The sequence below is a fragment of the Staurois parvus genome, unplaced genomic scaffold, assembly GCF_062004578.1.
Source record: "Staurois parvus isolate SC_StPar_1 unplaced genomic scaffold, SC_StPar_1.0 ptg000837l, whole genome shotgun sequence".
In the NCBI taxonomy this organism is placed as follows: Eukaryota; Metazoa; Chordata; class Amphibia; order Anura; family Ranidae; genus Staurois; species Staurois parvus.
The window spans coordinates 20,846-75,839 of record NW_028318633.1 but is presented as its reverse complement, the minus strand read 5'-3'; the positions used below and the strand labels follow the sequence as shown (position 1 = coordinate 75,839).

The 54,994-nt window shown below is 48.0% G+C and overlaps 1 protein-coding gene across 1 annotated transcript; it reads right to left on the bottom strand.

The window, feature by feature from the left end:
• Positions 1–18,362: 18,362 nt before the first annotated feature.
• Positions 18,363–53,348, bottom strand: LOC149443709 (ribonuclease inhibitor-like). Its single transcript, XM_089655361.1, has 5 exons — positions 53,284–53,348; positions 49,680–49,850; positions 23,811–23,984; positions 18,941–19,017; positions 18,363–18,834 (listed from the first exon to the last, which is right to left on the bottom strand). Exons 2-4 carry the CDS (start codon positions 49,733–49,735, stop codon positions 18,981–18,983), a joined length of 267 nt encoding a protein of 88 aa, XP_089511487.1. The 5' UTR covers positions 49,736–49,850; positions 53,284–53,348; the 3' UTR covers positions 18,363–18,834; positions 18,941–18,980.
• Positions 53,349–54,994: the final 1,646 nt, after the last annotated feature.

Here is a 54,994-nt window from a genome sequence, read left to right as displayed (position 1 = left end):
CGCAGCTACAAGCCTGATGTTCCTCCACGCCTCTATCCAGGCCTTTCGCCGCAACCTGTCTTTCTCTAGACCCCAAATTTTCCCAACCTCACCAAGGATGTCACACACCACCACCTGAACAGGAAGGACCTTCTGCCGAATGGAAACCTGACACCGTGCATTCCATGTGTAGTAACGGGTCACTAGACAAACTAGAAAAAGAGTGTTCAAATCAAAACCAGTATGACTTTCCAATGCCCCATACACCCACTCTGCATAAGACATGCAGTGCAGGAAGGGGATGTCTAGAGCCCTCCCCACCTCTTTATACACCTCTATGTTGAAGAGACACTGAAGCAAGAAGTGGTCCATAGATTCCACCTCGCCCCCACACTCTGTCCTCGGACAACCACGGTCATCTAGAGAACGGTACTTCAGGTTTCCCCTCACATAACGCCTGCCGTGGAACGCAAGCCAGACCTGGTCCCTAAACTTCAAGGGAATCCTTTCTATATTTAACAAACATAGCCCCTCCCACAAAATATGGCCTGGGCAATCCTTCAAGGCCAATGGTGCATGAAACGCAGAGGCCACGACCCTTTCCCTCAGGAGTCTCCCAGGGAGTGATCTCACCTCTTCCGCAGTCACACACCACGGCCTCAGTATCTTCAAGCACGGGGCGACATAAGCCGGGAGCTTACCATGCCTGACTCTCAAGCTTCTCACTGGCCCGCCTCTATCCCAACAGTTCAGAAAAGGCTTAAACCAGACTTGGAAAAGGCCTACCCATGCAGGCGGTCTCTCTTTTAACATGTTACCAAGATTATGTTTAATAAACATCAGAGAGAAAAAAACAACTGGGTTGACCATACCTAGGCCACCCTTCTGCCTGGATCGATAAGTCACATCCCGCTTCACAAGGTTCAGTCTGCTCCTCCATAACAGCTGGAAGAAGCAGCTGTAAACCCTCGTGTAGAGAGACTCTGGCAAGAGACAAACTAAACTGACGTATAAGAAAACAGGGACCAAGTAAGTCTTGGTTAGGTCAACCCTTTCCCTTAGGGACAGCCGCCACCCCTCCAGCATCTCACTTTAACATCGGCATCTGCCAACCTGGATTCCCAATTTGTTTTGCTGTAGTCGTCAGGGCCAAATTCGATGCCTAGCACTTTTACCTTCTGTCGGGGCTCAGGGAAGGCATCTGGAAGCACGAAGCCTTCACCTTCCCCGCCCATCCAGAAAACTTCACACTTGTCATGATTAATCTTGGAGCCTGATGCCTCCGCATACTGCTCCATCACCGAGACCACCTCCTGCGCCTCACCGGTCCCAGACATGAATACAGATATGTCATCGGCATAAGCCACGACCCTCAAAGGTGGCTCACCAGTAGTGCCCACCGACACCCCGCCCAACACCCCGCCATCTAGCCTTCTATAGAAGGGGTCAATGGCAAAGGCATAGAGCAGAGGGCTCAGCGGACACCCCGGCGCACCCCGAGCCGACCTCAAAGGGCCGCCCAATCCAACCATTGATCAACATGAAGCTCTCAGCCCCTCTGTACAAAGCCTGAAGCCATCCAATGAACCTCCCCTCCAGGCCATACCTGTCAAGGAGATGCCAGAGGTACTTGTGTTCGACCCGATCAAAAGCCTTAGCTTGATCCAACGCCAGCAAGTACTTCCCACAGCCATCAGCCCTGCACCGCTCCAGAGTCTCCCGGACAGCTAATACTGCTGAAAAAGTACTCCTGCCCTGGACCGAACAGTGCTGCTGCTCTGAAAGTAGACCGTCTGCCACTGATGATCTTGGCCAGGATCTTTCTATCGACATTGAGCAGGCTAATGGGGCACCAATTCTCAATCATCGTAGGGTCCTTACCTTTTGACAGCAAGATCACAGCTGACTTCCTCATGGAGGGAGGGAGCGAACCCTCATCCAGACAGCAGTTAAACACTTCCGCTAGGTGAGGTGCCAAGCTAGATTTGAAAGTCTTAAAAAACTCCGCTGTCAACCCACCTGGCCCTGGTGTCTTCTTAATGGCCAGACTGTCTATCGCTTTGGCAACCTCTTCAGCTGTGATCTCACTTGTCAAACTTGTGGACGGGGTGTTATTCTCCAAACCTGGTGTAGAGTCCAGGAAGCTCGACATCCCTGCCTGGTCAAGGTGCTTCTCTTTCAAAACATCCTCAAAAAAAGCCCTTGAGACCTCCAAGATCCCTGACCTGGATTTTGTCAAGGATCCTGTACTATCCCTCAGACCGCTGATCGTCTTAATCACTATGCTCTGTTTACAATTCTGGTAAGGGTCGGGTGAATGGTACTTCCCGTAGTTCCTCTCCAGAACCAAAGAGGCATGCCGATCATACTGATACTTCTTCAAGAGAAGCTTAACCTCCGAGACTGCCCCAGATTCTCTACCCTCTGAGACAAGGCGGTCAAGCTTTCTCCGTAACTGCTGATAGGCAATGTATTTCTCAAGTTGTTTCCTCTTACCTAGGGCCTTGAAAAACCTGCCAATCCGCACTTTGGTAAGCTCCCACCACTCCGACTTACTGCCGCAGAAATCCAGGATGGTCTCCATCCGGGCTGAGCTTAATTAAGGCATCCTCCAGACCTGCTTCCCTAACTATCGCATTTAAAAAAACGCTGTCATACTCCAGCCTGTCAATGGAGCCCTTCCTGTCCTTAAGCCTAGTGACAGTATTAAAATCTCCTCCAAAGACAACTTGCCAGGACGTAAAAAGGAAAGGCTTAATCCTTGTAAAGAGGCATTTCCTACCCCACGTAGACTGGGGACCGTAGATGTTAATGAGCCTTAGCTCTTGCCCCTTCACAAGGATGTCCAAGACCATACACCTTCCAACCTCCACCTCAATGACCCGCCGACACGTTACCATGCCAGAAAAAAGTACCGCAACTCCGCTGTAAGGCTCAGCCGCAAGAGACCAAAAGGAAGGACCGCACCTCCACTCCCTTTTTGCTAGATGGACGTCAGCTAGGCTGTTAAGCCGGGTCTCTTGCAAAAATAAAATGTCAGCTCCAATACTGCTGAGCAAAAATAAGGCTGTACTTCTTGCACTTACAGACTTTATGCTGCCAACATTAATGGTTGTCACCTTTATCGGAGCGGGAACTGCCATTAAGGTAGTTGAGATGAGCGTTTCTTAACTTTGGTTTTCTCAGCTTTAGCTGGGGTTCTAGTCCTTTTAAGGGACCCTCCAGCCTCTTCCTCCTCCATGGGGGAAAGAGACTCTCCAGTGTCTCCCTCTTCCCCTGAAAGAGCCCCAAACTTATTCTCAAGAGATATAACCTCAACCTCTAGTGAGGAAACTGAAGAAGAAGGGGACAGCACTGCCCTATTTCTACCTCCCTTCCCCACTAAAGACCACACACCCTCCTTATTCTCTTTAGCTGTTCCATCCTTCCCAGGGACTAAGCTCTCCTGCCAAGCCTTCACCTGACCCTTAGATGCCGCCGAGACCCCTGTCTGACCTCTGCGATGCTGCGGGAGCAAAACTGGTGGGGGGACTACAAATAGTTTACACACCCCTGCCCCCTTAGCCGCCTCACCCAACTTGGAACTAACGGGGGGGCACACGAGGAGGGGCAGACAACACCTGGGGGGATACAGAGACTGGGGAAGACACCACAACAGGGGGGATTACAGGCACACTAGGGGTTACACATGGTGCACCTGGCACCAGGGCATCTGGAGCAGTTGCCCCATCAGGAGTTGGGCCAGCACTCGCCTCCTCTGCATCCATCCTGGCCAACTCCTCAGCAATACCTGATAGATTATGTAATGCTTCAGGGCACTGGTTGTAGGAATGCCCCAAAACCTGACAGAGGTTACACCGAATTTGATTACAGTCACGAGCTACGTGACCAATACCCCGGCATAACGAGCATTTCAGGACCTCACAACTTGAGGCGAAGTGCCCCGTGTTGCCACACTGGTGGCAGACTTTCGGCTGCCCGGCATAAAAGACTATTAGTCTGTCCTTCCCAAGGAAGGTCAAAGATGGGAGATGCTTCACCATGTTATTCTCCACCTGCAGGCTTACAGTCGCCGATCATCCAAGATTTTCCTAAGGGGGGCTAATACTTCCCCAAACTGATTTAGCCATACTATAATGTCTGCCGAGGGGATGAACTCATTCCTGACCAGGATTGTAACGGATTTGACAAGGGGCTGCCTAGAAACAACTTTTGGGGTCAGGCCCTCCCACCTGGGGGTCCCCTTCCACTCATTTTCATATTTTTGCCAAAACAAGTCTAGGCACTCCGGCTTCACAAATGACACGTCATATTCCCTGGTCCCCACCGGGGCTATAAAAGCAAATATGTCTACGGTTTTGAAGCCCATATCCAGAATTCTGTCAACAACCTCCCTTCTATTTGGGCTGGGGGCTTCCTCCTTCCCATTTTAGCTGGACAACGTTTCGCCTTTTGATGGTTGGTGGTGATCCCCCTGCCTGACCCTCCGGTGGTCTTGTTACCCCCGTCTATTTTTTAAAGCCACTGAATAGCTCAGGGCTCCCTGGCAATCGGGGCTGAGACGGGGCCTGTAGCAGGGGCTGAGACGGGGCCTGTAGCAGGGGCTGAGACGGGGCCTGTAGCTGGGGCTGGGACGGGGCCTGTAGCTGGGGCTGAGACGGGGCCTGCAGCTGGGGATGAGACGGGGCCTGCAGCTGGGGATGAGACGGGGCCTGCAGCTGGGGATGAGACGGGGCCTGCAGCTGGGGCTGGGACGGGGCCTGCGGCTGGGGCTGAGACGGGGCCTGCAGCTGGGGCTGAGACGGGGCCTGCGGCTGGGGATGGGGCTATGCGGGCTGCAGCAGACACGGCACCAACCAAATTGGCCTCACATGAAGCCCCCATATTATCAATATTTGCATTTGCTGCAGATTTGTCACACACAACCACACAAGTGTCCCACGTATCACTTACAGTCCCTGTAGCCAGAGAGGCTTTCAACTGCGGCTGCATCGCCTTCCCCTCCTGCGATTTGCAACTGTTTTTCAGCTTGCTGGGAAGTTTTTCCAGCTTTAAAAAAACGATTTTTCAGTTTTTTTTGGCTTCAGTGGCCTAGGGCACTTGTCTGCCTCATCACCAGTGTCATCAGTTGAAAATGCGAACTGCCGTCCATGCAGGGGGGACTCTAATGCAGTCACAAATTCCATGGCACCAACCTCCTCCTCCTGCTCCACCTGGGATCCCCAATCTAGCTGCTGTTGCTGAGGGGGGATGGGTTCCGACTCACCCTCCGGTATCAAACATTCTCCAGCATGCTGAGAAATAACTTTCCTGCCTTCTCCAACCTCACCTGGGGGGTCTGACAGGTTCCCAGATGACACCGCCTCTCTGATCTGGCCCCTCGCGACCGCTAGGGATCTGTCACGGGCCTGCCTGAAACGCTCCTCGTTCATGTATTTCTCCCGCATGAACCCGCTGGATGATTTCAGGGCCTCCGTTAGATCACATTGCTGGCGCACTGCCTGCTCCATACGCTCAGCTCCGGCTCCATAGACTGCCGCTTTGTGCTCCACACTCCATCATACGATGACTGGAACTTCCGGAGGTCATTCCTCATTCTGACCAGCTTGTCTTCCTCCTTCCCGATCCTTGCCACATGGGGGGCCACACGGCCCCGATAAGCCGCATACCATTCCCCTCCTTTAGGGCCTTTTCCCAGGTCCTCAATAGCTGGCATGTCAGGACCGGTACTAGGAGCCCCAGGGGTCCCTCCTCCTGGATCATGGCCAGGCTCGGCCATCCTCTCCTGGGTAGTGCCAGAAATGTAGTCCCTGGCTCAGACTGAGGCCTAGCAGGACCTCACACAGCATACACCACACACTGTCTGTGCAGCACCACGCCCACTTCCTTCTAAGGACACTCAGCTGTAGGTAGCTGGAGGAATCCTAGAAGGGTGTGATTACTAAGCTGCTCCTCAACCCTTAGAGTGCACCAGATTGTATGTAAGATTCATATCTCCCAGTGTGTGTGGTCAGCCATCTGGATTGGAGTCTTCCTGTCAGGGATCCAGGTCTCTGCGCAGAACGCCGATGCTCACTAGCCGGCGGGCGGCAGGACCTGGACGATAGCGCCTGCACACTCACAATCACACGGCTGGCACCAATGACAGCGCAGGGCGCACTATTTAAACAGGACAGGAGGTAGGTGCAATTGCCGTTTGGTCTTATTGTCCTGTTCCTGTCATCTGATTTGTGAAGTTTCCTGTTGCCGACCTCTGCTTGATCCTGACCCTGCTGATTGTCTCCTGCTTGACCCCTGGCTTGACCTGACCACTCTCCTGCCTTCTCCTCCGGTACCTCGCTGCCCGCACGTTGCTGAACCCGGCTCGTGACCCTGACCATTCTCTGCCTGCTCCTCCGGTACCTCGCTGCCCGCACGTTGCTGAACCCGGCTCGTGACCCTGACCATTCTCTGCCTGCTCCTCCGGTACCTCACTGCCCGCTAGTTGCTGAACCCGGCTCGTGACCCTGACCATTCTCTGCCTGCTCGTCCGGTACCTCGCTGCCCGCACGTTGCTGAACCCGGCTCGTGACCCTGACCATTCTTTGCCTGCTCCTCCGGTACCTCACTGCCCGCTAGTTGCTGAACCCGGCTCGTGACCCTGACCATTCTCTGCCTGCTCGTCTGGTACCTCGCTGCCCGCACGTTGCTGAACCCGGCTCATGACCCTGACCATTCTCTGCCTGCTCCTCTGGTACCTCGCTGCCCGTTAGTTGCTGAACCCGGCTCGTGACCCTGACCATTCTCTGCCTGCTCCTCCGGTACCTCACTGCCCGCACGTTGCTGAACCCGGCTCGTGACCCTGACCATTCTCTGCCTGCTCCTCCGGTACCTCGCTGCCCGTTAGTTGCTGAGCCCGGCTCGTGACCCTGACCATTCTCTGCCTGCTCCTCCGGTACCTCACTGCCCGCACGTTGCTGAACCCGGCTCGTGACCCTGACCATTCTCTGCCTGCTCCTCCGGTACCTCGCTGCCCGCACGTTGCTGAACCCGGCTCGTGACCCTGACCATTCTCTGCCTGCTCCTCCGGTACCTCACTGCCCGTTAGTTGCTGAACCCGGCTCGTGACCCTGACCATTCTCTGCCTGCTCCTCCGGTACCTCACTGCCCGTTAGTTGCTGAGCCCGGCTCGTGACCCTGACCATTCTCTGTCTGCTCCTCCGGTACCTCGCTGCCCGCATGTTGCTGACCCGGCCTGCCTGACTACGCCTTACCTACTCTGACTGTCCATCCATCCTGCATGGATCAGTCCCTGCTGCCAGGCCTGCCAGCCTCTTCATGTCAGGCTCTATTCCCCGCGCACCTCTGGGTGTGTGCATGTGGGGTTGGATCCGTGACACCCTGCTCAGGAGATTTTTTTTCCGACTATTAGTACAGTGGTCAACAGCTTCTGCCCCACTTCCAGAATGAATGGACACCCAGCCTCATCCTAGATGTCTGTGTACAGGTGGTCATGGCTCCTCCCCTGTGTAGGAAGAGTAGTTATTGGCCAGTCTGCCATCATTGTTGTCACATGTGTATGCTGCTCTAATGCCTGCAGAAATGTCACCGGGCAGAAAACTGGCCACGTGGGCACTGATTGGAGGACCATTTATAGACAAGAAGAGCATTATGTGCAGAAAGGGGGTAGCAGATTGGGTTTTAACCACTAGAGAACCACCCACTGTACATATACTGCGGCAAGGTGGCCCCTGTGTGCAGGATACAAATGTTCACACTCCCGCTTTTTTTGCAGGTCGGGGAGTGCGTGCGCCCCCCCACCGACCTGCAGGTGTCACGCTTCGATTCCTGAGGGATCAATCGTTCAACTTAGGCCAGTGATGTCCAGCCTAAGTCAGATTATCGGTCCCTGTCCAGGGGTGGACTGACCATTCGAGCACTCGGGCACTGCCCGAGGGCCCGGGGTCAGTAGGGGGCCCCATGAAATGCCCCTGATACTTTTTTTATAGGCTTTTTTGAGTGTGGGCAAGGACACAGGGGCCCCATGATCCCCTATTACCCGGGGGCCCCATATATTGTCAGTCCGCCCATGTCCCTGTCCTATCCTGTCCTGTGTTGACAGTTACCTAGGACAGGATATGATGTCAATCTTCTCTTCCTGGGCACATTCCATCCCAGAGAGAGAAGAAAGGACACAAAACGTGAGTAACAGCGCTACACTTCCAGTGTCACAATTAACCCCCTGATCACCTCCCCCAGGTAACCCCTTCACTGCCCTGTCACCAGTGTCATTAGTACAGTGTACAATTACAGTTGTGTTCAAAATAATATCCGTGTGTTGAAAAGTGAGTAAAGCTGCAAATCCTTCTAATAGCTTTTATTTCCATCCACACAAATGCATTGGGAACACGACACATTCTATTCCAAATCACAACATGAAGAAAAATACATCAAATTTGTGTTGTTCCTCTAAAAAAATGGAAGAAAAGTGAATATTAGACGGTTCAAAAAAATGGCCGTGTTTGTATTCTTCTTTACAAACTCCAACATTCACTATATAAACTGAGAAATGTTTGAAGATTTTGCTTTCCTTTGAATGACTTCATGAATATTTGGTTGTAGTCGCACTGTTTCTGAGAACTGCTGTACATCTGTGTTGCATGGAGTCCCCCAACTTCTGGCCCCTGTGATCAGGTATTCCAGCCCAGGATGATTGGACCACATTCCACAGTTCTTCTCGATTTCTTGGTTTGGCCTCAGAAACGGCATTTTTGATGTCACCCCACAAGTTTTCTATTGGATGAAGATCCGGGGATTGGGCTGGCCACTCCATAACGTCCATCTTGTTGGTCTGGAACCAAGATGTTGCACGTTTACTGGTGTGTTTGGGGTCGTTGTCTTGTTGGAACCCCCATTTCAAGGGCATTTCCTCTTCAGCATAAGGCAGCATGACCTCTTCAAGTATTCTGATGGATTCAAACTGATCCATGATCCCTGGTATGCGATAGGCCCAACACATAGTATGAGGGCTTCTTGCAGATAGCTTGGCTTCACATAGGCGTCTTCTAATTGTAACAGTCCTCACAGGGAACATCACACCTTCTTTCATCTTCCTGGAGCTGATTGTTGGCTGAGTCCGCGCCATTTTGGATATTCTTCTATTTTTATTCTTCTATCCACTCAAATGGTAGTTTTTTGCTTTCTTCCGCGTCTTTCAGGTTTTGGTTGCCATTTTAAAGCATTTGCAATCATTTTAGCTGAGCAGCCGATCATTTTCTGCACTTCTTTATATGTTTTCCCCTCTCCAATCAACTTTTTAATCAAGGTATGCTGTTCTTCTGAACAATGTCTGGAACAACCCATTTTCCTCAGAATTTCAGAGAGAAATGCACTGTAACCAGCATGTAAAACATTTGCTGCCTTCCTTCCTTAAATAAGGGCAATAATGTCCACCTGTTTTTCAAAGAATGAATGACCTCACTAATAGAACTCCACACGGCTATTATATTGAACACGCCCCTTTCAATGAGTGATTCAATGACACAGAATCAGCAGCATGCATGTCATGACTGTTGGGTCTGTTGGATTTCTATTACTCTACTACACCTGCTAGGAAATTATTTGCCATGTAGAAATATCAAAAGTAGTGATTGATCCGGTTAGTGATGTCTGACTGCTATTATTTTGAACACAACTGTATATACAAAGGGTCTCAAAAGATGTCAGGTAGTCAGGAAACTGAATTTGGAGAGATCCTACAATCTGTTTTAAAAAGTTAAAGTTTAAAAAAAAAGTAAAAAAAAAACATAAGAAATAAAAAGTACAAAATCCCCCCAAAATTTAAAATGAAAAAAAAAATAGTTATAGTTTGTTTTGTTGTCATTGTTGCTATTGTTACACGTTTAGTTCTATTGTTACTGTTTTATTGTTAACCATCGCTGTTTTCTTTGCAGGAATGCTTTCAGCTGCAGCACCGACCTGTTTATTCTGACAGCAACAGGAACTCTCAGAATATACATAAATCAGTGTGGGCAGTGCTGTTGGATGAGATTTTACATCCGCAGTTTAAAAAAGAGCATATATGCCAAAGCATGGGGGCCTGGGGTGGCCAGTGGGTGGATGGCCAATGTGCTTCGACATATATATTTTATATTTGTTGGTACATTTCATGTGTGCCCACCATTAGAAGTGGGTGGATGCAGGGCAGTGTATTCTAATGGTGGGCATACCACACACTTTTTCTGGCAGAGATTTCTTCTTTTTTCATTCAGCCCACAGGCTGCATACAAAAATAAAAGAACATAGCATATACACCCAACAAGGACCAGCAACGTACTGGTGCATCTCTGGACTTTGTGTGGTTATACCAGGATGATGTCTACAGCTGCAGGCCTCATCCTGGTATCGTTTTTTACTTTCATGTAAAAGCAATCCTAGTGGCTAATTAGCTGCAGGATTGCTTTTACAAGCAGCAGGAGATGATGCACCCCTCCCCCGCTGCCTTCCACGGCCTTCTTGGGCAGTCCCGTGCCATCAGGGGAACCTGAGAATGCAGCCGGTGTTTCTGCCAGCTGACCATAGAGCTGATTGTAGACCGAAATGGTGCCAATCATCTCTATAGTCTAAGAATTCGGAAGCTACTAGCATTTCATCACTTCAGTTTTTCAGGATATAAACAGCGCCATTTGTAAATTGGGAAAGCATCTGATCACCGATCTTGGTGAGATGAGATGATGGAAGGGCAGAGGAGATATCCAGAGTCTGATAGACCCCAGATTTCTCAAAGAAGAATATATGACAATGCCCATTGAGGTTATAGGGGTTTTTGGGTCCCCTGTGATAGCATTAAAAGTGATAAAAAAAAAGAATGAAAGGGACAGTGTCAAAATACCCCCCCCCCCCGTGAGCGTTGACCCCATGCCAGTGTGTAAACAGCGGTTGCACCATGCATGTGAGGTATCGCCGTGAACGTCAGATCAAGGTCAGTAATTCTAACACTAGACCTCCTCTGTAAATCTAAAATGGTAGCTTGTAAAGGCTTTTAAAGCGTTGCCTATGGATATTAAAAATGTATGCAGTTTGTCGCCATTGCACGGGGCATGCGCAGCTTTAAAGCATGTCATGTTTGGTATCTATTTACTCGGCATACCATCATCTTTTATATTCTACCAAATAATTGGGCAAAATATAGTGTGTTTGTGCATTAAAAGTTACAAAAATGTGTTTGAAAAATCGCTGCACGAATACTATGTGACATAAAAAATTGCAGCACCCACCATTTTATTCACTAGGGTGTCTGCTTTAAAAAATATATAATGTTTGGGGGTTCAAAGTAATTTCCAAGCTAAAAACACAGATTTGTTTCATGTGAACAAAAAGTATCAGAAAAGGCTTGGTCTTCAGGTGGTTAGAAGAGTGAGTGATATGTGGCATAAACTTCTAATACCTGGTATAAAATGCCCCCACCCCCCAAAATGACCCCTTTTTGGAAAGTAAACACCCCAAAATATTTGCTGAGAGGCACGTTGAATCAATAGCAGAATTCACATTTTTACTACAAGTTTTTGAAAAATGACAAAAAAAAGTTTTTTTTTCCAGTCATTTCAGTGATTTATTGCTTACATATGCCATGGGTATATGTGGAATTCCTCCCCAAAATACATTCTGCTACTTCTCCCGAGTATGGGGGTACCACATGTGAGAGACGTTTTGGCAGTCTAGCCAAGTACAGGACCCCAAAATCCAATAAGCACCTTCAGGCTGTTAAAGGGCTTTATTTCCTCATTACACTTCCTGACTACCTATCACAGTTTTGGAGGCCCTGAAATTCCAGGATAGCACCAAACCCCCCAAATGACCCCTTTTTGGAAAGTAGACACCCCAAGAAATTTGATAAGAAGCATGATATTTTTCAGATCTCGTTTGTTGCCACAAAAAATGAACAAAAATTTTTTGGAAAATGAAGAAAGAAAACAAAAATATATATATATACAGGGGGGCACAAAAGTATTTAGTCCCCACCAATTGTACAAGTTCTCCCACTTACAGAGATGAGAGAGGCCTGTAATTGGCATCATAGGGAGACCTCAACTATGAGAGACAAAATGAGAAAACAAATCCAGACAATCACATTGGCTGATCTGGAAAGAATTTATCTGCAAATTATGGTGGAAAATAAGTATTTGGTGACCTACAAACAAGCAAGATTTCTGGCTCTCACAGATCTGGACCTTCTTCTTTAAGAGGCTCCTCTGTCCTGCACTCATTACCTGTATCAATGGCACCTGTTTGAACTTGTTATCAGTATAAAAGACACCTGTCCACAACCTCAAACAGTCACACTCCAAACTCCACTATGGTGAAGACCAAAGAGCTGTCGAAGGACACCAGAAACAAAATTGTAGACCTGCACCAGGCTGGGAAGACTGAATCTGCAATAGGCAAGCAGCTTGGTGTGAACAAATCAACTGTGGGAGCAATAATTAGAAAATGGAAGACATACAAGACCACTGATAATCTCCCTCCATCTGGGGCTCCACACAAGATCTCACCCCGTGGGGTCATAATGATCACAAGAACGGTGAGCAAAAATCCCAGGACCACACGGGGGGACCTAGTGAATGACCTGCAGAGAGCTGGGACCAACATAACAAAGGCTACCATCAGTAACACACTACGCCACCAGGGACTCAGATCCTGCAGTGCCAGACGTGGCCCCCTGCTTAGGCCAGTACATGTCCGGGGCCCCTCTGAAGTTTGCTAGAGAGCATTTGGATGATCCAGAAGAGGATTGGGAGAATGTCATATGGTCAGATGAAACCAAAATAGAACTGTTTGGTAGAAACACAACTCGTCGTGTTTGGAGGTGTCAGGATCCGGGTGTTCTGAGGCATCGCGTCGGGCGGCGCATGCGCAGAACACCAACACTCACTGGTAGGACCTGGGTGCATATGGCAGCGGCGGGGTTCGCGCATGTGCACTCGGGATCGCGGACGCGCGCCTGGCACCAATGACAGCGGGAGGCGGGCTATTTAAACATAGGAACAGGTATGTCAAGTTGCCGTTTGGTCTTGTATCCTGTATCCTGTTCCTGTGTTGCTGTATACTCCGTTGCCGACCTCTGCTTGTTCCTGATCCTGCTCTTCTCCTGCTTAACCCCTGGCCTGCCTGACTACTCTTCCGTCTGATCCCTGGTACTGTATTTGCCCGCACCCTGCTGAACCTGGCTTGTGACCTGACCATTCTTAGCTCGCTCCTATTGTACCTTGCTGCCCGCATAATACCGACCTGGCCTGTCTGACCACACATACCGTACCCGACCATCCATCCATCCATCCGGCTCGGATTAGACCAGTGTATCTGTCTGCCTCTTCCAAATTAGATTCCGTTTCTGTACTCCCCTGTCAATACTCTCTACCACCGCAGGACGCACTCGGGGGTCGCGACCTGGTTCCAGTCTGCACCAAGTCCATCCCCACCATCAGGGGCCCTGGTGAACAGCAGGCTGGGACTTAGACCCCGCACCCCAAAACATCACTGCTCTAGAGGAGATCTGCATGGAGGATGGGCCAACATACCAGCAACAGTGTGTGCCAACCTTGTGAAGACTTCCAGGTAAACGTCTGACCTCTGTCATTGCCAACAAAGGATATATAACAAAGTATTGACATGAACTTTTCATACCAAATACTTATTTTCCACCATAATTTGCAAATCAATTCTTTCCAGATCAGCCAATGAGATTGTCTGGATTTGTTTTCTCCTTTTGTCTCTCATAGTTGAGGTCTCCCTATGATGCCAATTACAGGCCTCTCTCATCTTTGTAAGTGGGAGAACTTGTACAATTGGTGGCGGACTAAATACTTTTTGCCCCACTTTATATATTTTTTATATTTCAAAATCTTTGAGAAAAAATTTCGATCTGCAAAATACTTACCATGCCTTTTTTTAATTCCTTGGGCTGTCTACTTTCCAAAAAGGGGTCATTTGGGGGGGTTGGTTGCTATTCTGGCATTTCAGGGCCTCCGAAACTGTGATAGGTAGTGAGGAAGTGTAATGAGGAAGTTCGCACCTTCAGGCTTTCAAAGTGGTCATTGGATTTCAGGCTCCTGTATGAGGCTAGGCTCCTAAAAAGTCTCACATGTGGTACCCCCATACTCGGTAGAAGTAGCAGAATGTATTTTGGGGTGTAATTCCACATATACCCATGGCTTGTGTGAGCAATATATCATTTAACTGACGACTTTGTGTGAAAAAAAAATGTTTTTGTCATTTTGCAGAAACTTGTGGAAAAAAATAAATCTTCCATGGACTCAATATTCCTCTCAGCAGATAGCTTAGGGTGTGTAAGGGGTCATTTGGGGGTGTTTGTACTATCCTGGTATTTGGGGGTGTTTGTACTATCCTGGTATTTGGGGGTGTTTGTACTGTCCTGGTATTTTAGCACCTCGAGAAATGTGATGGGCAGTCAGAAAGTAAAAGCTGTGTAAATTCTAATTTATATCCCATAGTTTGTAGACGCGATAACTTTCACACAAAGCAATCAATATACATTTACTGGGATTTTTTTTAACCACAAACATGTAGCAGAATACATTTTGGCCTAAATTTATGAGAAAATTTTTGTTTTTTTGGATATTTTTTATGACTGAAATGAAAATATAGTTTTTTTCAAAATAAAGTTTTTCTTAAAAAAATTTTCATAGCACCAAAAATAAAAAGCGCACAGGTGATCAAATACCACCAAAAGAAAGCTCTATTTGTGTGAAAAAAGGACATACATTTCATTTATGTACTGTATTGCATGACTGTTAAACTTGCGCAGCGCTGTATAGCAGAAAATGGTGTAAATTCCATGATCTCTCCCATAGTTTGTAGACGCTATAACACAAACCAATCAATATATAGTTATTAAGATTTTTTTTTTACCAAAAACATGGAGCAGAATACATTTTGGCCTAAATTTATTATTAATTTTGAGTTTACTATATATTTATTATAGCCGAAAGTAAAAAATATAGTTTTTCTTCAAAATTTTCATTCTTTTTTTGTTTATAGTGCAAAAAATAAAAAGCGCACAGATGATCAACTACCACTGAAAGAAATGTCTATTTGTGCGAAAAAAAGTACGTACATTTAGTTTGGGTGCAGCATTGCATGACCGCGCAATTATCAGTTGAATTAGTGCAGTGCCGAGTAGCAAAAAAAGGCGTGGTCATTAAGGGGGGTAAATCCTCTGGAGGGGGAGGGGTTAATTTTTTTTATATTTATGTAAATACATTTTTGGGTCTACGCGCTCCTATGATTTTTATGTGGAATAACCAGTTGCTCATACATAGAACCACTAGAGGACGCTGTCTCTCCTTGAGGTTTGTTCCTTCAGTAACTGGCCAATTCATCTTACAAATAATAGAGGATACAATCTTTTTTGTATATATATTTATGTTTTTCATACTGAAACTTTTTTTGTATACTTTTTTTTATATGTACATTTAATTTTGATATATTTTAAGCAGAGAGTCACTAGATATACTGCTTTGTGTGATCATTGATCTCCTTCCTGGGGTCACATGTACGCACCGAGCTCTTCCGGCGTCACTTCCGCTTTACATGAGGAGTAATGACGTCTCACACTATCCTCCAATCCCAGAGGAGGCCAATTATGGAGAACCACATTGGGCGGAGCTAGGGTGTGACGTCATCACGTGCAGCCATGTCAGCTGGTCCCGCGGCAGTACTTTTGGTATTGTACATCACATGTTCCTATTCACCCAAATATAAGTGTAATATTTAATACAAAAGATTTGATCTCACTACACTATGAGGCTCCTCCCTGTTTGCACTTTATACATCTGATTGGTGGTCGGCGCTGTTTGGCGTGGCCAAGGCGTGATTTCCTTGTGTGGGGACCATATCACCATATCCCATTGATGGGATCACGGAGCCCCCTGGGGGTCTGATGGTGAGAGTGTCGGCCATCCTTGGATAGAGAAGACACATATGATCTCTGTAATCCCAGATCATTCCTGGTTGGTAAGAGGCCCTTTGGCTTGAGAAGCCCTGTTTGCACCGGAACACTTTTACTGCAGAACTTTTGAGCACGAAGCACTTTCATTTCACATCAATATGAGGATAGGAGTTGCCTGTCTATAAAGTTTCAGTATTAATGTCCAGAACACTTACAACTTCTAATACTCCAAGTAAAATAGTGACCATCTGCCAAGATATGGGATGAAGGCAATAACCCCCCACATGTACTGATCTCTGAAGACCTGGACTGAAAACACAAGAAGGAATTGGATGCTTAAGGCCGTCTACAAGTCTGTATTTTCAGTCCATTTCCTGCACTGTACTCGGCTTTGTACATATGTTTGATATTGCCATTGATGTCCGGCATTTGTTGTACATGTAGCCAGAATGGAGAGAGAGAAGAACAGCGGCTGAAGCTACTCTCTGTAGTCGCTGCCCTGCGTTGCCCAACTGCCTAACAGCGGTCTCTGTGAGAGGAGGGAGCTGCTGAGCAGGAAGATTTCTATAGACGGAGTCACACAGATATACTGGAGATATTCAGCAGATCAGCACAGCAGGGCAGCAGTGACAGAGAGCAGCTGCAGCAGATTGGGAGTGCTCCAGTGTTAGTAAATCCCCCCCATTGGCTGGAGGTATGCAGCAGTACAGGCCACTTGCCTTGATTTCAGTGCCCCCCCCCCAATAAATGGTGATGGATAATTGCTTCTTTGCACGTTTCTCAGGATCTACTAGCATCTGCTTCTGTCTTTTAGTTCACTAAAGATTTCCAGCTTGGTTCTAGGATTCCAACACAGTGGGATGCCTCCTTACTAGCTTTATCACACAGGATTGTTTTACCACCCCCCAAAACCTTCTACCTATCAGCAGCCACAGCAGGAGTTGCAGGACTCAGCAGAACGGTCAGAGTCACATGATGTTTCCAGAATATTTTATACCATATTATCAGGCAGCACAGTGGCTAAGTGGTTAGCACTTCCACCCGGCAGCACTAGGGTCATCGGTCCCCAACCATGGCATTGCCTGCCTGGAGTTTGCATGCTCTCCCTGTGCAGGTTTCCCCCCACACTCCAAAGACATGCTGGTAGGTAGATTGTCCCTAGTATGTGTATGGATGTGATTAGGGACCTTAGATTGTCCGCTGGTTGAGGACTGATGTGAATGTACAATATATACTGTATGGAAAGTGCTGTGTACATTGATGGCGCTATATAAGTACCTGTAATAATGAAATAAAATGTGTCATTGGTGTCTATCACTGGATTCTCTGCAAGAGCTGTCGGGTTGCTGCACTTTACAGTCAGTGCTGTTGTAGCCAAACAAATGGGGGAATAATGTTCCCAATTCCCAATATCTTCTTAGCTGTTTCTGTCCTGATGAGAAATCTTCCTGTAGAAACATTCCTAACAATGAAATGTCATGTACAGGATGTACAGCACTGCGTACATTGGAGGCGCTGAATATATATGCCTGCCACAAAGAAGTCATGTTCATGTAGGACCACGCCCATAATCAATGAATGCCACACCCCTAAAGTACAGGCTCCGCCTACATGGGCTTTCTGGGCACTCAGAAAAAAAGGTTTCCCTAAAAACGTTTTGGAAATGTTGGCAACTATGGGCCAGTATTCGACCCGACACCCAGACCGCTGCGGCTCATACATGAACGTTGACTGTCACATCTTGCGGCTTGCTCTGCTCGCTCTCACAATTGCTCCGCCATGACAGTGCCAATTGGTCATTGCAATCTAACGTGTGTCACCATTCATGTGGCATAAGATCTCATGTGGACTGGAACTGCTGGAACTCTATGGCTTGTCCTGCTCTATCTTCTGATAGCTCTGCTATGACTGGGCTTGCTGGACATTGTAGTGCACCCTGCTGAGCGACTACTAGAGCTACAATTGGAACTTTAGCGGCATTGCGTGACCTAAGAGTCGCTACACCAATTGTCAGCTTCCATTTCTACAGCCGATTCCATGCTGAGCGATCGATGGAAATGCTGAAAAGGGGGACACTGCAGCGGCTGGACTTTCATATGGACTCTGCTCCCTGTCGGCTTTAGTCTCCTTATCTGCAGATGGAACAATATCAGAGACAATTCTTATTGTAATCCTGGAAGATGACACTAGATGTGTTCCTTTATACATGGATTGCTTTGTTTTGTCTGTTACTTGTTGCAGCTCATAAACACACTCTATAGTGTAGCCTCAGCTGGCCTTATATAGCAGTTGTTGTTTTCCTGAGAGGTCATTTATTATATGGGGGGAGGGGAAGCCGGTACAGTAGGGGGTCACCGCACTGTCTAGCTGACCCACCCATTGGATGTAACCACATCTGGATGTCTGAAGTCATGTGGGAAGACAACACTGTCTTGGGTTAATGGTGATAAATGTGTTTTTTATTTCTGTGGTTTTATATTTGAAAATATATTTTTTTACACAAAAAAAATAAAAATTTTATTTTTATAACAAAAATATTCAGTATTTTTGCCACTTAGTCTCTGAAGGTAACCTCTGTCCTTGTGGTGCGGACTCTCCTGTCCACCCATTGTTCCTTTATGTTATGGAGAGCGCCCCCCACTGTCCGCACCGCACTGTCACCGTGTGTTCAGTGTCTTCTACTTGTGTAAGAGGAATCTTCATGCCATGAACAGGAATTTCCCAGCGTGCTGGTCTCACCAGTGGTGGCAGTTTTGGTGTGAAGATCTAAAAATCCCATTTTTATTTTGTAGTAATGAATACATTGAGGAGTAACAATACAATATACAATGGAGGAATGGGAGGAAGGACAGATCCCCGCTCAGATCATTCCGGAATAACGGTCAGTAGATATCAGACGATGGAACAACCTGTAAGTGAATGTGAAGGAAAATGATGAATAATCAGAGCCATGAACAGGAGAATCTGATATTATTCCATTCAGACATTCTCATCATATCAGGATCCGTGTATTACCTGTGGGGGGGGGGACTTCCCACAGACCATTCTCTAATCTTCATCTGCGTATAGATACAAACCATCCTCTATCCCATCTATGAAGAATAACATGAGAGTGTTAGAGGAGGAAATGTTGCTGTGATGATGGAAAAGGGGGAGCTGGTGCTGAGCTCTGGAAGAAATGATGGACATTTTATACACACTAATGGGAAGTATTCTTCTGTCTTCCTGGAAATGTGTGCGATGTGTAATGTACAAATCTGCAGCCGTACAATGTACATCAGTGGTCAAAACAGTCGTCCTCCCCTTTGGAGATCTTGGGAATCACCGGGCCCCAATGAGTAATTACAGGCTGGAACCCGGTGATTGACAGCCGCAGCCACAAATGGTGGTGCTTGTAGGGCGCACACAGCTCATGCACGCCACTTACCCAGAACTTGAAAATCACGTGTATATATGTAATTTTTTGCACCGTGTCGCCCTAAACCACTATTTCTGCTATGGGGCGGACGGGAAGCAGTTAAACAAAAATCTTTCCAATGACTTTAAGACACTTCTTAGCTGTAAAGTCATTTTCCTTTTCTGTGGTTTTCTTCCCTAGACAAATATGACATTTCCCGGCTCCTGTAGCCTCCTGGGATGTAACCCGTCACATATCCCAGGAGACTGCGGCAGCAGGGACATACAGCGGTGTATCATCAGGTGCTGGCTGCAAGAAAGAGAAAAGAAGGCGGCAACACAAGACCTGGCAAGTGGCAGTGGGGCAGCCAATCAGAACAATGCTGGAATTGCTGGGCATGTATGGTCATTGTGGATACACCAGCACAGTAAGAGGGGGGGTTACACAAACATTTCCACGCGGAGGAAGAGGAGAATGGCAAAGTGTTTCTTTAGCCCCCTAAGCCCCCAGGCCTTTTCTCCATAAATCCCCTTAAGTAGCAGAATTTTTTTATTTTTTGGCAATGTGTTGGTTTGAAATATTCTATGTTTAGCATTTGCAGTCTTCCCAGCAATAGTACAGCATATGATGTGTTGAGTAAATAGATACCAAACTTGCCAAGATGAAATATTGTTCTCAGGGACTGCGGATCTCGCCGTGTGCTCACAGGTCTGCGCATGCGCAGGTTGCCTAGGCGCACTAATATGCAGGCACTAGGACCTGGGTGTCCACGGCGGCAATTGCGGCTGCTCATGCGCACTCACGCAGGTGCGCGCCTGGCCTGACAGTGCAGGGCGCACTATTTAGACAGGCCAGGCGGTGACCAGGTTGCAAGGTCTAGTTCCTGTTCCTCTGAAGTACATTCCTGTTGCCAATCCTGCTTGTCCTGATTTGTGTTGACCTTCTCCTGCTCTGACCCCCGGCTCGTCCCTGACTACTCTCCTGCCTGTTGTTATATTACTATTGGACCTCCCGTTGCTGATCCTTGGCTCATGACCCGGCTGCTCTCTGTCTACTGCTTGGTACCTACCTGCCTCCACCGTTACCGACCCGGCTAGTCTGACCACGCTCACTCCTGACTGTCATCATCCATCCATCCATCCATCCTGCTCGGGACCTGGACTTGTCAGTCTCTTCACATCAGGCTCACCCCCAGCACGTACCCTCGGCGGGACCCCTCTACCACGGTTGGGTGCACTCAGGGGTCGCGACCTGGTTCCAGTCTTGCACCAAGTCCATCCCCACCATCAGGGGCTCTGGTGAAAAGGCAGACTGGGACTTAGACTCCGCGTCCTGGGGAATCCTGTTCTGTGGATCACTAGAGATCCCGCTGGGCGGTGCCTGACAATTGTACACATCTGGTAAATGGTGACAAAGTACCTAACATTGTCCATAGGGGGCGCTTTAATAGCCTTTACAGGTTACCAGTTTACAGTTAGGCAGGAGGTCTGGTGCCAGAATTATTGCTTTTTTATGGGATTTTTTTGTTAAATTTTATTGCTATGACAGGTGATGAATGACATCCCTTGTGATAGATGGGGCAGTGACAGGTCTTCTTTATGGAGAGATATGGGGTCTATTAGACCCCTGACCCCTCCCCTGCCCTCTAAGGCACCTGATCATACACAGATCGCTTTGATTGGCTGCATTCTTGGCCGGTACCAGTCAGGTAAACACAGAATTAAACCCAGAAGTGACATAATCCTTGTAGCTTCCGGCTTCATTCATCACGGGGGGGGGGGGGGGGCACGGATGTTCCTCCCCCCACTCTGTATGTTGCCAACTCCTCCACGTACAGCCTGGGAAAACAGGAGCGGGCTGAGGGCCAACAGAACAGCGGTGATAATAAATCATCAGGGCCATGGTGTATACTATTCCCCCTCCACTGCTTTGCAGTATATGTGGGAGCATTTGGGGGCGGTAAAAATTCACAGCTGAGCTGCACATTTCTACCATACCCCTAAACACATGAGGCCTAAGGCCCCTTTCACACCATCAGTCATATTGGGTCTGCTTGTCCGTTTTTCAGGTGGACCCTCCATTCACCTCTATGGAGTGGCAGATGTAGAGGGACTTGTGTCTGCTTACACCCGCTTACCTCCAATCTGGTCCGGTTAGCTGAAAAAGGAAAGGGGATCCGTCCTCCTCCATCAAATTGGAGGGCAGTCGGGTGTAAATGACCAGCGGAGTCCATTTACACCCAACCGCCCATAGAGCAGATCATGCTCTGTCTGTGTCTAGCTGCTTGCCAAGCGACTGTATAACTTACGATGGTAAACATCTCGGGGGGAACCATCCCTGCCTGGACAACACAATGATTACTGCTGGTGGCCATACTAGCTGCTAGCAATAATCACATGTAACATCCCACAGGCTGGAGTACACAAGCCATTCAACCATTGACTTGGGTACTGTCAAGGTCCCCCCTCTCAGTCCTGCGCTTCCCCCCTTCCTTCCCCATTACATGTCCCTGCGCCCGCACATAGCGCACACAAAGTGGTGTTCCAGGCGCCAGGGATCTGCCCCCTGCAGTGAGGTTTTGCACCTCTCCTCGGCCAAACATGGTGGAGTCTGCCACCCTGCTGTGCCTGCATGTGGATTCCCCATGTGCAGGCCACCTGGTTGTCTCTGCGTGCCCCCTCCCCTTGTCTCGGCACACACAGCACGGCCCCGAGGTTCCTGCTCTCTGTGCCCACCAGAGACAAAGGCCATGCACAGGGAGTGAGGGGGCAGGGCTTGTTGCCCTGGAAACTCGACGCAGGGCTGGCCATTGCCGGGGTAACCAGGAAGCGTCCTGCTCCGGCTATAAAAGACCAGTGCAGGACCCAAGCAGTTAGTTCATCCCCTGCTCTGTACAGAGTGCTGTGAGAGGTCTGAGTTGTGGCCAGACCCCACAGCCATGACCCTGCCGTGAGTGTCCCTGCAAGCCGCCTGCCGTGAGTGTCCCTGCAAGCCGCCTGCCGTGAGTGTCCCTGCAAGCCGCCTGCCGTGAGTGTCCCTGCAAGCCGCCTGCCGTGAGTGTCCCTGCAAGCCGCCTGCCGTGAGTGTCCCTGCAAGCCGCCTGCCGTGAGTGTCCCTGCAAACCGCCTGCCATGAGTGTCCCTGCAAGCCGCCTGCCATGAGTGTCCCTGCAAGCCGCCTGCCATGAGTGTCCCTGCAAGCCGCCTGCTGCTGAGTATCCCTGGAAGATGCTTGCCACTGAGTGTCCCTGCAAGCCCCTCTGCTGTGTGCCCGGATTGCCCCTTGTCTGCCTGAACTGCCCTCTGCTATGCTCAGACTCTCTTTGCCACCACTGCTCCCTGCTGTGTGCCTGGATTATCTTTGCCTGAATTGCCCCCCCTGGTGTGTGACTGGATCACCCATTACCTGCCCGAACTGTCCCTCTGTTGTGTGCCCCGGTTTTAACCCTTGTCGCCCCAGTCAAGTGTCCCAAATCCCTCAATAAAAACCTTGTGTGCCCACTGGTCTCTGTGTGCATTCTGTCCCACCTACACCTCCGTCATAGGTACAATCAGCCTGCCCATACATGGTTCAAATCTTGGCTGGTCCCCGCTGAACTGGCCGAGATCTGAACCATCTGTGGCCAGCTTACATTTCACTGTCCTTCCTTCAATGATCATCATTATCACCATGATGGTCCTATAGTACAGTTGCTGGGGGCCCTGTACCTGTCCTGTGTGACAGCCATCATGATGATCATACAGTACAGTTGCTGGGGCTCCTGTACCTGTCCTGTGTGAGTGTGACCGCTGTCATGATGATCATACAGTACAGTTGCTGGGGCTCCTGTACCTGTCCTGTGTGACTACCATCATGATGATCATACAGTACAGTTGCTGGGGCTCATGGACCCATCCTGTGTGACTGCCATCATGATGATCATACAGTACAGTTGCTGGGGCTCCTGTACCTGTCCTGTGTGACTACCATCATGATGATCATACAGTACAGTTGCTGGGGCTCCTGTACCTGTCCTGTGTGACCGCCATCATGATGATCATACAGTACAGTTGCTGGGGCTCCTGTACCTGTCCTGTGTGACTGCCATCATGATGATCATACAGTACAGTTGCTGGGGCTCCTGTACCTGTCCTGTGTGACTGCCATCAAGATGATCATACAGTACAGTTGCTGGGGCTCCTGTACCTGTCCTGTGTGACTGCCATCATGATGATCATACAGTACAGTTGCTGGGGCTCATGGACCCATCCTGTGTGACTGCCATCATCAGGTTTAGTGGGGTGTATTTACTGAAGCTGGATCCCTCAGAATCTCGTGCACGTCTGCGAGGGAACCAATCAGCTTACTGCTTTTATTGCCAAAGCTTCATTGGACAAGCTGAGGTGAGAAGCTGATTGGCTGCCATGCACAGCTGCACCAGATTCTGAGGGAACCAGCTTTAGTAAATCCCCCCAGTATGTGTGTTCCCCCCAATAGAACAGATCTTACCGTCCATCCATAGTGAAGCCGGCATTCCGGAGGACCTGACAACAACGACCCATTTCTGAGTACGAGATCTTCTCATCCTCCAATGTCACCTCCAGTCTGGTCAGAGTTCGGTTTGTGGAGATCACGGAGCAGAGATCATCACGGCACCAGAATGTCACACCACACCATAATATACTGGTGGAAGAAGCAGGAAAGAGAGGTGAGATGTTCTCCAGTGACGGCAGAAGTAGACACATTCCAATGGATAATCAGTGGGCGGGGTCTTAGAAGATGAAATGTTGGCCCATTTGGATGGATGATCTCATGGAATATTGGTTGGACCTCCCCTGTGAGATGGAGGGGAGTTGTCACCCACCTGAGAAGTCTTAGTGTGGATGGACACATTGCAGCGTACGTGGTGATGCACACATTGGAGGGGGAATGGCTCCATATAGATTCCCTGCGGCACATAGATGGGAACCGGCCACATAGGAAATAATGGGACTTCTACTTGACCTGCGTCTCCATGCAGCAAAATCCATGAGGATTGCTAGATGCACTGACAAGCAATGATAATATGTCGGCATATCGAGGAATCAATTGAGCAGCCCACCCTCGGGCGGAGCCAAGTGATGTCATTTCCTGCCTGGAACTGACACAGGAAGTGGTCCTGGTGAGCGATATTATCTCCTGCCCAATCGGGTGCTTGATAGGCGGACATATTATTGCTTGTCAGAGCATTTATTGTAAATAAAGAGACAATTGTTTTGAAGGACATACTCCAGTATTGGTGACTGTCACGGTATAGGGGCCTGGCCAATTATTAATTCTTACTTAATCCTCTCATTAATGTCCCCAATTATTAATTCCTTCATTAATCCCTTGTGTTTAGAGGAAATACATCTTCCAATTAGTATTCTACTCCTGTGTGCCAAAGGCCCCTAGCTGTAATTACTGTGCCCCCTCCACAAAAGGTCCCAAATTCAATTAGCGTATTCTCCCCATTGTTATCCTGTTTAGAGCTACAAAATTCAATTATTGTGTTTCCTTGTCCATCCTGTTCAACCAGTCTTTTCCTCTGAATATAATATCCTCCCTAATGTCCTCCTGTTTACAGCTACAGATTCAATTACTGTATGTCCTTTTCTGTCCATTCTCTCCATTGTCATCGAAAATGTCCCTAAACTCAATTAAGGCAGGCCCTCCATTGTTATCCTGCTAATGACCCCCCTCCACCTCTCTTCCTGCTCAGGGGGTTTAAGAGGTCAGTGCTGGTCTCTCCCGAGGAGCCATTCTGCTAGGCAGCCACCGAGAGATCCAGCTGGACTCTAGTGGCCCAGGCTCTGCCTGGGACCCCCCCAAGCCTGGGGGGGAGATTGTCTGTCCCTACATGAGACCCCCAAGCTAAGGGTAGACTTCTTGGCCCTACCTGAGACCCTCCACCCGAGGGGGAACCGCCTGTTGCTCGAGACCCCTGCCCAGGGGTAGATTGCCGCCTATTGACCAAGGCCCCTGCCCAGTGGTAGGTTGCCGCAGTTACCCGAGACCCCTGCCCAGGGGTAGATTGCCGCCTGTTGCTCAAAGCCTCTGCCCAGTGGTAGGTTGCCACCTGTTGCTTGAGACCCCTGCCCAGGGGTAGATTGCCGCCTGTTGACCGAGGCCCCTGCCCAGTGGTAGGTTGCCGCCTGTTGCCCGAGACCCTGCCCAGGGGTAGATTGCCGCCTGTTGCTCGAAGCCTCTGCCCAGTGGTAGGTTGCCGCCTGTTGCTCGAGACCCCTGCCCAGTGGTAGGTTGCCGCCTGTCGCCTGAGGCCCCTGCCCAGTGGTAGGTTGCCGCCTGTTGCCCGAGTCCCCTGCCCAGGGGTAGATTGCCACCTGTCACTCGAGGCCCCTGCCCAGTGGTAGGTTGCCGCCGGTTGCTCGAGACCCCTGCCCAGGGGTAGATTTCTGCCTGTTGCCTGAGGCCCCTGCCCAGTGGTAGGTTGCTGCCTGTTGCTCGAGACCCCTGCCCAGGGGTAGACTGCCACCTGTCACCCCAGGCCCCTGCCCAGTGGTAGGTTGCCACCTGTTGCTTGAGACCCCTGCCCAGGGGTAGATTTCCACCTGTTGCCCAAGGCCCCTGCCCAGTGGTAGGTTTCCGCCTGTTGCCTGAGACCCCAGCACCAGGGGTAGGTTGCTGCCTGTCGCCCGAGGCCCCTGCCCAGTGGTAGGTTGCTGCCTGAGACCCCTACCCAGGGGTAGATTGCCACCTGTCACCTGAGACCCCTGCCCAGGGGTAGATTGCCTCCTGTTGCCCGAGGCCCCTGCCCAGTGGTAGGTTGCCACCTGTTGCCCGAGACCCCTGTTCAGGGGTGGATCACCTGCCTGTCGCCAGAGACTTCAGTGAGAGGGGAGATTGTTCGCCGGCTGCCGAAGACCCCAGTCCAGGGGTGGATCACCTACTTGTCGCAGGAGGCCTCAGCCTAGAGGGGAGATTGTTTGCCTGCTGCCGAAGACCACACAAGCCAGCCTGTCTGAGACCTCTCACCTGTCCCGGATCTCCAAGAGGTATCTGTGTCTTACTTTCTTATCCCGGGGGGACCAGACACCCTGTCAGATCCGTGGATACATGCTTTCCCCTGTTTACCTGAACTGCTTCTGGGACGATCCCCTGTTTTACCCGAACTGTTCCTCTGATGACCCTTGTGGGACTACCATCTGCTACAGAGACTCTTCCTTTGCCCTTTGTGCTAGACCACAAGTATCTTAGCCCCTCCTCGCTGTCATCCCCCTATTGGCCAGGACTCTTCCCTAGTTTGCGCACGGATCACCCTTCCTGCCATTTCCCCATTGAATGACTGTCATATTGTTGTCTTAATAAAGCTTGGTGTGTTCTCCATCCTCTTGGTGTGTTCTCCATCCTCTTGGTGTGTTCTCCATCCTCTTGGTGTGTTCTCCATCCTCTTGGTGTGTTCTCCATCCTCTTGGTGTGTTCTCCATCCTCTTGGTGTGTTCTCCATCCTCTTGGTGTGTTCTCCATCCTCTTGGTGTGTTCTCCATCCTCTTGGTGTGTTCTCTCCTGCCTACGCTCCCGTCACAGTGACATTTGTGTTTTGTTTGAAGTTCTTTGTCCAGCCAATCAGGAGGTAGAAGATCTGCCCTCCAGAGGATTCCTTCTCCTGACCAGGCCATTTTTTGCATTATGGCGCTGCGTTAGTTTAACTGACAATTGCACGATCATGCAACATTGCACCTAAATTAAATTTACGTCCTTTTTCCTCACTAATTGAGCTTTTTTCAGTGATATTTGATTGCCTGTGTGTTTTATTTATTTTTTGCACAATAAAAAAATGTCACAATGATGACAAATCACGGCTGGAACTATCTTGCTTTGCATGTAATGAGTCTCATATATTAGTTTCACCTTTTAAGTTGCTGCACTGAAATAAATCAACTTTTGTACCATATTCTCATTTTTCCAGTTTCACCTGTATATACTGGGATTTTTTTAAATTATTTTTATTAGCAATGGCAGCAATCAGCAACTTATAGCGGGTCTGCGGCGGGCATTCTGACACTGGGGGGAACTAAATTGGTGTCACTGACATCCCCAGTGACATCAATACAGTGATCAGTGCTAATAAAAACGTCTGACACTGTACTAGTGACACTGGGCAACATCTGGGGACAATCAAAGGGTTAACTGTGTGCTGTGCGGAACCATCCAAAGCAGTGTGCACAAGCTGACAGGGAGGAGAACTGTTTTGTTTACAAACAGTTCTCCTCCCCGTCGGAGATCCTCAGCATTCACCGGGCAAAACTATATATACAGTGAGCAACAAAAGTATTTGAACCCCCTGCGATTTTGCAAGTTCTCCCACTTCTCCATCATGGAGGGGTCTGACATTCACATTGTAGGGGCATTCCCACTCTGAGAGACAGAATTTAAAAAAAAATTCAGGAGATCACATTGTATGATTTGTAAAGAATGTATTTGTCTCGCACGGCTGAACAGAAGTATTTGAACACCTGAGAAACAGCAAGAATTCTGCCTCTCAGAGACCTGTTACTGCACCTTTATAAAGTCCCCCTCTACTCCACTCATTCATCTAACTTAGTAGCACCTGTCTGAGCTCTTTAAAGACACCTGTCCACCCCACAGTCAGTCACACGCCAACTACTACCATGGGCAAGACCAAAGAGCTGTCAAAGGACACCAAATACAAAATTGTGGACCTCCACAAGGCTGGAAAGGGCTACGGGGCAATTGCCAAGCAGCTTGGTGAAAATAGATCAACTGTTAGAGCAATTGTTAGAAAATTGTTACAGCCTTCTCCAGCTTTGTGAGCGTCAACTATTTTCAGTTTTCTAGACAACTGCTTAGAAGAAGCCATGGTGCTGATTGTTGGGGCAAGGTCAGATGAGTCGGGCATTTAAAACCTTTGAGACTGACATCACCTGGTCTTCCCAGACGATGATTGAGAACAATCCATGACACTGGCAGGTCTCAGCTTGGCAAAGGGGGCAGTGCATGCTATAAATTCTGCAGGGGGCCCAAACTTTTGCAGACGCCATTTTTTTGTTTTCTGTTATTTTGAAAGTGTAAATGATGGAAATAAAATCTAACTTTTGTTGACATATTATAAGAATGTCTAATCTGTAATTTGATGCCTTTTGGAGATTTTTCCATCTTTCCTTGGCTTCTTTATGCACATTAATACACATTTTTAGCTGGAGTGCCCAAACTTTCCATCCCCACTGTAAATATATATATACACATACACACATGCAGTGCAGGAAATGCGTATTTGCTCCCCCCTGATGGTGAATGTTCGCCCCTCACACAGAAACGATCGGTCTAACAATGGAATGTTCGCCCCTCACACAGAAATGATCGGTCTAACAATGGAATGTTCGCCCCTCACACCGAAATGATCGGTCTAACAATGGAATGTTCGCCCCTCACACAGAAATGATCGGTCTAACAATGGAATGTTCGGTGTAACACTGAGAGACAGAATACAACAACAAATTCAGCAGAAATGCGTCTAACAAATGATGACGGATCTGCATGTTCATGAGGGAAAGAAGGATTTGATCCCCTATCATTCAGCAGGATTTCTGGCTCCCAGGTGTCTCTCATACAGGTAACAAACTAAGATTAGAAGCAGTCTCTTAAAGGGAGTGCTGCTAATCTCATTGTGTTACCTGTATAAAAGACACCTGTCCACAGGAGCCATCAAACCATCAGATTCCAAACTCTCCACCATGGCAAAGACCAAAGAGCTGTCCAAGGATGTCAGGGACAAGATGGTAGACCTACACAAGGCTGGACTGGGCTACCAAACTATGGCCAAGCAGCTTGGTGAGAAGGTGACAACAGTTGGTGCAATCATTCACAAATGGAAGAAACACAAAACAAGTGTCAGTCTCCCGAGGTCTGGTGCACCATGCAAGATCTCACCTCGTGGAGTGTCAATGATCATGAGAACAGTGAGGAATCATCCCAGAACTACACGTGAGGATCTTGTCAATGATCTCCAGGCAGCTGGGACCACAGTCACCAAGAAAACAATTGGTAACACACTACGCCGACAAGGACTGAAATCCTGCAGTGCCCGCAAGGTCCCTCTGCTCAAGAAAGCACATGTCCAGGCCCGTCTGAAGTCTGCAACTGAACATCTGAATGATGCAGAGGAGGATTGGTGGGAAGTGTTGTGGTCAGAGGAGACCAAAATCCAGCTCTTTGGCATCAACTCAACTCGCCGTGTTTGGAGGAGGAGGAATGCTGCCTATGACCCCAAGAACACCATCCCAACTGTGAAACATGGTGGTGGAAACATTCTGCTTTGGGGGTGTTTTTCTGCTAAGGGGACAGGACAACTGCACCGCATCAAAGGGATGATGGGCAGGGCAATGTACCCTCAAATCTTGGGTGAGAACCTTCTTCCCTCAGCCAGGGCATTGAAAATGGGTGGTGGATGGGTGTTCCAGCATGACAATGACCCAAAACACACGGCCAAGGCAACAAAGGAGCGGCTCAAGAAGAAGCACATTAAGGTCCTGGAGTGGCCTAGCCGGTCTCCACACCTTAATCCGACTGAAAATCTGGAGGGAGCTGAAAGTTCGAGCTGCCAAACGTCAGCCACCAAACCTTAATGACTTGGAGAGGATCTACCAAGAGGAGTGGGCCAAAATCCCTCCTGAGATGTGTGCAAACCTGGGGGCCAACTCCAGGAAACGTCTGACCTCTGTGATTGCCAACAAGGGATTGGCCACCAAGTACTAAGTCATGTTTTGTGAAGGGGATCAAATCCTTCTTTCCCTCATGAACATGCAGATCCGTCATCATTTGTTAGACGCATTTCTGCTGAATTTGTTGTATTCTGTCTCTCAGTGTTACACCGAACATTCCATTGTTAGACCGATCATTTCTGTGTGAGGGGCGAACATTCCATTGTTAGACCGATCATTTCTGTGTGAGGGGCGACCATTCCATTGTTAGACCGATCATTTCTGTGTGAGGGGCGAACATTCCATTGTTAGACCGATCATTTCTGTGTGAGGGGCGAACATTCCATTGTTAGACCGATCATTTCTGTGTGAGGGGCGAACATTCAGCATCAGCCGGGGAGCAAATATGCATTTCCTTCACTGTATGCTATTTTCTTTTTTTTTGTATGCAGTCTGTGGGAGGGAATGAAAAAGAGAAGAAATCTCTGCCAGAAAAAGTGTGTGGTATGCCCACCATTAAAATATACCACCCTGGAGGAGTGCGCATGCGCGGCCGGCGGGACGGACATGGAGAACTAGAGCTCCGTCTGCCCGTCGAGTGACAAGGAAGTTCACCCACGGGTCCCGGCCGGCACAGCACAGCACCTAGAGAGGTACATACCTCCACAGTGACATCCCCCAGATCCGATCCGGCTCGGTAAACATCTGGCGGTCAACGTGATAGGCATAAGGAGCCGTGGCTCCGTCTCCTCTGTAGGCTGCACAAGGGCCCGCCCACTTCTCACTGGACCGCATCTCAGCCTGACTACTGACATAAACGGGTCGGGGGGGCTCCACTCTGCCGGGCAACCCCTCCTGACAGATAGAAACATGGTGAAAGGGACACCCCGCCATCAGGCTCCGCCGCAACAAAAGCCCATAAAGGAGGCACTAGCAAAAGCCTCATCCAAAATGGCCACAGCTGCATTACAAAGCAACAAGCAGACTACAGGATCCTATGCAGTTCTGAGGGTCGCACTGCCCAGCCATCCCAGCGCATCTGAGGGTGAGTCCGATGTTGATCCAGACACCCCCACACACACCCAGAAACCTGACCTTACACCCCCCGATCTCCTGGCACGTTTTGAGAAGATGCTGCATAAAGCCCTGAAACAAACCTCTGACCGTATCACTTCTACGCTGTCCAAAGAAATCCGCAAACTGGGACAACGCACGGCGGACCTAGAACAAAAAGTAGATGATCTTGACGCCTCACTTCAGATGCATGCTGATGATCTTGATCTCCTGCGTAACGAAAACGCATTGTTGCTGGCGCGCCACAAGGACTTCAAAAATCGGGCAAGGCGCCCAAACTTGCGTATCCGTGGTCTTCCAGAGTCGATCGTCGATGTCTACTGTAACAGCGCTGTTCCAGGAGCTTGCCCCAGCCATTCCTATTGACCAATTAGAAATGGACAGGGTCCATAGGGCATTAGCCCCACAGCGCCCCGATGGCCCACCACGTGATATCGTAGCCAAGCTCCACTTTTTTCGTACTAAAGGAAAACTCCTGCAGGCAGCCCGCAACGCGGAATCCCTACAATTCCAAGGCCACACCTATCAATTGTTCCAAGATCTTTGCCCAAAAACCATCGCTAAATGTAGGGCTATGAAACCCCATCTGCAAGTGCTTCAGCATCATGCGATACCATATAAATGGAGCTTCCCCTTCGCAGTGCGTTTCCGATATCAGACCCGGGACTACTCTTGCAAAACCCCCGAAGATCTCCTTGACACCCTGCGGAACCTTCAGCTACACTCCCCTTCGAGCCAGTCAGAGGGTGCAAAACGCAGATCTACATCCTGCTCGCCACGGAAATCCTATCCTCCATGCCCAGCTGATGGTCAACTCATTGTCCACAAATGTGGGTGCTTCTCATCACCGGGCCCACCTCCACAAGACACCATGGACTGAACCGCGTCCTTCACCTCTTTTCATACCACACACTTTGAACTAGCCATCACTTGCTCAGCAGTGAGGTTACCACCTATGGTACCCACTCTCCCTGCTTCACGCCTTGATACAGGCGTTGTGTAACCTCATGCTGGTCACCGGGGCTAGTTTGGCCCCCTAGTTCCTCCCTTTTCGATGTTTGCTTTTGTTTTTGGAAAAGACCCTCATTTGGGCTTTCCTCGTATGTTGATGGTCGATATGTCTCTTTGTCTCCCATGTATCTCTTAGAACCTGTCGCTCATTGTATGCTATTGTTGACTTCGCTACTTCTCAGTCGTGCCTTAGATTGTTTGTGGGAACCTCAGCTCTGGCGACATAGAATGCTACTTCTCATTCCTGTTGGTCAGTTTTCCTACCAGAAGCCGCATGAGCTCAGGACCTCTTAAGTTGTTTGAGTATTGATCTGCTTATTCCTCCCCGGGATCTCTTTACCATACCATACCTCTGCACTCTCCTTTAGTCCCTGCGCTATTGCTTACTTAAAAGCGCTTGGGCTACCACAGCTCCCCGAACCACCCTGACCTTAGGTGGCCCCCGGGGACCACTTCTTAGGCCTAGCATGGCCCCACACCACCTCTCCCTGGTATCCTTCCCTATTCATATTCCCTCACTCTTCCCCTCATATGGCTCCATGACTTCACCCAGTTTCTTATACACTCAGACTATCTTACATAGTGCCTACTAGTCTTGCACATAGCTAGCAACACTTTATCATCTGATGCATCATACACCTTCTTTATGGGCCCGTTAAATATTCTCACCCTGAACGTTCAGGGCCTCAACACACCACAGAAGCGCAACAAAGCCTTCCGCTACTTTGCATCACTTAGAGCCCATGTAGTCTGCCTACAAGAAAAGCACTACACCCCTAACTCCACCCCCAAGTTTTTTGGCCCCCGTTACCCGCAGGTCTACAGAGCCTCAGCCGCAGCAAAGTGCAGAGGAGTACTCATCGCCTTCCATCGCACAACACCCTTTACATTATGTAATGAAGTCAAGGATCCTGTAAGGAACCACCTGGCGGCACCCCTAGCAGCCCACTGGTCAGGTTTCCCCAGAACGCGGAGTCTAAGTCCCGGTTCACTTGTTCACCAGGGCCCCTGATAGTGGGGATGGACTTGGAGTGATCCGAGACCAGGTCGCGGCTCCTGAGTACACCCACCAGTGGTAGAGGAGCTCGCCAGAGGTTCCTGCAGGATGAGAGCCTGATGTGAAGAGGCAGGAATACCTTGACAAGGTGGGTGGATGGATGAGCAAATGCGTGGTCAGACGAGCCGAGTCGGTAGCCGTGGGATCTGTGCAGTACAAAGCAGCAGGCAGAGAATGGTCGGGTCACACGCCAGGTCAGCAACAAAAGATCAGATCCACAAGGGGGCATGCAGGAGAGAGGTCAGGCAAGCCAGGGGTCAGGGCAGGAGAAATCAGCAAGATCAGAAAGATCCGGGTCAGTAACAATCAAATAACACAGGTACATGAGCAGGAATGCAGAAAAGACCATACGGCAACCAGTGACACTACAGGGCGCCCTGCGCTGTCATTGGTGCCAGGAGCGCACCCGCGGTCCCGAGTGCGCATGTTCCGTCGCCACGGCCGGCCAGGACCTAGTGCCCGCACACCAGTGCGAGTCGGCACACTGCGCCTGCGCCGAGCCCAAGCCGCGGCGGTTCCTGACAGATCCTGAGGGTCGTTACCTCCTGTTAACAGGTCAACTCCTAGACGTGGACGTTACCATAGCTACATATTACGCTCCAAATCAAGGTCCCTTACCATTCCTCTCCCACCTACTATCGGTTATAGACCACCATGCGCGAGGTACTTTGTTTGTCTGCGGAGACTCTAACTGCACTTTATATCCCTTTCTTGACAAATCCCCCCAACCTTCCCCCCTCCCTACCCCCAAACAAACCTTCCAAGCCGTGTTACAACTTCACTCCATGATAGATACCTGGAGGGAGCTTAATCCAACTAAGCGTCAATACACCTTTTATTCACACCCTCATAAGTCCTTCTCCAGGATAGATCACATTTTCATAACCGCCGGCTCCTCCTTCCGGCTCCTGGCTTCTGAAATACTTCCAATTCCCTGGTCAGACCATAGCGCCGTATTCACTTCCATGGCCTCCCTAGCCCCATGCCCTTCTGACCCCTCCTGGATCATTAATGACAACTTACTAGCGAATCCAACTCACTGTCTAGAAATTGAGGCTGCTCTCAAAGATAATTTATCTCTAAACCAAACACCCGATTTTTCTCCTCTCCTCCTCTGGGAAGCACATAAACCGGTCCTACGGGGATTCTGCATTAGTAAAGCATCCTATTTAAATAAAGCAAAATGACTAAGACATCTCTCCCTCGAGTGAACATACAACCAGTCCCATCAAGCCTTCCAAGCAACCCCTACACCAGCCAACCGTGAAGCTCTTGAGCGAGCTCGATTAGCTATTTATCTGTTTCTGACGGACCAGGCGGAGCTCTCACTTCGTAGATCCTGACACAAATATTATACAAAAGCAAATAAACCCAGTACCTTTCTAGCTCTTTCGCTTTGTAGGCTTGATCAGACAATTAGATCCATTCGAATACGCACTTCCTCTGGCAACCTCACTAGTAACCCGGAACGCATCCTACAAACCTTTCACAAGCACCTTTCACGACTCTACTCTACCTCCACACCCTTCAACCCCACCCAGGCCGATGCTCTCCTGGCCCCCATCTCCTTCCCGACACTCTCCGAGCACCAATTAGCAGCTTTAGAACAACCCATCGCCCCAATCGAAACCTTAAATGCATTTAAAAATCTAAAGCTTCGTAAACGCCCAGGACCAAATGTTTTTTCCGCCACGTATTACAAAAAAATTTGCCCACCTTCTAACGCCTATCCTTTGCAATGCTTTTAATTCCATACTATCGGGCCATACCTTTAACTCAGAATCAGTACAAGCTACCATCTCAATGATCCCAAAGCCTAACTCGGATGATACGCAATGGTCCAATTACAGGCTGATCTCCCTCCTCAATATTGATATTAAACTGCTTGCCAAAATCCTTTCCACGCACCTCAATATGTGTATAGGTTCCATAATCCATAATGATCAGGTGGGATTCATTCCAACTCGACAGGCTGGAGATAACGTTAGATGCACAACTCTTCTGGCGCATATAACTAAATCCCATAACATTCCTACCGGTTTCCTGTCCCTGGACATCAGGAAGGCATTTGATACAGTTTCATGGCCATATCTACACTACATTCTGAGCCGCTGGGGCTTTGGCCCACATTTTTTGACCTGGGTTTTCTCATTATATCGAGAGCCATCGGCCAGCATTAGATACCTGGGGCATAGGTCTGCTCACTTTCCAATCTCCTGGGGTACAAGGCAAGGTTGCCCTCTGTCCCCCTTCCTCTTTGCTTTGGCCATAGAACCGCTTGCCCTCCTAATCAGAGCTAATCCGGATGTCCGGGGGCTTGAGATAGGTGGCTCTCACCATAAATTATGCCTCTTTGCAGATGACGTTCTGCTCTTTCTCACTTCCCCCTTGACTTCCTCACCTCCCCTCCTCCGGCTTCTTGAGAGGTTTGGATCATTCTCTGGCCTTATAATAAACCCTCACAAATCCACGGCACTGAACATTTCCCTTCCCACTATGGAGCTGGCACACTTGAAGCAGATACTTCCATTTCCTTGGTCTCGGAATCATATTCCTTTCCTGGGAATCAAACTGACCCCTAATATATCAGATCTTTATGCAGCTAATTACACTCCTATGCTAATGCATCTCACCACTCTTATGACTAAGTGGTCCTCCTTACCACTCGCATGGCTTGGCAGAATAGCAGTCATAAAGATGTCCATACTTCCAAATATTTTATATCTACTCAGAGTTCTCCCAATCCCTGTACCTCCCTACTATCTTGTGTATTACAGCGCCGCATTTCATCTTATGTATGGGGCACTATCCGCCCCCACTTACCCCGCTCCACCCTCTTCCTGTCAGGGCAGGGGCCGAGGAACGGACAGGCAGGCCTAACAATGTAACGCACTGGCTGACGACAACCACCACCCACAGACCGAAGTCCCTCAGGGCGCAGAGTCTAAGTCCCAGGCTGCCCTTCACCAGGGCCCCTGATGGTGGGGATGGACTTGACACAGCCAGGAACCAGGTCGCGGCCCCCGAGACACCTCAGCTGCGGTAATGGCCGCCGCCAATGGCGTGTAGCTGGTGGAAGAGACAAAAGAGTAGTCAGACAAGCCGGGTCAACAACAACAGGACAAAACAGTACAGGACAGCAGACGAGAATCACAGGTCACGAGCCGGGTTCAGCAACAGAGGGTCAGATCAAAGGAGAATACAAAGAATAGTCGAGTCACAAGCCGAATCAGATACCAGGAGAGTCACGAGAGTCAGAACAGAGTAATAGCAACACCAAGACACAAGACACAAGTGCAAAGAGCATGTGCAGGCCACAGGCTTATATGTCATCAGCCACACCCCTCTGGGGGATGGACCACAGAGACCTGAAGGCATAAAAGGATTCCCACCATGCACAGCAGAATCCAAGATGGACGCCAGCACATGGAGTAACATAACCTCAGGGAAAAGGTAGGACCTTGACAGTACCTCCTCCTCAAGGGCCCCTCCCCCTCCGCGGCTCAACAAAAGGTTTCTGAGGAAAGCGGGTATGAAAAGCACGGAGGAGGGCAGGAGCATGGACATCCGCGGAAGGAACCCAGGAACGCTCCTCGGGACCATAACCGCGCCAATGAACCAGGAACTGTAATCGACCGCGCACCAATCGAGAGTCCAGGATCCGGCTCACCTCATACTCCTCATGACCGTCAACCCGGACAGGACGGGGCCGAGGCAGAGAGGTAGTGAAGCGATTGCAGATCAGAGGTTTCAACAGGGAAACATGAAAGATATTGGAGATCCGCATCCCAGACGGAAGGGCAAGGGCATAGGCCACCGGATTCACTTTGCGGAGAATGCGGAAAGGACCGACAAAACGGGGAGCTAGTTTGGGTGTGGGCACCCGAAGATTGAGGTTGCGAGTAGACAACCACACCCGATCGCCGACCTGGTATGAAGGAGCGGGCAACCGTCTGCGATCAGCCTGGAACTTCTGGCGCTGAGCTGAGTCCCTCAAGGCCCTCTGGATCTGCCCCCATGAAGAACGCAGGGCAGCAAGATGGTTCTCCACAGCCGGAATGTCCTGTGGTGAGAACCTCTCAGGTAATACCGTGGGTTGGAACCCATAGTTGGCCATGAAGGGAGACATCCCGGAGGAGGAGTTGACCGCCGAGTTCCTGGCAAACTCTGCCCAAGGCAGGAGATCGGCCCAATCGTCCTGATGGTCTGAAATATAACACCGAAGGAATTGTTCTAAGGCCTGATTGGAACGCTCCGCAGTCCCATTGGACTGCGGGTGGTAGGCTGAAGAAAAGGAGAGACTAATACCCAACTGGGAGCAGAAGGCGCGCCAGAATCTGGACACGAACTGACTCCCGCGGTCCGAGACAATCACCTTAGGCAACCCATGCAGGCGAAAAATCTCCCTGGAAAAGACCGTGGCCAGTTCTTGCGCTGTGGGTAATTTCCTGAGTGGAATACAATGGCACATCTTGGAAAACCGATCGACGATCATGAGGATGACCGTATGACCCCGAGACACTGGGAGGTCTACAATAAAGTCCATACCTAGGTGTGACCAAGGACGCTTCCCATTGGGAATGGGTTGCAGAAGACCCAAAGGGAGATGCCGTGGAGACTTATTCTGGGCACAGATCGAACATGCCGCTACATAAGAGGCAATGTCGGCACGGAGGGTTGGCCACCAGAATAAGCGAGAGACGACCCAACACAGCTGGTTCTTCCCTGGATGCCCGGCAGTTTTGGCGTTATGGTAGGTACGCAGCAGGCGGGTGCGCAATCCCTCGGGTACGAAACATCTACCCTCCGGCTTCCCGGGAGGAGCATCAGTTTGAGCTGCCAAAATCTGCTCCCCAAGAGGAGAGGTCAGACTGGTGCGAATGGCAGCCAGGATCTGATCAGGAGGTATAAATGAGATTGGCTCAGAGTCTTCCCTGGACAACTCAGAGTATTGCCGTGATAACGCATCAGCCCTGACATTCTTGGAACCAGGCAAATATGAAACCACATAGTTGAAGCGTGACAAGAACAGAGCCCATCTGGCCTGGCGGGGTGTCAATCTCTTGGCCTCCGAAAGATAAGTCAGGTTCTTGTGATCAGTAAGAATGAGGACCGGAACCGCGGAACCCTCGAGCAGGTGCCTCCATTCCTTCAGAGCCAGAATGATGACCAACAACTCCCGATCTCCAATCTGGTAGTTGCACTCTGCAGAGGAAAGCTTCCTGGAGTAGAACCCGCAGGGAAGTAGGGGTCCATCGGGCGACCGACGCTGAGACAGGAGAGCCCCTACTCCCGTCTCGGAAGCATCAACCTCGAGGACGAAGGGCAACCCAGGATTGGGATGCGAAAGAATCGGAGCCAAAGCAAAGGCGGCTTTCAGAGCCTCAAAAGCTATGATGGCCACGGATGGCCACTCGTGAGGGTTACTCCCCTTCTTGGTTAGGTCAGAGAGAGGCTTTGCCAATGTGGAGAAGTTCCTGATGAACTTCCGATAGTAGTTGGCAAAACCCAGAAAGCGCTGAATGGGCCGAAGACCATTGGGACGAGGCCACTGCAGAACCGCCGCAACCTTCTGAGGGTCCATGGAAAATCCCTCAGCGGAAATTATGTAGCCCAAAAAGGCAACTTGGGATCGATGGAACTCGCACTTCTCGAGTTTACAAAAGAGTCCGTTCTCACGCAATCGTTGCAGCACCTGCTTGACATCCTGGACATGGGACTCCATAGAGGTAGAGTAAACCAAGATGTCATCCAGGTAAACCACTACGCACTGCTGCAAAAAATCACAAAGGACATCGTTTATGAATTCCTGAAAAACCGCGGGCGCGTTACACAATCCGAAGGGCATCACCAGGTATTCGTAGTGCCCGGTTCTGGTGTTAAATGCGGTCTTCCACTCATCCCCCTGTCTCATCCGTACGAGGTTGTACGCCGCCCTAAGGTCGAGTTTGGTAAAGACTGTTGCTTCCTTAAGGCGGTCGAACAACTCAGAAATCAAAGGAATTGGATATGCATTTTTAATGGTAATCCGATTGAGACCCCTATAATCGATGCAGGGCCTCAATTCCCCACCTTTCTTCTCTACGAAAAAAAAACCTGCTCCTGCTGGAGAAGTAGACTTACGAATGTGCCCCCGGGAAAGCGCATCCACAACGTACTCCTCCATGGCCTTATTCTCCGCAACCGAGAGAGGGTACACCCTGCCACGCGGAGGAGTGGCCCCAGGTTGCAAGGATATGGCGCAGTCGTAAGGACGATGCGGCGGTAAGGTACCAGCGCGTACCTTATCAAACACGTCCTGGTACTCCCCATAGTCCGAGGAGGCACACAATACCTTAACCGGCCCCCGGATGCACCCGGCCCCACACTGTGGAGACCATGAGAGAATCTCGGCTGTTTGCCAATTGAAGGTTGGATTGTGCCTCTGGAGCCAGGGATACCGCAAAACCACCGAATAGTGTGGGGAAGAAATCACCTGAAAACAGGCCAACTCCCTGTGAACAGCCCCAATGGCTACCTCTATCGGCAGAGACTCGTGGGTAACCTGCGGCGGTTGCAGGGGCCTGCCATCTATTGCTTCGAGAACCAATGGGGTAGCACGAGCCTGCAGGGGAATGGAGTGCTGTGCAGCAAACGAGCTGTCCAAGAACAACCCACCGGCCCCAGAGTCTATCAACGCCTGGGCCGTCACCGAGCCCTCCGTCCAAGAAAGGACCACGGTGATCAGCGGCTTATCCTTGCGGAACGCCGGGGACGAGGAAACTCCACCCAAGATCTGTCCCCGACATGATCTCAGGTGCGAGCGTTTCCCGGACGGACCGGACAAGACTGCCGAAAGTGCCCACGGAGGCCACAGTACAGGCAGCGACCCTCCCGACGCCGAGCGGCCCGCTCTCCCTCGGAAAGGCAAGCAAACCCCAGCTGCATGGGTTCCCCACCAGACAAGCTATCCCCAGGAGGCGTGGGAGGAGAGGGAGGAACGGGTGGGACAGAAAACGCAGGTGCCAGTCGATTGGAAGGCCTCCGCAGGCGTTCCTTGAGTGAAGGCCTCTCCCTGAGCCTGGTGTCAATCAGGATCAGGAAAGAGATGAGCTCCTCCAACACCACAGGCAGTTCCTTAGCTGCAATCTCATCCTTCAATGTGTCAGAAAGACCATGGGAAAACGCAGCCACCAGAGCCTCATTGTTCCAACCGACCTCTGCCGCCAGGGTACGAAACTCTATAGCGTACTCAGCCACGGTCCGTGAACCCTGATGCATGGTCATGAGCAGCTTGGCCGCCGAGGCGGAACGAGCCGGTACGTCGAATACCCTACGGAAGGCATCGACAAAACCGGAAAAATCTTGAATCACCGGGTCGTTCCTCTCCCATAAGGGATTTGCCCAGGCCAAGGTTTTGTCTGAGAGTAGTGAAATTAGGAACCCCACCTTTGACCTCTCAGACGGAAAGGCGTGGGGTATTAATTCAAAATAAATACCCACCTGGTTGAGGAACCCACGACACTGACTCGGCTCACCCCCAAAGCGCTGTGGAAGAGGGGCAGAACCAGTCATACCTCTGGGCGCCGCTGATGCAGCCGTCGAGGTGGTGGACGCAATAGGCGGAGAAGCAGCGGGAGAGACCACCAGAGTAACTACCGGCCTAATAGCACCAGGATCAAGGTGTGCAGTGCGTGCAAGCAGAGTTTGCAACGCCTGAGCGAACTGATCCAACAGGTGATCCTGTTGATCGAGTCTGGCGACTAGCATTGGGAGCGAAGGCGTGCCTGCACCGTCAGGGTTCATGGCACTTGTGTAATGTCAGGGCAGGGGCCGAGGAACGGACAGGCAGGCCTAACAATGTAACGCACTGGCTGACGACAACCACCACCCACAGACCGAAGTCCCTCAGGGCGCGGAGTTTAAGTCCCAGGCTGCCCTTCACCAGGGCCCCTGATGGTGGGGATGGACTTGACGCAGCCAGGAACCAGGTCGCGGCCCCCGAGACACCTCAGCTGCGGTAATGGCCACCGCCAATGGCGTGTAGCTGGTGGAAGAGACAAAAGAGTAGTCAGACAAGCCGGGTCAACAACAACAGGACAAAACAGTACAGGACAGCAGACGAGAATCACAGGTCACGAGCCGGGTTCAGCAACAGAGGGTCAGATCAAAGGAGAATACAAAGAATAGTCGCGTCACAAGCCGAATCAGATACCAGGAGAGTCACGAGAGTCAGAACAGAGTAATAGCAACACCAAGAAACAAGACACAAGTGCAAAGAGCATGTGCAGGCCACAGGCTTATATGTCATCAGCCACACCCCTCTGGGGGATGGACCACAGAGACCTGAAGGCATAAAAGGATTCCCACCATGCACAGCAGAATCCAAGATGGACGCCAGCACATGGAGTAACATAACCTCAGGGAAAAGGTAGGACCTTGACACTTCCGCTCCAAACTCAACGGAGGTCTTGGTCTTCCCAATATTGGTAAATATTATCAGGCAGCGCACGTGGCTCAATTACCAAAATATCATGCGACTCATGAAATACCTCAATGGGTCATTCTTGAATCTACAGATTGTGACCCCCTTTCCATGGCTAACTTACTTTGGCTTAGACCAAGTGACCGCCGCTCGATAACAATCCCCATCACATCTCATTTTTTTTCATTATGGGACAAACTTAAGACTCGCTACTCTCTCCAATACATTTACATAACCCCTTACTCTCACATCTCCAGAATCCAGCTTTTCCCCCGGCTTGGTCGTCGCTGCTCTCATTCAAATTATGGACCTCAGCTAACCTACTCCACACTCATCACTTCCTACAGAGGACCAAATTTAAATCCTTTGCTTCACTACAGGAGGCGTATAGCCTCCCAGCCTCCGAAATTTTTAGATATTTACAACTACAACACTTTTACGGCCCCTACACTAAAATACCCAACCAAACTAGCACCATGTCTCCCTTCGAACGAGCTTGCTATAAAGATCACCATATGCACGGCCTCATTTCATACCTATATTCCCTCATTGCAAATTCGGCCTCAACATCCTCCCCTTCATATACCCACAAATGGGATTCAGACCTGAATAGGCAATTAGATCAATCTGACTGGACCACATATGGGCCAATACAAAGTCATCTTCACAGAATGTTGTAGCCTTAGAAACCAACTATAAAGTTCTGACCCGCTGCCACATGGTTCCAGCAAGAATCAGAAAATATACCCCTAACTACTCCCCCAACTGCTTCAGAGGCTGTGTAGACCCGAGAACATACTATCATATCTGATGGGATTGTCCGGTAGCCAAAACTTTTTGGACGGATGTTTTCACTATGATATCCAGACTTAGTGCAAATGCGCTCCAACCCACCCCAATAACGGCTCTTCTCAATCTGCGCCCTCCCAATGTTACTTCGTCACAATTCAAACTCATCATGCAAGTTACCACAGCAGCCAAGCAGGTCATAGCAAAATCTTGGAAAACCCCCGCCTTAAGCATTGCTGCTGTTAAAACTAGAGCAAACGCAAGCTATGATACACGCAAAGATTGAAGCCACAATTCTTGATACAATCCCTAAGTTCTTGAATGTCTGGACTCCCTGGCTCGAGAGTTTTCTTCTGCAAAATTTTGATGAATCCCTCCTTTTTCCCTGATATTCATATAAAATATTTTTTGCGCAGTACTGGTACCAATTCTAACTGATCTCACAAATTACTTATATTCCTTCTCACTAGTCATGGAGTCATCCCTGCCTCCCCCTTCCCTTCCCCCCTCTCCCTTGGTCTCCCCCTAACTCCTCACATAGCTCTGGAGAGTCTTTATCCCCATTGAACAAATTTTTTTTTTTTGGCATATTTTTACCTCTTGCTAAAATATCTTCTGTATACCTAGAACCATAAGCTTTGCTGCACTGTTTGTTTGACGCTTTCTCTCCCCCTTTGTTCAAAGACATTTCTACTGTGTATATTTTCCCCTATATTTCACAAGTCAATACAATGTCTAATGCCAATTGTTAATGTCTTTACCTCTTTGTTTCAAAACCAATAAAATGTTCAAACAAGAAAATATACCGCCCTGCATCCACCCACTTCTAATGATGGGCACACATTAGGTCGCACGGTGCCACATGCGCCAGTTCCAAGATTGTACAAATGTCTAAATAGTGGTACATTTGAATAAAAATTGTCCACATATAAGTGGTACCCCATATGGAAGAGGAATAACACCAAGTCCCAAACTACCTTGGCACTGCTCCCCATGTAGTCTGGGCATCCAGGGGGCTCCATGTGACTATCTTTTCCCGTAAATCTTAAACTTATAAGTATAGCCTGTTGTCCTCTCACAGGTCTTCTAAATCTTGACCCCATATCTGGCACGCTTGCCGGGGAGAAATTGTTTGAATGCAAGGCGGCCAGAAAAATTAATGAGGGTCTCATCAATGCAGATGTTTTGCTGGGGAGTATAGACATCTGCAAATTTTTGGTTAAGGTGATTTGCGAGGGGCTGAATTTTATGGAGCCGGTCAAATTCAGGGTCACCCCGAGGATGACAGAGTGTGTTGTCATTGAAATGCATAAAACACATTATACTCTCATATCTATGCCTGGCCATGGCAGCAGAGAACACGGCATATGATGAATGGGGTCTGCGGACCAATACAACCACAATTTGTTATTTTTAGTTATGCCCATGTTGAGGGTTAGGCCTCAAAAAAATTTTAATTCAGAAATTGTAATGGGTTTCCATGTGAATGGTCTGACAAGGTTTGAATTTTGGTTGGCAACGATAAATTTTTGCGCATATAAATTGCTTTGATCCACAATCAATGCATACAGATTTTTCGTGAAAAACAGCTCCAGAAAATCAAGGGGAGAAGTTAAATTTGCTGTTTCCACCTGAATTCCGGGTTGGGCAGTGAATGGGGGAAGTACGAGTGCTGCATAATTTGTGGACTTCCAATTGGAATTTGCAAGCATGTCTAGAAGGATACTAGGGGCTCTACAGGCCTGTGTGCAAATTCTTGGTGGTTGCGGGACAGTACTTGTGCTCTCCACCACACCAGCTTGTACTGCACTTATGGGACTCGCCATGTCACCAAGTCATACTGCAGTGCTGGTATATGAAAGACCAGGATGTACTAGACCACTGGTGCTCGCCAGTTCACCAAAAGGTAGTGTGGCACTAGTACTGGCACTCTGCTGCATATGAGAGTCGTCAAAATTTACCGGAAAGTGCTAACAGAGATCAGTCCTGATTCTGCCAACACTGCGGGTTTGTGTGCAATGTATCAAGTGACAGGGACCTACTGACACTGCACTTGCTGTGGAAGAAGGGGGGGGGGGTAAGCATAGGGGCTAAATGCAGGTGCTGACAGGTGCCAGGGCTGATCCCGCTAACGCTACATTTTTGGGGGATACTATACTAATGTGAACGCTGGTATAGTGCTGATTTGATCAAAGATATTGACCCGTTCAGACACTATACTAGCAATGAAGGTTTATTGTGTATGAGCGTCTTCCTGGCAATCAAGGGGTTAAATGTGATTACTGGTGTACTGGCGGGCAATCTGACGCTATCTGGGAGGGGCGTGAAAACTGCGGGAGTGCAAATCACGTATATATATATGTGATTTTGCGCACCCGTGCCGCCCAGTAGCAGTATTTCTACTATAGGGTGGTCAGGAAGCGATTACAGAAGCAGTTTGTGTTATGGCGCTGCGTTACTTTTTTTTTTTAAAGAATATTTATTGGGTTTTAACAAGTTGAAACATGAACAAAATGGTGAGGCAAATTATGACATTAATGTTACATCATTTTTAAGCAAAGATCTAATTGTACGGCAAGTGAAATAAAATAAAATGACCTTAGCCTGATGGTAGCAGTTAGGAAGGGGCATTGATATAAAACTAAGGTATCGAGTTGGCATTGATGAGTAACAAAGAAAGTAGTATGTTGAAATGGTAGATCAGAAGGTTGTGTGTACATAAGGTAAGAGTAATAGCCAGTGGGAATGATGCGTTCCAGACTTGATCTAATGTTGTGATTTATCAGTAAATGCTGTTGTATAGTTATGATGTACGTAGATGTCATCTGTTACCCACCAAAAATATGTCCAAAAGAAGGTGAAAAAGAATTGTGTGAGAGTTTGGGAGTTGAGAGTAGGGGAGAAAGAGAAAGGGGAAGTAAAATAGGAAAAGGGGGAGAATATGAGCAGATAAGGTAATCAGCGTAGTTGAGATTACGGGAGATTGGTGATAATATGGTGTAACAGCTGGAGTCAAGGAACATAAAAAAATAGGGAGAATTTTACCCGGGGGCCTAGGTAGAATGAGGAGAGATAGAAGGCTGAGGGGGAAAAAGAACATGGAGAAGAAAAGTCCGTGATTAATATTTAGTAACTGGTAACCAGCGATTAGCTATCACCAATCAGTAACTACTGGTTGCACCATGCGTAATGGGGGAAAATGTCAACCTCCAATTGGTTGATGTGGGTCTGTGTTGTGGTGATAATGTCAAACGTGTATATAAGGCCTAGGTCAAGAGAATAAAGAAGTAGAAGGTCAAGATAGAAGTGAGATGAGGATGGAGAGGGAGTATAAGAGAGAAGAAGAGAAAATCAGCAACAGTAGAAAATTACACATGACCAACTGAGTAGTTGAAACTGTAGTCAGGTAGTCAGCTGGATAAAAGGTCCGAATCCACCAGCTTCGTTGGGGGATTGCATTGGATGAGTTAGAAGGTTGGAATTCTGAGTAAAGAAGGCCTGCTCCTGTACAGAAAAGGATCCTGTAATATAGGAGTTCCATTTTCGGAAATAGTGGGATTCTTTTGAAGTGGCCGGGGAGGTAATTAGGTTGAGTCTGTCCAGCCGTAGAAGGGAGTTGAGCTCTTGCTTGATGTCCGTCATAGTTGGAAGGCAGTTGGAGACCCATTTTCGGAGAATGACCCGTCTTGCTATCAGGAGGCATGTGGATATCCAAAATTTGTTATTTCTGAAGGAGGACATTTCTGAGGAAAATAGACCAATGACTGGCTGTTCCATAAAGCCGAAAAGTAGCGGAAGAGGGTGAATGGGTAGTCGGAATGTGGTGATAACGAATATGAAATTGACCACTTGCTTCCATAATGTGGAAATAGCAGGGCAGAGCCAGAATCTATGTTGTATTGATGGTTTTTGAATTTTGTATAAAGGGCAGGCGGACAGTGCCGGGTCAGTTTTGGAGTATAGAGAGGGCATATAGGCACGGTGTAGAATCTTCAACTGTTGTTCACACCAGAATTCATTGTTATTGAAGTCACATGTGGAATTGAAGCCTGATAATAATTGGTCTGCTGTAAATGTGTTATTGAAATCTGTGACCCAGGATTTCACAGCATTGGATGTCTCAAAAGGTTTGGCATATAGAAAGTTCAGCAGTCTATATATGTTTGAAATGTTGTATTTTCGAGAGTTCACCAAGACATCAATAAATGTCGACTGAAATCTAGTAGATTTAGTGGGTGCAATGGAGTTGACAAAGTTCCTTGCTTGAAGCAAGTAAAAGAAGTGATGTGCTAGAAGGCCGTAGGTTTGTAGGACACTGTTAAGAGGTTTTCGGGAACCTGTAGAGGTGTCGTATAGTTGTTGTACCAAAGTTAGGTTTTGAACTTGCCAAGTGTCATAAGCATCATAGGATTGTGGGGGAGGAAAGGAAGGGTTATGGTGAATAGGAAGAAAGCGTGAGAGCCACGGGGAGACCCCTAGTTTACGCCTGACTTCCCTCCATGCAATAAGGGTGTCACGGATGAGGAGATTATGTTTTAGGTGGGGTGGTAGTGACATTGGAGTGCAGTAAGGATGAAAGATCATAGGGATATACTGGGGCAGATTCCAGGTGGTAATTAGAATAATTAGAAGATTGGGTGATCCAGTTGAGGCCTATACAGAGCAGGCATGAGAGATTATAAATTCTAACATTCGGGAGGTTTGAGCCTCCCTCGCTTCATGGTAGGAATAGTTTAGCAAGTGCTATGCGGGGACATTTGCCTTTCCATAAAAATGTTGATATTGCCTGATTCAGCCTCGTCATGTCGCTGTGTTTAAGGAGAAGAGGTATGGTTGGTAGGGGGTAGAGAAGTTTCGAGAAGCTTACCATCTTAAAAAGATGAGATCTGCCCAGGAGGGAAAGCGGTAAGTCCTTCCACATTTCTAATTCTCCAAAAATTGGGCAAGAGTTGTGGGGAAGAGGCTCTTGTTCCCATCAACATGAGGACAAGCTGCTTGGGGAGGAAGTCCCCCTGCCCAAAAGCACCCTCCCCCAGTTGAGGTCATGTGGCCTGGTATGGTTTGAGGGGTGCTCATTCTTCCCCCTTCAGTGGGACCCTGCAGGGAACTGAACCCGGGCAGAGTCACTCATCCCTACTAGTCAGTACACATCTGATGTTCTAAGTTCTACAAACAAGAAACATTTGTCTGGTAGATGGATAGATCTGGACGTGTTTTATTGGATAAGAAATGTCATCACTCAGTCTCTATGGGCCAAATAAACTTCATTGTGTTTTATATCATCCAAACAACAATCCACCTCGACAGACATGAAGTCTGATCTCTGATAGTCAGTGGAGGGTGGAATGGAGGAAAGACAATAACAGCCAGTGACCTGAAGGACTATGATGGCGTCTCCCAGTGTAACCTGCCAAGAAGTCTGTCTTTGTATAACTGTCATCTAGGGAACGTGTCTGGATCCCTCACAATGGATTTATCCCAAAATCCAGCAGAATATGAGATCATTTATAGTAGAATTCCCCCCTCATCTCCTGGATCTCGGAGTCCCTCACATAGAAGATATATATCAGAGTCCTGCAGAATATGAGATCATTTATAGTAGAATTCTCACCTCATCTCCTGGATCTCGGAGTCCCTCACATAGAAGATATATATCAGAGTCCTGCAGAATATGAGATCATTTATAGTAGAATTCCCCCCTCATCTCCTGGATCTCGGAGTCCCTCACATAGAAGATATATATTAGAGTCCTGCAGAATATGAGATCATTTATAGTAGAATTCTCCCCTCATCTCCTGGATCTCGGAGTCCCTCACATAGAAGATATATATCAGAGTCCTGCAGAATATGAGATCATTTATAGTAGAATTCCCCCCTCATCTCCTGGATCTCGGAGTCCCTCACATAGAAGATATATATCAGAGTCCTGCAGAATATGAGATCATTTATAGTAGAATTCCCCCCTCATCTCCTGGATCTCGGAGTCCCTCACATAGAAGATATATATTAGAGTCCTGCAGAATATGAGATCATTTATAGTAGAATTCTCCCCTCATCTCCTGGATCTCGGAGTCCCTCACATAGAAGATATATATCAGAGTCCTGCAGAATATGAGATCATTTATAGTAGAATTCTCACCTCATCTCCTGGATCTCGGAGTCCCTCACATAGAAGATATATATTAGAGTCCTGCAGAATATGAGATCATTTATAGTAGAATTCTCCCCTCATCTCCTGGATCTCGGAGTCCCTCACATAGAAGATATATATCAGAGTCCTGCAGAATATGAGATCATTTATAGTAGAATTCTCCCCTCATCTCCTGGATCTCGGAGTCCCTCACATAGAAGACTTATATCAGAGTCCTGCAGAATATGAGATCATTTATAGTAGAATTCTCCCCTCATCTCCTGGATCTCGGAGTCCCTCACATAGAAGATATATATCAGAGTCCTGCAGAATATGAGATCATTTATAGTAGAATTCCCCCCTCATCTCCTGGATCTCGGAGTCCCTCACATAGAAGATATATATCAGAGTCCTGCAGAATATGAGATCATTTATAGTAGAATTCTCCCCTCATCTCCTGGATCTCGGAGTCCCTCACATAGAAGATATATATCAGAGTCCTGCAGAATATGAGATCATTTATAGTAGAATTCCCTCCTCATCTCCTGGATCTCGGAGTCCCTCACATAGAAGATATATATCAGAGTCCTGCAGAATATGAGATCATTTATAGTAGAATTCTCCCCTCATCTCCTGGATCTCGGAGTCCCTCACATAGAAGACTTATATCAGAGTCCTGCAGAATATGAGATCATTTATAGTAGAATTCTCCCCTCATCTCCTGGATCTCGGAGTCCCTCACATAGAAGATATATATCAGAGTCCTGCAGAATATGAGATCATTTATAGTAGAATTCCCCCCTCATCTCCTGGATCTCGGAGTCCCTCACATAGAAGATATATATCAGAGTCCTGCAGAATATGAGATCATTTATAGTAGAATTCTCCCCTCATCTCCTGGATCTCGGAGTCCCTCACATAGAAGATATATATCAGAGTCCTGCAGAATATGAGATCATTTATAGTAGAATTCTCCCCTCATCTCCTGGATCTCGGAGTCCCTCACATAGAAGATATATATCAGAGTCCTGCAGAATATGAGATCATTTATAGTAGAATTCTCCCCTCATCTCCTGGATCTCGGAGTCCCTCACATAGAAGATATATATCAGAGTCCTGCAGAATATGAGATCATTTATAGGAGAATTCTCACCTCAGCTTCTGCAGAGTACAGCCAGGATGTCGGAGTCCCTCACACAGACGTCTCATTCCAGAGTCTTGGAGATCATTACATGATAAATTCAGTCTGGTGAGGGATGGGTTAGTGATCAGAATGGAGCGGAGATCATCACAGCAGGAGGAAGTCAGACCACATCTCACCAACCTGCAGAGACAAATACAGACACATGAGAGTATATTAGGGAAAGAACCAACAACTCTTAGGGTATACTCCAAAAGAAAAACAAACAAAACCAGCGCTCCAATCTTCATGCAAACAAAGGAATTGTAGAATGCCAACCGAAGAGGTGCTGCCCTTCTGAGATCGGGAAATCTGACCACTAATGAATAAAAACAAACAAGGGCGCACTCTCATCATGCATTACCGTGGCATAACATGTAATTTATTAAATAAAAAGGATGTATACTCACAAACCAACGTGATAATGAGCAGTATAGGTGGTCCACAAAAACAGTCGCAATGCAAATGTGTCTAATGATGCGGATCATTGCTTTGTGAGTATACATCCTTTTTATTTAATAAATTACATGTTATGCCACGGTAATGCATGATGAGAGTGCGCCCTTGTTTGTTTTTATTCAACTCTTAGTGTATGGTCATCATAAAACTCATAGAAAAGAAAGAAGGAAGAAGATAATGGGGTCCCATCATCAAGGTGAGAAAAGTCAGTAAATCCCCTTCTGATGATCCATGGAAGGGGGAGGGGTGTAAATCTCTCCAGCAGTCCATTCACTCTGTAGGAAGCTTGTCTCTGGAGTAGAATGTCTCCCATATCATTACTGAGATCACACAGAGAAATGATGAGCAGATACTGAACAGGAGCAGACAAGGCCTGACATAGGGGGACTCAGGGGGGACTTGGTCAGTGTTGTCTTAACATTAATGTAACAACCAATCCGGGTCACGGCACCAATGCTGTCCTAAATTATGAAGACAACTATAGAAATCCATAAAACAGAGCGGATGAAGATATTTGCAACAGACAATTCATATCAAACATGGAGATCCAGCCCTTCTCCGGAGGACCAGGGTGCATTTATCTATGTACTTTCCTTCAGCAACTAATAGTTGTATTCCAGAGAGATGCATTTATTCAGATAAAGATATTTGTTACAGATGACAGAAATCCGGCTGAATATTTGTAAATATTACAATGAACAACAACCCTCAGAGTCCCATGTAAGAGCCTTCATATCAAGCATAGAGATCCTACACCGTCCATCATATGTCCGATCTGTAATATGCACCGAGGTCACTTCCATGCATGCAATAATGGGAGTTATGATCTATACCTGTCCTCCCATATTAATGACAGGAAGAAGCTCCTCTCCCAGCGGAGGTACAGACGAGGCAGATGACAGGCAATCATTAGAACCCTTCAGAGAACCTTCCTGTGTCCTGTCATCTGTGTCTCTTAACCAAAAAGAAGCTTCCTTATTATACACATTTTTCCCATTCAGTACAATGGCAAGTACTCTGATTGGCCACTTTTAGTAGCATGTTTGATCTCATGTGTCTAGACCTAGAACAGCTGTATGTATAGATTTTAATTAAAAGGTTAAATAGATACTACTTGTCTTGTTTATGGCAAATCTGCTCTCCTCACCATAAACAAGCACACCATGAATATGTAAGACCTTTCCCAATCTATTTGCAGATAACCTGCTCTGAAACTTCCCCCGACTCTCCACATATGTACCCAAACACAGGTTACCCCAACACAACAAGGGAAAGTCATTACCGCGTGCATATATTAACATAGTAAGGAGTCCTTGGCTATCCTTTTGGTGTGTAAAGTATGCACTTCGTCTGGCCCACTATGAATACCAACCTCACATCCATGAATGTATATACAGTACATTTCCTCATATTTTATATATAGTTATATCTATGATACACACATTTTATGTGCCTACAACATGTAGGCAGTAAGTCTCATTTCTCAGGAATGACTCTCATTTCTCTGTAAGCGGATGCACTTTATATGGCACCTCTCAGCCATTTGCAGTTTCTGTTCTTCACGTAACTATACTGAGAAGAGTAGAATGTTTCATTGGTTATCCTGATTTAGAAACGCCTGTTGTGTTTCTGTAGATCTTCTCTTGTTTTGTATTAAACCTTTAGAAATACTTCTTTTACACTTCTGTGTGGAGAGCTTTATTTCCCCGGATCCGGTGGTAGGAGATAAACGAGGACAGGCTGGGCTACAGACAGACAGAAATTGATTGTATCCCCTCGTGAATCACCTTATGATGTCTATACTCCCCAACAAAACTTCTGCCTGGATGAGTTCCTCATTCATTTTTCTGGCCGCCTTGCATTCAAGCAGTATCTCCCCAGCAAGTCTACCAGATCTGGGGTCAATATGTAGAAGACCTGTGAGATGGCAACAGGCTATACATGTCATTTTCAGATTCACAGGGGGAAAAGATAGTCATGTGGAGCCCCCCAGATGCCCAGACTATATGGGGAGCAGTGGCAACATAGTTTGGGACTTGGTGTCCAGGCAGCAGGCAGGGACATAGTCCAAAAAAAGTCCTGGGTCATTACAGGCAGCAGACAGAGATATGGTCAGCACAGCCAAAGTACTGGTTCAGGTAGGAAGTAGGAACATGGTCCATAAAAAGTCCTGGGTCCATACAGGCAGCAGGCAGAGATATGGACAGCACAGCCAAAGTACTGGTTCAGGTAGCAGGCAGGAACATGGTCCATAAAAAGTCCTGGGTCCATACAGGCAGCAGGCAGAGATATGGACAGCACAGTATTGGTCCAGGCAGCAGGAGGGAACATCAGGCTTAAGGCCTCGTTCAGCTAAGACCCGGCCACAGGGGTAGAGGCTTTATCCCACCCAATCATTTTGAAGCCTCAGGACTAACAGACTAGTAAAAATGAAGGGCAAGAGGCTCCATAAATTTAACATATCACTGAACTTACACTATCTGCCAACTAACCAAAAACCAAACATCAAAAAGAAAAGAGATTCACAAAGAAAGCGGTTACATTATGAACAGAAAGTGATACCAGACATTACTTAAAACAGTATGCTTTATTACAAAATTGCATGTGTAGACATTTTAGGTAAATACCTCAGTTAGCCATCACCGCAAGATGAGACAATACAACAAAGTATGACCTAAAACCAATTAAAACCAGATGTCATGACCGGTCATATATGAAAGGAGTGCTATAAATGTAATGACATATGGTCTATTACATATGCAGCACTGACACATAGGTTACACCACCATGTAGGGGATGTGTTCAAAAATTGTACCATATGGCTTAACAAAGAAATGCAATGCTAAAAATATCAAATATAGGTACCAGTATAAGATGGATTCAAGAACCCAGTGCTTAACCTAAACTACTGTTCTGCTTCGCATTATTGAACTGTTGTATAACACTAGTCAGACAGTCTAACAATAATTCAGAAGTCATGAAACGTGAGACATCAGATCTGTATGTATTCTTTGTTCTGAATAACTTTGTAAAACTACAACATAAGCACAAACAAAACATATGTGTCAGTACATTAAACATTATACAACAGCTTCATCCCATCAGTGAGTGTAGTCACGGACAATTCCTCCATAAGTCCAGGAATAGCTTGGAGCTCACTGTATGGTGCTTGTTGGATCCAGAAGCAATCACCAAATGGAGGACAGGAAGTTCCAGGTTAGAGGTTACTGTATGTGAAAATTACCACTTCCTGTCAAGTCCTGATATAACTAGGCATAATAACTAACTCTGACCACTAGATGGCAGCAACATCACATAACATTGCAGTATATTACATGTATTATTTTCAACAATATGGGCAGAACACTCCCTGCCTGGCATCATTTATTATGACACTACCTATGTAACAACTGCTATGCAGAAAAAACACACAAACAGGAAAATGGAATCCTAGCTAATCTGAGACTAAAACTATAATGTCAGTTATAGATCTAAGATAAATTCTTGTGGTCCCATTTTTTATAATCTTGACGTCCACCTTTCTAACCTTGCCATCTCTGCTTGGTAGTGCATTTACAACAAGTCCTATGGGCCACTCATTCCTGTTCTCTTGGCTGTCCTTCAACAGAAGGACATTACCCACTTTTACATTTGGGCGATCCTTAGTCCATTTCCTACGGCTCTGAAAAGTTGATAGATACTCCCTCCTCCATCTTTTCCAAAAGGTGTCTGCCAAGCATTGCACTTGCTTCCATTGCTTTGCATGAACTTGCGTTGTACTTATGTTTCCAGGTGGAGCAGACAAAGAGTTCCCCTTTTGAGTCAACAACATTGCTGGGGTAAGGACCATTGGTGCATCTGGGTCTGAGGATACAGGAACTATAGGCCTGGGATTCATAATAGCTGTAACTAGAGATGAGCGGATCGAACATGGCGAAGTGGAATTTGTTTCGAATATTGGGAAATATTTGATTCGTGACGAATCCGAAGATTAGCCAACTTCGGATGCGCGAATCAAATTTTCCCAAAAATGGCGGCGACATGTGTGGCGACGGAGCGGGGATCTCTGGGAAGGCGCGCAGACAAGGCGCGCTGACCCATAATGCATTCATTCATGACATTTCAGAGACTTTAGGGACACACAATCGTTACTCAGGGACACACAATCGTTACTCAGGGACACATAATTGTTACTCAGGCACACAGAATCGTTACTCAGGGACACAGAATTGTTACTCAGGGACACAGAATTGTTACTCGGGGACAGACACAGAATCGTTACTCAGGGACACAAAATTGTTACTCAGGGACACAGAATCGTTACTCAGGGACAGACACAGAATTGTTACTCAGGGACACAGAATTGTTACTCAGGGACACAAAATTGTTACTCAGAGAGACAGAATCGTTACTCAGGGACAGACACAAAATTGTTACTCAGGGACACAGAATTGTTACTCAGGGACACAAAATTGTTACTCAGGGACACAGAATCGTTACTCAGGGACACAGAATTGTTACTCAGGGACAGACACAGAATTGTTACTCAGGGACACAGAATTGTTACTCAGGGACACAGAATCGTTACTCAGGGACAGACACAGAATTGTTACTCAGGGACACAGAATCGTTACTCAGGGACACAGAATTGTTACTCAGGGACACAGAATCGTTACTCAGGGACAGACACAGAATTGTTACTCAGGGACACAGAATTGTTACTCAGGGACACTGAATCGTTACTCAGGGACACAGAATCGTTACTCAGGGACACAGAATCGTTACTCAGGGACACAGAATTGTTACTCGGGGACACAGAATCGTTACTC

What these genes read in the sequence shown, in the direction of transcription:
- LOC149443709 (XM_089655361.1), bottom strand. Translation starts at nt 49,735, where the DNA reads ATGAGACGTCTGTGTGAGGGACTCCGACATCCTGGCTGTACTCTGCAG. An exon ending in TGTACTCTGCAGAAGCTGAG is followed by an intron (nt 23,985 to 49,679) that starts GTGAGAATTCTC and finishes TTCTTCCACCAG; the next exon opens with TATATTATGGTGTGGTGTGA. An exon ending in GGCTTCACTATGGATGGACG is followed by an intron (nt 19,018 to 23,810) that starts GTAAGATCTGTT and finishes TATTCTTCATAG; the next exon opens with ATGGGATAGAGGATGGTTTG.